Below are 72,089 nucleotides of genomic sequence, written 5' to 3' on the forward strand. Positions count from 1 at the left end.
GTACTAGATGCTGTCACCACACTAATTTCAGGTCGTGATTTTTTCTCAAAATAATTAAAAATTGTTAAATTCTTGCGTTATATATATATATATATATATATATATATATATATATATATATATATATATATATATATATATATATATATATATATATATATATATATATATATATATATATATATATATATATATATATATATATATATATATTGACACAGAAATATCCGCTATGCTACGATCTCAAAATTTCGAGCTGGAATGAATAACTTCAACGAGCACAGTATCTCCAATGGTATTGTTACTGATTTTTCACTAGTCGAAATAGTGGCGACGACGGGTTCGGCGATTGAATGAACTTTTTAAGAATTTCATAAGAATAACTTTTGAATGAATTTTTGTTAAGACAAAACAAAACAAGATTTAGCGACAAGCTCGGAAAGACAAGCGGCAGAAATAACTCTTTGTCTGACTAACTAACTCCATTGTACTCCGTTCCCCCTTTTATGTAATTTTTTACCGCATCTCCAAAATTCTCGAATTGTCTCAAAGACAACAGAACGTCTAGGATTCCAGAATCATCGCTTAAAGACCTTGCGAATGACAGTCTCGAAAACTATCGCGACTGGCAGAACAGAAAGGAACCAGTCCGTAACAGTAACACGTGAATTTGGTTTCAAAAGAAAAGTACAACCCTATTATAGTAAATGTTTTTTCAGTATTCTGAGAAATAAAGTGAGAAAAAAAAGTAGGCATAAGGCAAATAAAAATATATAGTCTTAAAAAATAATAGCCCGCATAATTTCTACTAAAATTTTTATTTTTGCCATTTTGTCTGAGCTCAAGGGGGGTGTTTAAACCTCTAAACCCCTCCCTTGCGTACGCCACTGGTTAGGTCTTAACGCAACACTAGCTGGTGAGGAACTGGACTAAAGGATAAATATCTGAAAAAGAGGAGGAGAGGGAAGGGTCAAAGGTATGGAACCGGTCTTCTCCCCCGATGGCGTATTCAAGCTTCACGTTCGCCTATGGTATCACACACGCCCTATCCTTATACACTGCACTTGATCTACTTAATTAACATCTAAAGTAAAAACCAACTATTATGGATGGGTGGCTAAGGGTAAAGCTAAGGGTGGTGGCGCTAGTGGTAAAATTGTTCCTTCAAGACTTCCGGGTTACTGCTTCCCATATATTTTTACGCCGCAGATTGAAAAAACGCGCCATCATATTATTGCATCATATCTTTTGCAGTATTTCACATGTACCGAGTTCATTCTTTCAGCCTTTAAACTTCAGCATTATCATATTAATATTATAATCATTAGAATATTTTCTAATTAGGCTAACTTAAAAAGATATTTTTAAAGATATTTTTGGAGACATTTTATTCAAATGTAGCCAAATAAGGGATGAAATACAAAACATGGCAAACCTTAAGAATTATTCACAATGAGATATTAACTTTCTAAAATTTTTTTTGGCCTTACGACCTCTGAGAATCAATACATTTCTGAAAGCTCTTATGAATGGTACAATTATGTTTAGATTTGAACCCAAATTACAATAACAAAACTGCATAGAATATTAGGCTTGTTCACATATCGCCTCGTAGTCATAACATAAGCTTAGGGATACACCGGAAATTTTCTAAATTTCTTCCGGTTTAAGGACGCTTGTTATTGTTTATGTAGGTTCATCTGGTGAACGCTCTGGAACTATCCTGTGTTCCGGAAATAAGACTTGAGACTAATAAACAACTAAAGAAAACATTTATTAGATTAAACAAACATCTCACACGCCCAGCGTGCTCTCGTCGATACAGCTAGTAGTTTGAAGAAAATACGTGGAATAAAAAGCAATTATCGCATCCATGTCGTCACTTTTATACTCTGAAGATCTGCACTACTTCAGTTCGCTTCACCAATAGTAATCGCTACCGCAGAGACGCCACAGGGCTCCCCAACGCAGTCTGGAAGACAGTCACACGGAAAATCTCACGTGGTTAATCTTTATTTCAGGGAGCTGAAAGGCCGGCTTCAATCTGTCGATACTAACAGTCTGCTTACGACGTCCAATTTGTATGGTGAAGTGCTTTGGAGACTTAGCTAGAACCGGATGTGGTCCGCTATAAGGTGGAACAAGAGATCTCTTTAATCTATCCTGTCGAAGAAAAACATGAGAACAGTTATTAAGTTCTTTATGAACAAAAACGTTTTTCCTACAATGTTGTGAAGCAGGAGTAGGTCGCAAAGACCTAACTCTATTTTGTAAACTTGCAAGAAACTCGTTGTTAGTTAAATTTCTAGAGTTAGGAAAAAATTCTCCAGGCAAAGTTATACGTGTACCATACACCATCTCAGCAACAGAACACTGTAAAGGCTCTTTTATGGACCGTGTTTTCTACACTAGGGAACGCTGCAAGCTCGGGACTGCCTAAATTTCCGGGTTACTGTTTCAGTTGTATTTTAAAGCCATTTGGCATCTTTGTGTTTTGAGATTCTTGCTAACAATGTATTTGATTACTTATTACTTATGTTTACAATGCTAACAATACTTGTGTTTACAATACTAAAAGTGTTAACACTAACGTAAGATGGTGCACAGCTTGCAACACGAACAAACAGTAATAAACAAATGGAAAGAGGCCAAATCAAGACTGCCAAAAAAGCGAGTTATTCAAAATTTAGCAACCATGTCACCTTTTTTAATAATAAATAACAAAATAACTAAAACACATTTTTACTCCAAACTCCCCAGAATTACATAATAACATTAATATCTTATGAAAGACGGCAGATTTGAGCTCAGGAATTATCTAATTTATTTCTTTTATTGAAAACAAAATTATCCGTTTGAAAACATCGCCTATCAGAATAACATGTATTAAGCAGCTGCAAACTTTTTAACCGGAACTAGAGTAGGTCCCGAGCTCGAGATTGTTATTGTTTACATTTCTATTTTATTTTATATTTTATTTTATAACCGTCGTTGAACAGCCGACCCAATTTCATGGGCTTACGACTACTTACGTTCAACTCCGTAGCCTTGAAATTTTGAACCAATCCAGAAGACAAGGAAACTCCTGGATCAGTACCCCCAGAGGTATTGATTTGTTGTGAGAACATGGAGGACTTTGAGACTCGACAGATTTAACGTGCATCAGTCACCATTTACTACACGGGGAGTCTTCGGCCGGCGAGGATCGAACCCACGACCTCTTGTATATGGGCCCAGCGCCCTACCGACCAGGCTATCCCGGCCCCTTTTACATTTCTATTGAAAGCACCATCCATTGATGCTCGAATGCCAAGTAATATTGAAGGTAAAACTAAAGTCCACCTATCTGTTGAATAAGCACGAATCGCACTCTTCAATTGCCTGTGCAATCTCCCTACCATCCCGTTTGACTGAGGATGACAAAGTGTGGTATGTACAAGTTTAATACCAAGAAGACTAGCAAATTCTCGGAATAAATTACTCTCGAATTGCCTTCCCTGGTCCGTTGTAAGCCTTTCAGGAACACCAAATCTTGCGATCCAGCTGGGAAAAAATTCAAAAGCTACTGTCTCCGCTTTAATGTCCCGTAGAGGTATAACTTCTGGCCATCGGGAAAATCGATCCACACACGTTAAACAATAAGTATAACCTCGAGAAGGAGGGAGTGGTCCCACCAAATCAATATGAATATGATTGAATTGCTGACGAGGTAATGGATAAGTACCAGGAGAACTTACCACATGTCGTTGCACCTTACTTTTCTGACATGCTACACAGCATCGAGACCATTCAGCAACTTCCCTCTTGTAGTTAGGCTACACAAAACGTTCTCCAATCAACTTGACGGTAGCCTTTACACCAGGGAGGGATAATTCATGAAGAGTCTTAAAGATTTTATGACGAAAATCTGGAGGAACGTATGGACGACATCTTCCCTCAGAAACGTCCCAGAAGAGTTCTGTTTCCATACCTGGAATCTTGACAAAATTCAATTTTAATGATTTGTTACAAGAGTTTAAGGGGACACTTCACGATGAAAAACCCAAAAATCGACCAAATTATACTTTTTTCAATTTTTGTTTCAAAAAATAATAGTTATATCTAGCTACAATTTAAAAGAAAAATTTTTCAATTTCAGTCATTTTTTGCAAAGTTATAAGCATTTCAAGATTTGTAAACAAGGTTATGTAAACTGTCTGTTTTTATAGTTAAACTGTTTTTTCTCAATGTTGTTTTTTACGATAATATTCAAACTTCGAAAAGTTCCTTGCGCATGAGTTTTGAATAAATCTTTATTTTTTTCTCATATATATGATTGGTCTAATGTTCCGTAACCAATGTGATATAAATAAAAGCTGAATACTCACTGAATATTTTTTAAATTACTTTAAATTGTAATTTAAATTTCAATTTTTAAAAATTATATAAAGACTATGATATTTTGATTTTTTATTTGTTTAAAATTAAGTGCTAAGTTGTTCAAACATATCCAATTTTATTTATACTTATTCAAACTGTAATATAAATGAGTTTCATACAGCTACGATAAAAACTCATGCGCAGGAAACATTTTGAAATATTGGAACATTTAGTAATTTTACTTGCGGATAAATTATTAAAAAAATTATAACTTTTCAACAAATTAATATTTTTGCTTCAAATTTTGGGAATATCTTCCTAAATGCTTTATTCACAATCTATGAAATTTTCATTAAAATTGGTTGATATTTAAAAAAAATCATTTTGAACCTGAAGTGTCCCCTTAAACCAAGAAGTTCTTTATCAATCAACTGAGCTTTAGCAAACTCTTTATAATCAATAGGAGAGGGCATTTCTATCTCCGATACTCTGGATAAGCAATCTGCCACAACGTTAAGTGATCCCGCTATATAACGCACATCCGTCGAAAACTGACCGATCCAATCAAGATGCCGAATTTGACGCGGGGAACATTTCTCATGTTTTTGCGTAAAAGCGTAAATTAAGGGTTTATGATCAGTGTAAATTGAAAACTCGCGACCCTCCAACAAGTAAGAAAAATGTCGAACCGAAGCGTAGATAGCCAATAATTCACGATCATACACACTGTAACGCTGTTCACTAGGGACTAGCTTACACGAAAAAAATGCCAAAGGCTTGAACTCATCACCTTCTTTCTGGCTTAGAACCGAACCAATAGCTCGGTCTGAAGAATCACACGTCAAAGATAATTCCGCATCCTGAGATGGATGCACTAACATAGTTGTTTCACTTAAACTAACTTTGCATTTTTCAAAAGCAATCTTTGCTTCCTCTGTCCAAATTATAGGCCGGTTATCATTTTTCTTAGCGCCCTTAAGATAATCAGACAGTATTGATTGCTCATGTGCAGCGTTTCTCAAAAACCTTCGATAAAAATTCATTAGAGCTAAAAACCGCCTTAATTATTTAATAGTTTTAGGTTGTTGATATTCATTTATTGCTTTAACTCTGTCTGGTAGTGGTTGAATTCCCTTTTCAGAAATCAAATACCCTAAAAAATTAACAGACGATTGTCCGAAAACGCATTTTTCTGCATTCAGAACAAGTTCATATTTTTGAAATCTATGAAAAATTTCTTCCAAATGTTTTAAATGCTCATTTTCATTTTCAGATGCTACAAGTACATCGTCGAGATAAGAGAAACAAAAATCTAAATCTCCGAGAATCTCGTACATAAATCTCTGAAATGTTTGCGCGGCATTACACAACCCAAAAGGCATAAAAAGGAATTCAAACAATCCAAACAGAGTTATTACCGCTGTTTTTGAAACATCCTCAGCAGCAACTGGGATCTGATGATAAGCTCTAACAAGATATATAGCCGAAAATATCTTTTTATTAAAAAGAATATGAGCAAAATCATGCACATGAGGAATTGGGAATCTATCAGGAATAGTTTGAGAATTTAACTGCCTGTAATCTCCGCATGGTCTCCAATCATTATTTTTTTTGGGTACCATGAGAAGTGGGCTAGCCCATGCACTTTTCGATGGTCTACACCAACCCTGAGATACCATATACTGAAATTCTCGCTTTGCAACCTGCAACTTTTGACTTGTTAATCTTCGAGCTTTAGAATAAACAGGTGCACCACGAGTTTCAATATGATGCTCAGTGTTGTGTTTCACCTGAATCGGTGATTTTGGCTGACTTGGTTTGATAATATCACCAAATTTTTTTTAGCAATTTTACAAAGGGATAGTTACCCTGAACAGTCGAAATACTTATAGACTCGAACTCAGACACAGTTTTTCCGAGACCTACGATACCGGTGCTACCATCTACCATCAAACCGTAATGCCCAAGAAAATCTACCCCTATTATAGGTTTCGAAATTGCTGCTAAGATAAATGGCCACTGGAATTTTTTTTAAAATCCCAAATCCAAAGTAATCAATTTAGTACCAAAAGTTTTAATTTTGGTTCCATTTGCGGCATACAGCAAAAAATTAGAAGGCTGAACGTTTTCATTCTTTACCATAGCTAAGATACTAACCGCAGAACCTGTGTCAACCAAATATTTATGACCTGTAATTTTATCGAAAACAAATAAGCGCTTTACCAAACCTTTTTCTACCGTCAGCGCCGAAACGGAAGGTCTATTTAGTTTTCCGACCCAAAAGTGCATGGTTGTTGACATTTGCTAGCTTTATTTCCAAATTTGGAATGCCACCAGCAATACTTCCGATTTATAGAATTTCGAACTTCTTTTCCACGAGAAGAAGATCTATATCGAATTTCTATTTTTCAGAGTCTCTGCTGAATTGCTGTTAAGCGCCTTTCAATATTTTGAAAACCCTGCGATTCGACATTAAATGAAACCGAAGCGACAGCATCCTCGTTAGAAATCTCAAAAGCACTATGAGCCATTTTAGCTAAAGATTACACATTATCTTTACTGATTGCTAAAATTTGCAAAGGCAAGCGTTGCAACCACAAGTTTTTCAAAACCTCAGATGAAATTTTATCTGCAGCTAAACTTTGCATCTCGTAAGGAAGTTTTGAGGGTTTTTTATCGCCTGACTCAATACCTGAAACCATTTTTTTTAAACGTAATGATTCAGAATCAGCATTTTGTGCAATTGACCTAGTTTTTATTTGAGTATAAGCTTCACTATCAGGTTTATTAAGTACATTATCTGAAACGCAAGTTAAATCATCACTACCTAAGGATGAAACAACATAATAAAATTTAGTGGAATCAACTGTTATGTTAGCTAATTTAAATTGAGATTCCAGCTGAGCAAACCATAGTTCAGTGGAGTCTTTATTGCTACAGCTGAATTTTCACCAAATGAACTACTCTTAAACACTGACTTTTCATTATTCGAAAGTAAAGTTTCCCCTTCCATTATAGTAGCACTTAACAATTTAGGAAAAAAAACTACATGCGCATAAAATATATTACAAATTCTGTATTATAAACCAGTAATAAATATAGCGTAAATATTTTGAAATGCAAAAACTCTAAATATGGTAGGCAAATTTTTTTAAGTACTTAAAACAATGAAAACATCAGTCTAACATTTAAACTACTAATTTCATTTTAAAAATTTTAACCTAAATCGTATATTCAGCATCTTGACCGAACCGAAAAGTTACGACAAGAAATGCTAAACTCACCGGGTCACCACTAGTAGATTCATCTGGTGAACGCTCTGGAACTATCCTGTGTTCCGGAAATAAGACTTGAGACTGATAAACAACTAAAGAAAACATTTATTAGATTAAACAAACATCTCACATGCCCAGCGTGCTCTCGTCGATACAGCTAGCAGTTTGAAGAAAATACGTGAAAGAAAAAGCAATTATCGCATCCATGTCGTCACTTTTATACTCTGAAGATCTGCACTACTTCAGTTCGCTTCACCAATAGTAATCGCTACAGCAGCGACGCCACAGTTTACATTAGACCACCCATCCATTTCTTATATGAATCATAATTAACATCATCTGTAAAGAGATACAGAACTCACTTACTAAGCCTTAAAAATTATTTTTCTTCTTAAAAAGAATATCACAATTTGTCCGAAACGTGCTTAATAATTTGTTAAAATTATACTCTACAAAAAAAAATCAACCGTTAATATTTGAAAAATTTGAAGAAAATGTTTAATTTGCTCATTTTTTCAAAAAGATATCAAAATCCCATATACTTTAATTAGTGAGCTGCCACCCAATTGATTGTAAATGAAGTTCAAACGCTACGTGCTCATGCTCCATAAAGTGACGTCAGTTTGGAGAGCTCCATAAGCAAAATTGAATATGTTTTTAGCAGCAGAAATGTGAAACCGGAAGCGCTAATTATAAACAAACCTGGAAGAAAACTTGTATCATCACAAATTGTTTACATGTTTAATTTAATAAATTTCATTTCGTTGCTTTGTATTCTTCAGTGTATATAATGGCAGGATTAGTGGGGAGTCTAATTAATTGGGTAAGTATTTGTTAGATTTCACTGAGTAGTCATATTTGAAGCATAGTATCGAATTAAGTTATTTCCTATTTATATGCTTCGTAGGGGGATTTAGTGAGAATTAAAAAAAAAAGGAAATGAATTAATTGGGAAAAGTGGTTCTGAGAAAGTTTATTATAATGATTTAAAATTCACCAGTGCATTATTTGTACATTGATATTAAAATTTTCTGACAAGTGGATTGCAAATCTGTTAAGTTTCTAGCTTGATATTAGGGTGCATTCCAGCATTGATTTTCAGGGAAAATTTCCTTATCGTGATCTGCGGCAGAATAATTGGTAGATTTCTGTATCGTGACCTGTGGCATAATGATCGCCAAATCATGGTAACTTCCGGGCCTGAGGCCCGCGAGAAACTAAAAAAACATTCTAGAAAGGGATCAACTCTAAGGACATAACTCGTATCCACTCCCGGGCAAACATCTACATGTTTTTTTTATAAAAAATTGCAAGTTCAAAGTTTATTTGGCACCAGTTGGTGCTACAGATCATGATTCGGAAATGTCTCCCAAGTTAACATTATGAAATTAAAATTATTACTATCTGACACACTCTTCTTTTATATGGCACTCTGTATATCAACCAAAGTAAAAATACGAGTGCATAAATTGCAATTAGAATAAGTTTCATTTAAGATTTATATTCACATTTTCAATTAAATTGAAAAAAATACAAGGAGCTAAACACTTACTCTCCGTACAGCCCACTTTGAATTTTTTTTTTAAAATCATTGACTGCATTTGAATGCACATCCTTGCAACACAGTTTATACTGCTAAAATAATTTTTCTTTTTTTAATTTTTTTTTTTTTTTTACTTTACTGGTAGCTCTACATTATTATATTAAGCAAAGCACATTTATAGTTGCACATTATATTCATCCCATCAAAATGAAGAATAACTGTATTCAGTATCATTTAAACTAAATTTCTCATTCATTATTCATTAAATAATTTTCTCCTCCATCATTTCAAGGTTTTCTCTCTATAGTATCTGTACTTAACCTGCACAGTATTGGTGAAAGTTCAATAGGTGCCAAATATAGGATAATTTTTACCCATATTTCATATTTTTCTTTCTAATATTAGTCACAAATCATGTAATAAATATTTAAATAGGAACAAATTGAACTGTAGTTGAAGTAAAATTGTATAATTTTTAAAAATAACTCTATAAATTTTTTCATTTATGTAATTTAGCACTAAGCGCATCGTTTAAAAACTTTTACATTGAATGACCGTTTAAGAACTTTTTCCATCAAAAATGCGCTTATCATCTTATTGTTTTTGCACATTTGATTTTATGACATTTTCTAACAATTATCTACAGTTAATGTTCTATTATTATTATTATTATTTTTGTATTCTGTTTGTTTCAAATGCTACTACTTGTATGCTTATTTCTACCACAACCGATCATTTGACCAGGAGAACAATTTATTGCTTTATAAGGTTACCGGATCAGAAATTTCGATGTAATGTATGTTCAACATATTGCATTTGATTAGTTGCGCATTTTTCAGAGACTGTTGCGTAGTTAGTTCAATCAGAGTAACTTTAATTCAAATTTCAAGAAAGTACCTAAAATTTTAGATTGGCATTTTTGTGTAAGAAAAAGTGACAAAAGCTAAATGTTTTGGTAAGTAGCTTATATTTTATTTTGATAGCTTTACTTCATTTCTAACTAACTCTAAGTTTTTACCCCCAAAAATGTCAAAACAATGAAGACAGCACAAGTTCTTAGAAGAAATAATATTAATTATAAGAATTATAATTATAAGAATTATAGAAATAATAATAATTAAAAGAAATATGTTTGTGGAAAATGTACAATGGAAGCACCCTGTATATGTAGAAAATGTGTTGAGCAATAAATTTAAAATTCTTATTCTTTGTGTTTATAATACATAAAAATTGGCAACATACAATTTTGTTTAATTATACTAAAGATTTTTTTAGTTTATTTCATTCCATATCATTCATATTTCATACATTCATACAGGAAACATGAAGTCCGGTCATTTGACCGGCTATGGTAGAAATAGTTATATTTTAAGTGTTGGTATGTTTAGTGTTAAATCCACTCCGGTATATTTTGTCGAATTCAAGTAAGTTTCTTGCCAAAACTGAAATATCAGCAGCAAAAGCATTTCCTTTAATTTAACCTCTTTCATACCACCGTATATAACCAATTACAACAAATTATTCATATTTTAAAACATATATTTAAAATAATACTAGAAATGCTATAAACCATGAAATATGTAAACCAGAAAAAATATAAACCATGGTATTGGTTTGGAGATATAAAGTTAATTTTTATTTTTTTAACAGAGTACTAGGTAGATTAATAGATTGATGTGTTTTCATTAGGTAACATGCATTCAAAAAAGATGTTTGGTTTGGGCATGTATTCCACAAACTAATTGAAAATTGAGAGATTTTTTTTGAGCAGTATTTTCTCGAACCCAATAGTGGGCTAGCTGCAGGACATACTAATAGTTACTTTTTTCTTGACTTAATTTAATTTTTAATCTCTTTTTTTTAGGTTCGAACTTTTAATATTGAAGGAATACCAACAACAGCTGAACATTTTACTGATGGAGTTATTATTTCAAAAGTTCTTAATAATATGTAAGTTTCATTAATATGATATTCTCTTATACTGACAGATGTTTCAGCCTTTTTTATTTATTTATTGTGAGTTAAATTTAAGATATTTTTTTATATATATTTTATTTTAAAATTTAATAGGTGTTTAAATTCTTACAAACTCTCATAAAAAAGCATAGCAATAACTGGCTTAAAAAAATCAAACAATCATTTAAATTTGCAATGAAATCAGCACACATAAAACATTGAAAAAGTGACAAATTTAATGTGTGTTGTTTGATGTTGAGTCATCAGAAAGTGATGACTCAAATGTGTGATTCAAAATGTTTTCAATTTTCAAAATAAAATTTTTAATTTGTTCAGAGGCTCTCCCAGGCTGCACCTCAAAATTCGGCAGGCCGAAAGTTGTGCCCCCTAGCATAAAAAAAAAAAAAAAATTACGTTATAAAGTCTGAGACATTAAAAAGTCTTAAGTGAGATAAGCCAGCAAAGTGAGGTCAGATTTCTGAGCAATTTAAAGGAATTGCATTAGCATCTGGAAGTTGGTAAGCATTAGAAAGTGGGACAGAGTCAGAGTCCTAGTATTGAAAGAAAAATTTGTTCAGCAATGTGCATATGTTCCGTTTGTGACATTGGTCACAATATGATACAACTAGAGATTGTAGAGTATTTTATATTTCTTACATAATATTTGATTAAATCCTCTGTTATGTATGTATTTTGCCATGATATTTTATTTTCTCCTCTATTATGTATATATTATCAAAATCCTGCTATATAGAAATTGTAAAAATCATCCCACCCTTTTGAAACTTATTTTTAAAAAAATATTTTGAGTTTGCTCTTACACTTTACATATTTATTCTTTTGATCTTTATTTTAACTTAACTTTTGATAACTTAGAAACTTTTTAAATTTTATTATTTTTTTATGCATGTATTGTTTCTAGACATTAAAACTTTTTAGGGTGACTGTAGGTGAGCAGAATATTAATGGTTGAAAAATAAATTGAATATTTGCTCATATAACACTCAACACAAGAACTTTAACAAATTATTTCTATAATCTTGACCTTTTATAAAATTTGTCAAAGAGTATTTTTACTCTTTCAACATTAGCAAAGTCAATATTTTTAGAGTGTTATGACTGTAGATGAGCAGAATATGAATAGTTGAAAAATAAATTGGATGTTTGCTCATACAACACAGAAAATGTAAATGAATTATTTCTATAATTTTTACCTTTAATAAAACTAGCAAAAAACTATTTTAGCCCTTTCAACATTACCAATGTCATTTTGTTTTTTCCATTTCTTTTTTACCTTCATTAGCTTAATAGCTTGGCCCTGGCCAAGAAGTTTTTTCCTGGCTAGTTTTCCACTTGCAAGTGTTTTCTAGTTTTTGTATGCTGAATTAAGAAAATCTTTTTCTAAACCATCTCAAGTTCATTTTATGTTTTAATGCGACTTAGAAGAAGCAAAATATTTTAATAATTTTTCAATATTTTTTGGTGTTCAGATTCTCGTATAGACCTAGAGACTTTTTAAGGATCTCTTTTTCTTTTATCAAGACACATTATTATTTGTATTATCAGTCCTACCCTCAATTTTAGATTTTTGTAAATTATTTCAAGAAAGCCTGCCCTAGTAGCCCTTAAAACGACCATAGGAAATAGAAATGAATTAATGCAAAATTCAAAAGAGAAAAAGTGAGTTCAGTATCTATAGGGTGTTCATAAATAAGCGTTGACTTGTTTCTCACTAAGGGAGAAAAGCAAAAGATGAAATTTAAAAACTTTTTTCTTTCAAACCAAATTTGATTGAGCTTTGTTTAACAGTGGTTTACTGTTATTCAGTGCATTGTTATTTTGACGGATTTGCATTAGGGTATATGCATGTTCACAGGGACCACACAGACCATTGTTAGGGATATTATTGTTGTGTTGGATACTGTAGTGAGAGTTAACAGTATTTAGCAATGAAATTAAAAATAAAATTTTGTTCAGATAATAGTACACTTTTATATCCATATTTTTATAATCTATAGTACACTTATATATTATAAAAATTTAGTGATGTAATATAGTTGAGCTTCTTTAGGGTATTTTCTTAGCTTTGTATTTGAAGTTTCTTTTTGAATAATTTTTTTTTATATAGTTATAATACATTGTACCTTTTACCTTTTTGTATATTTATTAAATTTATGCAAATTTTAGCGATCAAGAATTTTTTGATGATGGTTGGCTTGCAAAAATAAAGACTGATGCTGGCTCTAATTGGCGCTTAAAAGTAAATACTGAAAATATAGATTGCTCTTTTCTGTGATTTATGATTAAATAATTCTGTGTTATTATTTAATTAATATAAATGGGCTTACAAGTGCTCCAAAATTTTAATTTTAAATTTCATGTTATAAAATAAATTATAATTTTTTTCTTTATTTAAATTGTATTATTTAATTAATTGTATTATTTAAATAAATAGTTAAGTTTTATGTGATTAGATCATATTTGTTCATATGAATGTGTTTTATTCTGATATATATTATATTTAATAATTTTACAAGCTTGTAATACACTTATGTATTACACCTAGTACTAAACTTTTTGTTTTTGCCATGTGTTTTGTTTTTGAGTTATTTGTAATTAGTTTTAATTTTATTTCTTTTTAAGGTGAGCAACTTGAAAAAAGTGCTAAAAGGAGTTTTGGACTACTACAATGAGGTTATTTTTTTAAAAAGCTCTTTGAGTTGTAGTTGTGTTGAAAATTTATTTATTAAAATTAAACTTTTGAAAGTAAATTTATCTATGGAATATCCTTTCATAGTCAGTTCAATTTACATTTCTATTCCATATTTTTAAACTATATATAATTTCTTATGAAATATCTATCAGTTTTAATTCTAGTTAGATATCTATTAATTTCAAAAAATCATATGTAAGAGAAACTTAATAAGCTTGTTTTTGGTTAAATAAGCTTATTAAATTTAGTTCAATGAAAGAATATACAGAAAGATAAGAAATTATTTTATATGATATAAATAAGTAAAACAAGAGGAAAGTACATTTTTATAAAAAAAATTATTAATTTGTATTTGTATGAAAATTTGTAAAAAAAAATAATGAAATTAAAAATATTTAAGCAATACTTAAAAATATCAGGATAATACTTATTTATTTAAATTTGAGTTCTCTACATTTTTCATTGAGTAATTTAATAAATAGGTCATAATAACCTATACATTAGATGTCTAAATGTGAGTTTCTTGAAGAAAAAAAAATTACTGAATCTATGTTTGTGTTTTGTTGAAAACTTGCATCTTAAAAAGTTTTACACGGCTTCTTTAAAATCTTATAAAAGTTCCATCAGAATTATAAACTGACTCCTAAGTTCTTTTTGTTTACATATTTCTCTTTTTGGCATTTAGTAACTGAGAATTAGGTAATTGATTTCATCTTGTTTTCAATACTTTTTCATCTTTTAGTAAAATAGCGTAAAACCTTGAATCAGAATTAAGGCCTATTGTTTTGATATGTAAATACATTTTACATTTACTGAAATATATCAACTGCTGTAGATAGAAATAGATATTAATTTTACTAAATATTTAAACTTAATTTAAATAAAATTTTTTTGTGTTCTTCACACGTAGATCGCATATTTCATGCAATGTATATATTCATATATATGTGTGTGGAACATAGAAAAAAGCTTTAACTGATATTTTTGTGTAATTTCTTTATCTAAATTCTCTTTCTTAAACATTAAACACCTTCTCTCGCACTTAATTATTCAATTCCTCATTTTTTATTTTATGTTTCGATTCAAGTATCCATGAATTAAGATTTTAAAGTTTTCGCTTTACTAACTGTGTGAACCACATTATTCCATTGACCTATTTAATAGAGCAATTGTAAGTACTAACGTTTCCCTTTTTGCATGTGATTTAAAAGTTCATTTGAACTTTTTCGCAAGATTTTCTGATAAAAAATTCAAATTCAAATGATTCAGATAAAAGATTTGCTGTGAATCAAACCCAGCATAAAGATAAACAAGAAAATAAAGAAGCACAAAATTTACAATTAACTTAAAATTACTAAATGTTTAGCATAAATATTTGCACTAATGAAGAATATGAGGAGAAAGACTCTTTTATAAATTGAGAATCCTTAATACCTTAATATTGTGAAGTATACCTATTTAATAAAAGATATATATTTTATTTTGTTTTGATCATTAATATTTTTCAGCTCATAGGCAAGTTTTAAAAAAATATAACTTGATACTAAAATAGATTTAAAATAAATTTGTCAAACAGATGCTTATGGATATTTTTCTAGAAACAACAATTGCTACTTGTTCTGTTTTCCATTTTTTTACGTTAATTTCTTGTAAAAGCCATGGTCTATCTGTATTTAAAAATTAAATTAAAACAACGAGCATCATATTTGTCAGTTCAGCCTACATGTTGATTTCATTTTCTGCAAGAATTCTGTGATAACCAGGGATTCATTCAAAACTAAATGCAACAAAAGTATTTAAAATTGTCTACCTAAATAAGATTGTTTACTTCAAAAATCATACTTTTTGTTCTTATTTTTATCTATTATTTTTTATTAAAATATAGCATGAAGAGACAAGTTTTTGAGTCGCAGTTAATGTGGTAACAAATTCAAAATTGTAAATTGAGAATAATCAAATAAATGCTCTCCCTTTTTCCTATCTCTCTTTCTCTATCTAATTTTTTTTTGGTAAATCTTTTATTTTCATTTTTGCAGCAAATCAGAAAGTAACATACTTTTATTATGCACATTCATGCAATTTCTGTTGTCCCTTTCATTAAAATTTTTTTCTACCAGAGTTTAATTTTTTATTTTTTTCTACGATGTTTCTACTAGAAATTATTATACTTAAAAAAATAACAAATATTTCTTGAAACTTTCTAAAATTATATTTTCTTTTATCATTTATAGATCCTTGGGCAACAAATTACAGGCTTTCGAATGCCAGATGTTACAGCTATTGGCGAAAAAAATGATTCTGAAGAACTTGGGCGACTTTTACAACTAGTTCTAGGCATAGCTGTTAATTGTGAGCGCAAATATGGTAGGAATTATTTTGAAAGAAATTATGTTTAGATTAATTTTCAATATTATGACACTTTTAGTTGAAATTAATAAATAAAAATTTGAAAAAAAATTAAAGTATTGTATTATTTAGTAAAATTCTTACTTCCTTTTAAATGTGATTTAAAGGAAAGCAAATTAAGAAAGTGTTAAGAAACTTCCTGAATAAGATTCCTTGGGGAAACAATTATTCATAAATTACTATGCCAGTTTGAATTATTGAGGCATAGACACACGTAGAACTAAACATGAAACGTAAAAAGGAGCAATTATCAATCACATGACTGTGCTGCCATCTATATTCAGATTCAAAACTATTTCAGACAGAATTACTTCGTTTTTATGCACTTTTTTTGTTACTTTTTTTCCAGTTAAATAAAAACTTTCTTGGTTATTTTACAACAGTTGAATCTGGACTAAAAAATCAAAAAATGCTCAAACCCTTGCTTTTGCTTACACCGTTTTGAAGATTAAAAATTATTGGTTCAATTATTATAATAATTGAAATCACTCTCTCATTTCAATCCTCTGACTTCGTAATTTGACCAACATTAAGGAGATTTCAAGTTTTTAGTGGCTTAAAATGCTCATTAATATTAATCCAAAATTTACATTGAATATTAATATTATTAAAAATTTAAATTCCAAAAAATGTTTTTTCTAGAAATATTGATATAAGTTATTATTTAAGATTTGCAAAATAATTTTAAAATCGAATATTTTTTTTTTTTTACAGTAAACTAAATGGATTCAATGAAATTTTTTAAAGATTTTCTTTTTCAATTTGTAATAAATTTAAAGAAAAATTTCTTATAAAAACTGCACAAACTCAATTTTACTTGTTTTATAATTTACTTTTTATTGAAATTATTCCCGTCAAGTGGTAAAAATAGATTTTTTTTAATCAGCTGATTCATCCATTTTAATAATTTTTCTTTAACCTATCTGAATTTCACGTTTATAAGCTGTTAAAATATGGATTATTTAGTAAATATATCATTTTTTGGATAAGCCTGTCAAAACTTTATAATTATGAGGAATTAAAAAAAAAAAACAATATTAAAGATAAAAATAATAAGTTTTGTTTTTAAACAAAATGAAAAATGTTTAATCAACAGAATTAATGTGATGTATTTTTACCTTTAAAAATGTAGATATGTGCATTTAAAGAGTTAAGAGAATCTTACGAATTATTTTTCAAACTAATGTTTAAATTAATTATTCTCAATTATGATAAAAAAAAAATCATTATTCTAAATAATTATTCAAAAGTTTTATCATTTTTATATTTCTTTTCCTGTAGAATACATTCAGGCTATTATGGACTTGGAAACTGATATTCAGCATCATGTTATGAATTCTATTCAAGAGGTAAATTATTTAAAAATTAATACTATTATCTGTATCTTGTAAATTTGAAAATATCAAATATCTTTTTATTAAAAAAAAAAATCCGTAACTATGTAGCATAAATCAGGGCCACCACTTACGACTATTTACTACTGAAACCAAGGAGAGGCAACTATAACTGCTATTTCTTATTAAAAAAATAGCTAAAAAGCAACTATTTTAAAAAAACTGGCGACTAATTTTTTTTGAAAAAAACTACTCTTTAAAAAAATATTGACAAGCCGGTAGGTTGATAAAAGACTGCCAAAAAAACTGTGAGGAATTTACAACACAATTGTTGCAAACTGAACCAAAGGTGTTGTCTCAAAATTTTGTCTAGTTATATGGTTGGCATTTCCTCTGAAAGAATCCTATTTCTACCAGGAAGTAACTGGGAAAAAAATTGAAGAAACAATAAAATAGAAGAAACTAAAAATGACCCATGCAAATGTTTAGAAGTATTATAAGAATAGCTTAAATTTAAATTAAATACATTTAGTATAGTACCCGAAAGATAAGTGTTTTATATCTGCTTTGTAAAAAAATAAAATTTTTTTTTACAGATTTTTAAAAATTAATAGTTATAACATTTAATCATATACTTTCACAAGTAAAGACTCTTTTAAAAGTTAGACTAATTCCATCTTTTCTGTAGTGCAGGGTGGTCAAAAGTATATTTTTTCAAGTTAAATATTTGTTTTGTTCATTAAACACTCCATTTTATTAAACCTTTTATTTGAAATTAAGTTATTTTTCTTGTATTTTAATAAAAAAAATTTGTACAGTGGATAAATTTCACGTTATAAGTTTTATAATTTTTTTTCTCAAATTTTATTATTTTTCACAAATTAGGAATTTAATTCAGTATTCGTGTGGGGCTCAATTTTTTATGGTACATCAATTTATTTATGTTGCAGTTGTCATTCTGTGTTAAACTAACTTTTTTTTGATTTCAGCTGATGACAAAAGATATTCCTGCTGTTGATTTACAAGACACATTTACTAATTTACGTGATGAAGTAAAAAACCTCACTGAAGATTTGCATTCTACTAAAGAATCAAAAGAACAAATTACTCAGCGTTGTCATGAACTTGATATGCAAGTAAGTAATATAAATATATATGTTACGGTGAAGCACAGAAATCTGGAAAATGTCGACATTCATTGGTGAATGTCAACTATCACGTAGTCGCTTGGTGTATGTCAGAAATATTTGCTAAATACCATTATTTCTGACTCTCACCGGTGAATGTCAACAATCACATAGTCGCTTTGGTGAATGTTCGAAATATTTGTTATATCTAATTTTATATTAATTTATTCGTTAATATTATTATATTTATTTGATATATTTATATTTATTCTATATTTTAATACTTACTGACGATAGATTAGAAGAAACATCAGTGTTTGGAGTATCGGGCAAATATATACCAGGCAATGGCACTTGACCTTAAAAAAACATCAGTCTAGGGTATACCGGGCAGTGGCACTTAACCTTAAAAAAACATCAGTGTAGGGTTAAAATATCGAATAAATGTAATTATATCCACGAATAAATTCATATCAAATCGAATGTAATAAATATTTCGGACATTCACCAAAGCATATCTGTGATTGTTGACATACACCGGTGAGGGTCCGAATGTACAAGAATGTAATGAAATATTCAATCTTTTACCGACGTATTTGGTGTTTGTCGATATTCACCAGTGAAAGTCAACAACCACCGATTTCGGTCTTTCGCTGTGACATAGATATATAGGGAAGAGGAGAATAATACTTTCAGATATTTTAGTATTATTAAAAATATGTACATTAAAACTGTTAAAATAACAATTCACAAAGGCAAATGGAACTTTTAAATAAGTAACCCCATGAAATTGATTATTTCAATTGATTATTCCAATTTATCAATTGATTAGGAAAAACAGATCTATGCTTACATTGACTTTTTGTCCTGTAAACTTAGGGATATGCTTAACGAAAAATTGATTAATATGAATATTTCTTAATGAACAAATGCGCTTAAATACCAACCCATTTTACCCAACATTCTTTTGTTAATTTATCTATTAATTTGTCTATTAATCTCAGCAAAATACAAGAATAGGTTCTTAATTTAGTTTTAAATTTTGCTGCTACAGTAGGGAACCAATTATCCGGAATGGTCGGGACCATCGCTATTCCAGATAACTGATTTTTCCGGTTTTCTGAATCCCTTCAAAAAGCCGTTTTTTTATTGTTAAACCCAACTAAAAAAAAAAATTGGAAATAATCTTAAAAATAAGAAAAAACGATGAAGTAATACACTAATGATTATTTCCAAAATGATGGTAAGGTAAGCATCTTTAAAAAAGGAAAGAAAAATCGTAAAATCTCATGAGGAAATTTTTTTTTTTTTAAATGGCGAGAAAATTAATCGAATTTTATTCCGGATTTTTGGTTTGCCGGTTTTCTGATTTCCGGATAACGGGTTCTGTACTGTACTTCCGAATACTATTGTCTCATTACAGGGATAAGAGTTTTCCACCTTTTGCCAGATTTCCTGCTTTTTATATTTTTTTAATTAAATTTTTAAGGAGTCACCATTATTTATCCTTTTTTGGTAAATTTCATATGGGTTTTCAAATTTTGATATTTTTAATGCTGTGGTATAGCAACGTTGTCATTTGAGTCATCACCTTTTGATGCTTCTAGCATAATTTTACATCCTGTGACATATCAAAAGTATGGCAACTATAGCCTTTACCATTGGCGTATTATCTGAATAAGGGTGCCAAATCAACAGTTTTTTTATTTTATTTTATTTATTAATTTTTGTCGTTTATATTGTTATCTTTTTTCTTTTTTTTTTTCTTTGAAGACAAATATTTTACTTTTTTTCAGCTTTTGCCGGTAAACAAATTAATTTCCTTAAAAAAAATTTTATTCACCATAAAGCACACCCTTAAATGTTTTTTTTCTCAGGCAAATCTCTATCTTTTTCAGTACTCTTATCCTAAAAGTCAAGACTGAACATTTTCCTCTCACTTTTGCCAAACAAATTGTGCAGCATTTTCATCTACTATTACAAGAGGAGGGTTGAATCCTTTCTCTGGCCAAATTAGATAGCTTTTGTGAGAACAGAACTGAAAAATACCAAAGCCTGAGTTTAGCTGTCCCTAGACTTATTATTTTTAGATATGCTTATTTAACTTCAATTTAATCAGTTGTGAAAATTTTGTTCAGTTGTGAAAGGCGTTCTCTGAATCTGTTGAGTAGATTATATCCTTATTGTAAGTTGGTGAATATAAAGAAAAAACACATCCCTCAGCATAGGAAATTGCAAGCTATCCAGAGAACGAACAATTCTAATAAATTCTAGTGAACTTGACAACTAATTTAAACCAATCAAACCATTAAAGATTGAATAATCTATTTAAAAAATATCATCAGTTAAATAAATGATTTCTGTCTTTGAAATTACGAAATAAAAACTGTATTCCATTTTATACCTTTGTTGATTCTAAGAAATTATCTTCTAACTGTTTAAATCAATGCATTGAGTCATACTTAATTTGCTTATATCCAACAGATATGTTAAAAATTGTTACTACAGTAGAAATAATAATAAAAAAGAAAGAAAACATGCACTCCCCTCCTACCTTAAAATCTAATAAATTAAAATTATATTTTGATTTTAAATTTAGGATGGAATGAATATTTGACCCTCAGCAAGGTATTTTTTGGAAAAGTTTTTTGACAACGCTTTTCTTTGGAGAATTTGAATAGAAGAATTTGAGAAATGAATAATTTAAATCTTATTTTTTACAACCCATTATTTGAAATAGTTTTTACGCATATTTGTTAAGTTCTAAAACTTGTTTTATGTTCTGAATGGCATGTGAAAAGAAACTTAAAATTGATACTAGATTACTTTATACTGAATCATAAATTATGCACTGCTGATTTCTTTTAAGAAATTATATTCAAGCTAGTCTATTTTGTCGTTTTTTCAACACTTTTTTTTAATCAAAAATTGAAAACTTTTTTTAGTTTGTTCTGTTTCTGATAGACTTTAGATTTTAGTGTCACTTTTTTTCTGTACGGTAAGACAGAAAACAGGTAACCTAGAAAAGTGTGATTTTCAACATTAAAGTTACATTTCAGACCTGAGAAAAAAAAATTCTGCTTCTCTTTTGCTTTTTTTATTAACTTTTCTTTTTATCAGCATTTTTATTATGACACAGCATCTTTTAAATAGCGTTTCTAATGAATGTCGGGTTGGTATGCACCAGTAATATCAGAGAAACTGGGAATTGTTAAGGGAAATGAGATTAAAAAGAGTCAGGGAAAACAAAGCGGAAAAAAAGTCAGGAGAAACATAATTTTACTCTAAAACCAGGGATTGTCCGGGAATTTAATACTCTATCAAATTGCAAGATTTCACTCTTCCATTTTCAACCATAATTTGCACTTATGCTATAGATTTAAAAAAAGAAAGAATAAATTTTTTTCGAGCACTTATTAAGTGTATTCTCAAGACTCCTGAGCGTTTCTGGAGTGATGCCAATTAGATGTCTGACTTAAATAACTTGAAACTTCAGCCTTTAGAGTATTGACATGTTAACTTTTTTTATAATACTCTATTGTTTATCAATTTTCATCATCTTTCATTTAGTATGACAAATAGATGTGATCGTGATTATTAATTAGTATGACAAATTTACTTAAAAGAGTATTAAGATTCAATTGATCGCTCAGTAATTTTTGTATTTAGAGCATTTTAAAAATTCAATAAATTATGTTGTATTAAATATAAATTAGGAAATATACATAAATTCCATTTTTTTTGCCAACATATGGTATTTAAAATTGTTATACTATGATTATTTCAGTGGTTTAATTAAGGCAGAAAAATTACACTTTCCCACCATTCTTGTAGGTAAGGTTTTTCTGCACTTCCCTTGTTAAATAGCTAAAAATTGTATTTCTTTCCCCAAAAAAATTTAGCTCAATAGTGGAAGGTAATAGTTTTTACTTTGTTATAAGCATACAATTTTTGTACAGTTAATATTAAAATTTTCACAATGATTTTGAGACATTGCAATAACAGACTTCTGGCAATACGATGTACAGTCCGCAAAAAAAAAAAGATATCACCCTGAATAACTTTCGTTCTAATGATCCGATTTTCACGAACTAAGTGTCAATCTTAATGGTTCCTGGGGGTGACCTCAAATATGCTAATTAATTAGTGCTAACTATTAATTAAGTTACGAAATCAGACACAAAAACGTACTTTCTCTGAATAAACATATATTTTTTTTTACATATTTGGAATCTAGACACTTGAATTAGGGGGGGTAGACAAAATTTTAAAACAATTGGGTCGTAAATTGGGTTGCAATAAAGGTTTATATATTTGGCGATAGTCCAGAAAACCGCCAAAAAAAGTCGCCTGCGCAAATAAATATTTTAAGATAACCCTTGACTAATTCAAAAGAGAAACGCTTAATTTTACTAGGTTGCTAGGCAACCAATTTCTGATTGTAAAAAAATTGAAATAATGTTTTGTGATTGCTCTGAGAGGTTTAATTAATAGTTAATAGAAAACACCTCGAAGTTTCTAGGCAATAGACAATTTTTAAGTTCATTTATGTCCAAAAAGCAAAAAAAAAAAAAAAAATAAATAAAATAAAAAATTATTTTAATCTCTTTTGAAAAGAAAATTTGAATCGATTTATAAGTTTTCAGAATTTAAATACATGAACTTTTTATCTGATATTATTTAGATTATGCTATTTTTGCTATGTTTATTCGAGGATTTCATACTAAAATCAAATTAACATAACTTATAATAGCTATATACAAAATTTTAGGGATAATCATTTTTACAGCTTTAATCGAGTCTTCTAGGCATGAAAGTTTGAAGGAAAAAAAAGTGCATGAAAAATAAAATGTAGATTGTATAGTAATTCTAATGCACATTCACAAGGTTTTCTGTAATTTACGATTTCTTTTTTCTATAACTCAATGAATTGCTGAATGTTTAGTGGCATTTTAAAAACATTGAAATATGTTATGTTTAAGAATAAGATATAGAAATAATATGTTGCATATTGTATGATTCATTGTTTAAAAAATTGCTTCATTTTGCTAGATATTTACGTTACATGGTTTTCTTTGGATAAAGATGATTAGCAAATAGCATCCACATGTTTCGATACATTCTGAAACTTACGTTCGCAAATTCACCATAAAATATCGCACAGCATATTCTTCAATTACGATAAGCTACATTTACCACCAAATACTGCTACTATGATTATTTTTGTTATATATATATCAGATATATATATATATATATATATATATATATATATATATATATATATATATATATATATATATATATATATATATATATATATATATATATAAGTTCAAAATGAAGAATAAAACAAAGAAAAATAATAGACATATGAAAAAAAGGGGTGGGAAATAATAAGTAAAAAAACAACAAACAACATTTTATAAAAAAAAAAAATAAAAAAAAAAAAAATAAAAAAAAAAGTGAAATGTTAATTAAAAAACCGGAAAAAAAGCCGGAAAAAAAAAAGATATAATCTTTTCATCAGCCCACACAATTATATCCGCTAAACAGAGTGCTTTCTGATATTGTATCAATAAAGCCAAAGCAAAATATATTAATACAATAGTGTGAGGAGCACTCAAAAAAATTTTTTTTATAAAATAACTACATAAAAATAGATCATAAAAAGTAAATATGACATGTAAAAACAGATAATAAAATAAAATAAAAAGAAAAAATAAAATAAAAAGAAAAAACATTAAAAAGGGGGGACTATAAAGCGAGTAGCAAAATCATAACAACTTACATGGACAGTTATTTTTCAAGAATGATTTAAAAATGTTTTCGCAGAAAGATTGCCAGATTACAAAATATGAAAACAAAAGCGCAAATTGAGTGTAACAAAAGGGTTCTAAAGTGTCGTTCTTACTGCACTGCTGAAGTGATTTGTTATTCTGAGTTTTGATTTGTTAGTTACCAAGGATGGGCCCGAAATGGATGTGCACAAGGTAATATTATACTGGATAATTTTAAAAATTGATCATAAATAGTTTTAGAAGATAGATGTTTATTTAAGAAAAAATATAAAATAGAAAAGAGAAACATAAATTGCCTGCTTTGCAAATAATTTTAGCCGCGGATTTGCACGATATGGATTAGCACATAGAAAAATTATTTAAATTATCAAAGAAAAATTTTTTTTCAATAGATAATTTTTAACACGGATTTGCCCGAAATAGATTTGCACTTGGAAAAATTAACAAATAAAAAATTTTAGCAGATAATTTTAACCACGGATTTGCCCGAAATAGATTTGCACATGGAATTGTATAAATTAATAAAGAAATTTTTAGCAAACAAATTTATCCACAGATTTGCCCGAAATGGATTTGCACATGGAAAAACTGTATAGATTAACAAGGGAAATTATTTAGCAAAGGAATTTTTAGTAAATAATTCTAACCACGGATTTGCTCGAAATGGATTTGCACATGGAAAGATTAACAAAGAAAAAATTTTAGTACATAATTATAGCCACGGATTTGCCCGAAATGGATTTGCACATGGAAAAATTACATAAAATAACAAAGAAATTATTTAGTGAATAATTTTGGCAATGAATTTTGGCCTGAAATGGATTTGCACATGGGAAAATCATAAAAATTAACAAAAAAAAATGTTTAGAAAATATATCCACCAAAATATACGATTAATTCAATGATTTTATATAAAATTTTATTACATTAGTTGGGTATCCATTGTTTTTTATCAGATTTTGAAAGAGTTTATCGATTTGTTACTTATTGTTTTTCTTAACTTTCTTAGTGTTTTCTTGTATTTATTTATTTATTATATATATATATATATATATATATATATATATATATATATATATATAACGTCGTTGCCGAGTGGAAGGATTAAAACAGGTCATAGGTCGGGAAGGAGGGTACAAAATTTATTTATTAATTATTAGACAAGAGCAGTCATGAGAATGAGTGAAAGTGCACATGAAAAGTTGCGCTCCTTGGTTATATGTTAGGGAAAATCTTGCAAAGTAAAATCCGTAATATGTCTTAATTTAGGGAAAGAGGGAACTCTTAGTAGTTGCTATTGGTTTATGAAATAGATCGAACGTTTCCCACACAAGAGCAAAGGGAAAAATGTCCTGCTCTTAATTAAATGCATACTTGAGCCAAAAATAGATTTAAGAACAGGATGTGGTTTTTAAAAGTGTGAGAAAGTATTTCGTTTAGAATAATTAATTAGGATGAAGTTTTATAGCAAAGAAACTAACATAAAAAGATTAATTGAAGCTTTTTATGTTACATATATATATATATATATATATATATATATATATATATATATATATATATATATATATATATATATACATATATATATATATATATATATATATATATATATATATGTATATATATATATATATCTGATATGATACTCTCTTTTTAAACAGAGCTCGTAAGGCCCTTAAGATACTGAAATGGGGGCACGAAAACTTAAAAGATTTTTTTTTCCTAATGCCCGCCTGTGTTAACATCAGTCAATTCAGGCATCTACAGGGCGACAGATATCTGTGTGGCCTAAGGATTCCTAACGAGCATCAAACATTCTCAAAATTAAGTGTTCATTCACTGGAAAATTTAGTGTTTATTCAATTTAAGAACTGTTCCTTCACTTGGTTATCTTGCTACTTATTATTTAAACCACCAAAAGCTTAAAACAATATTATGTAAGTTATCTAAATTGTTTTTACATAATTTGCATTTAATAACAAATATGTCGACATGCATTTAATAACAAATACGTCATTTAGCTAAAATTACAAATTTTGAAATTTTTATGATTTTTTTTTAAAGACAAGCTAAGCTTAAGTATTCCTTCACTGGTTAGTTTACCCTATAAGATTTTGAGAAATTTGCGATGTTGTGAGAGATGCTTAAAAATGTTGACTGCGTATTTTTATTAATATTTATAAAATATATATTCAAGAAATTGATGAATATTTTATTCCAAATTTATTCATTCGTATGTATATTATTGAAATTTTATCAGTTATTGAGAAAAAAAAAATCACATTAAAGAAGCACAATCTGTTGTATAATCATATTCTATCAGAAGCATGCTTTTATAAAACTCCACATTCTCTGAATAAAATGTATTTTATTCAAATTTCTTTACTAAATTGCAAATAGAATTTTAGACGACTAAAGAAGAAACATCGTATTTTATAGCTTAAAAAAATAAAAATGAAAAGATAAGCAAACGATTATTAGCGAAAAAAATATGAATGAAATTTTATGCTAAGCGCGCGAAGTCAAGTTCCTCGCAAGTTTATCACATTTTAATATTAATCGCTCCATTTAATCATTTCTTCATTGTCGCCAAATTATTTTTTTAAAAATAATTAATTTTAATTTTTCTCAGCTTCTAATTAATAAAAACAGTTGAAACTTTAGACTTTTCAATTGAAAAATATGTAGATTAATATGGTATAAAAAAATTCATACCTTATAATTCAAAAATTTTTCATCCTTAATTTAATTAAATAATAAAAAATAATTAACAATTATTAAAAATTATTTTTTTCGTGAAATTATCTTTGGGTAAATGAGTTTTATGACTGGGTGAAATTTTCTTCGAATTGCTTTATTAGTTTTTAAAATATGACTAAAAACGTAAAAAGTGAAATTAACATTAAGGGGTACGAACTTTGAATCGCTCTCCTGACCAAACTATGGGGACCATATTTCCCAGATGGCGGCTACCCCCTATATTTTGAAGGTTAAGAATCCAAATATGTAAGAAAAAATATATGTTTATTCAGAGAAAGTACGTTTTTGTGTCTGATTTCGTAACTTAATTAATAGTTAGCACTAATTAATTAGCATATTTAAGGTCACCCCCAAGAACCATTAAGATTAACACTTAGTTCGTGAAAATCCGATCATTAGAACGAAAATTATTCAGGGTGATATCTTTTTTTTTTTGCCGACTGTACTCATTACATCAAGCATCTGCAATATTTGGTGGTGAATGTTAAACTATAGTAATTTTATTAATGAATTAAAATAATAACAAAAATGCCCTACCCTCTCTGCATAAGCGAGGGGTAGGACATGTTTCTAAAAGTTAAAATGCATGTACAATTTGCCAAAAATATTCTAAAAAAACAAAGACGTTGTAATTTGTGCTTTTTAATATATTTACTTCCATGTTATACACATATGGCCTGCTTATAAGCAGCAAATTTTTAATCAAAATTTTAACCACTATTTTTACCAGCTACAGTGCTATTCTGTGGCATAAAACAATATAAATTTCACCATTTCCTAGCAGCTACATGCAAAATTTATTGTCCGGGACAGTGAATAATTGTTTTTATGCTTTCTAACATTTATTACAATGTTCACTTAAGGCTTTTCATGGTTTTGGCTTTTTCATTCCTGCATCAAAAAACCGGTTTTTGCATGTTATTGAATGGAAAAATAGTATGCAGCAGGAAAACTTCTGTACAGTTTAACTCAGAGGCTCAACATTTGGAGAGGTAACTCACCTTCAACTCTTTTTGATAAAGGGCAATATTCTAATCAAAATTCCATCTGCTTTTCAACAAGCTAAAGTGTATCAATTTCAGTATAAATAAGTGTATAAAATGCAAGTGGATGATGGATAAAAATACAAGTTTTAGTCATTTCTTAACTGCTACAAGCAGAATTTATCACCATTTGGAATTTTGTTCACTTTCCCAAATAAATTAGCAGGCACAAACTAAAAGGAAATTGATAAAAAATTTAAATATGCATTTTTCATGTGGGCTCAGAAGAAAAAATTTGCATTTTTGTCACACCTTGGTTAAAATATATATAATACATAATTTTACAATTAAGTTTTAAAGAGTGAAAGATAATTTATTGTAATTATCCATGTTTTTAAACTTAAATTATTGCTAGGACCTGTTAAGAATTTCATTATAAACTTTTCTGTATTCATATAAATTTATTTATGCTATGATATTGCATTTTAAAATTTTTTAAACATTTTTAGGTTGCTGTTCTTCTAGAAGAAAAGAACAATTTATTGTTAGAAAATGAGAAACTCTTAGAGAGATTAAACCACATTGAGAGTTTTGAAGATCCCAGGTTAGAATGCATATTTCCTTTGAGTTTCATAAATTACCAGAGTTATATTTTAAACGTCCTATTATTGCAATATGTGGGAAACTTTACTTACTATATAGGTCTAAACTGAAGGAAGAATTATTGAGTGTAAACTGTTAAGTTTACTGTAAGCTGAAATCCAATGAAATTTATTCAAGATTATCAGATAGCTAAAACAATAAGTTTACTGAGTATGAACTAATTTGAAAAAATAATATTTTATTTTTGCGATAACTAAAATTAATTTTGAAATATGCCATTACTTTTTTAAAATATTAACCCAATAGAATCTTAAAATTTCAAACTTCAAATTGGAATAAAAAATGTCTTTTAATAGTTTTTTATTTATTTTTAAGTGAAATACACATTTTTAAAAGTATTTTAGATCACTATTAACTGTAGCTCTTAAAAGATTTTGACTAAATCTTCCCCTGTCAATGCCGAAAAAATAGGTGTTTTTATTTTTAATTTCTGAAAAAAGACATTAAAATAAAAGCTTTTTATGATAACAGCAAAAACATTTATTATGATATTTTTTTTATGAAAATTGTTATGCATTCCTAAAACAGTAGAAAAAAATTAGTCTTAAAATCAATTAACCATTTTTATGCATTTTTAAAGTATTTTTTACTAAATTCAAAGGAAATAATAGTTTATGAAATCTTCTGAGTATTAGTGCCAGTTTTTTCCCAACTTTAAATTGAGGGCAAAAAAGCCAGTTTGTTCTTAGTCATTAAAGGAAAAACCATGAGAAGTTGTACTATATGTTTTTGCCCTAAGTTGAAATATTTGGAAGATTTCAAGATTTCATTGTACTTATAATTCATATTTTTAGCCTTGTAATCAAGACTAATATTGTTGTAATACGAATGTTTATTCAACTTTCAAGTTGCTTGTAACAATCTTTATTTTTGCATTATTTTGTATTTGTGTATTTCCAAAGGCTATTCACTGGCATATGTTTTCTTAGAAATCAGTGTACTGAAAAACATTTTTAATTACACAAATTTCAACTATTTCTTTATTGTCATAATTATTTTCTCAATGTAATACTTCATTGCAGGTTGCCACCTTATTAAAGAAAAATAAATTTAAATGTGTCATTTCATTAATTTACAAAATCTTATTGTGTTATGGGCATGGGTAATAGATGCCTGCAAAACCTGATAACTTCTAAACAAAATATGAAAATGATGTACAACCAATTATTTGATTTGATACTACCAATTATTTGATATACAACCAATTATAAAATATATTGATTGACTGTTAAACAAATTAAAGTAATAAATTAATAAAATTTGAAAAAAGAGATTTCATTTGAAAATCTGATGCAATAATATATTCAATAAATTTTTATATTGTACTTTAAAAATTCAACTTGCAGATTGTCTACGCTTTTTACATGAAATATTGCTTTATTAACTTAACTCGTAATGATCCAATGCCACCATAAAAGCGGTGTGGCTCTTTTACTTGCTAAGTTCTATGCATCATTTTGTTATTTATATTACTCTTATTGTTGTCATATTGAGAATTAGTTTAATTACTGTAATTAATTTTTATAATTATACAAAATGGGAAGTAAACTAAAAATTCTTTTGCACCATTAAGGTTTAAATTATTAAGCTTTCAGTACTTTTAGATGTGTGGTCTGGGGATGGGTAGTGTATCTGTTTTCATTATTTTTGTGATAAAATTTATGTCAATATAGATTGAATTGGTAAGTATTTGCATTTCATTTATTGTATCTATAAATTTTTTTTCAGTACTTTGGCTGGAAAACGATTCCATCAAATGCAACAGAAGCATGAGTTACTTCAAGATGAGCTCTTTAAAATTGAGACAGGTAGAAATTCCAAACTATTCCTTTAATTTTTAATGTTTTTGATGTTATTATTGATTTTTTTATTAAGATATTAGAATATTTCATTTTGGAAACTTTACTTTTTTAATTTTTATCTTTCAAAACTGACCAAAGTGCTTTCGTACCATTAAAAAGATTTTTTGCAATATTGTCTTTTCAGAGCATTTGTTTACAAAATTCTTTTTTAAAAAATTAATTATTATAAATTTTATTATTGTTTCATACATTTAGTAAATTTTTCCACTGTTATAATTGGAATGTTTCCATTTTTACTCATTCTAAATATTTTTTAACAAAAAATATACTGTGAGAAATGAAAAATAAAAAAATTATTACAGGTTTAGCTTGATGACTTTCTTAATGGTTTTGTTTGTAAATTCTAAATTGCCGAAAAAGCCTCTAACCTGAGAACCTTTTAAATTAAAATTGTGAAAACATTGCTTAATGTATTTCAATTTAACTACCAAACCTCTCTGCATTACTGAAAGAAGCTAGTGTTTTGGATATTTTTACTGTCAATGTTAACTTTATTAAGATATTATCAATGCTATTTCTAAAGGTAATAATGCTTTCAAGGATATTGCCTATTGCTTGAAGAAATTGCATGTTTAGCTCTCATTTTTTTGGCATAATCTTTTTTAATAATTTTTGTTAGCGAAATTCAGACAAAAATATCATATGTAAGAGTATAAAATAAACATTGTCTTTGCATAAAATTCCAATTAAAAAATTAATTCATGACATCAACATGACATATTTGATAAATGCTTTATTTTTAACCGCAAGAAATTTTTTATTGCTTCTTAAATAAGTATTGAAAAAAAATTTTTTTTTATCATTTCTTTACTTTGAAAAATATTCTACTTTCTATGCTTCTTATACTTCTTGAATGATGATCCATTCGTAAATTTTTTCATTTCAGCAAATTTTTGAATGCTTCACATATTCAATATATTGTTTAGTTGATTTGTCAATGTTAAGTTTGTTTTTATCATTACATTATTTTTCACATTGAATGTTTTATTTACTTTATTTTACTTATTTTATGTACTTTATATGTGAATGGGTGTTAAAAATGAGATCTTAAAATGCAATGACTGTAGATAGTATCTAAGTAAATATGTATTGAAATTAGATTTCCTATTTAAGAGCCTCTTTGGATTTGTTTTCTATTAAACGACTCAAGGAGAAAATATATTCAAATAACACGGATTGAGTGATTTTAATAGTGAAAGAGTTAAAGGTTTTCCCATGTTATTCATGAGGAAAGTAGTGTACAGAATGGAAATTTCAATAAAATTTTTCATCAGGGCTCACCCAATTTGTTGCATAACCAATAGAGATTTTATGAAAAGGCAGACTAAAACACATAATGAAGAATACAATTTTTTTGGAACATTTTAGCCAACTTTGATGATTCCTTCAAGGAACAACAAGTCTTAATAAATCAGAAAAGATTTGTTGAGTTTTGTAATTTATAGAATTTAAGATTTCTAGAAAATGGGACTTAGGATAAGGTTTTGTTTAGAGTCATACCTCAACTAGAAAAGTAAACTCTCCGTAAATTATATTCATTTCCTGTAAATCAATGTGAATAATAATCAATGTTACAATAGAAATCAATGTTAAATTTTGATAACTTAAATGTATCGTTTTTTTTAATAACTATGTTTTTTTAGTTACTTATACATTTTTTCTCTTTATTTCAATTTTAGTTAGAGATGAATTAAAAGGTAAAGTTGAAGTACAGCGTAAGGAAATAATAGATCTACAGCAAAAGGTTAGTAACGCAAGTGCATTATATTGCAAATATGCAAAAAAAAAAATTCTAATGATTTCTCATGTGTTGATTTAATTAGAAATTTTAATTTAAATTAATTAGAAATATATAATTTAATTAGAAACTTTTATTCCTTTATAATATATGCTTGGAAACTTTAAAACTCCTTTTTTTATTAATTTTTTATGGTAATCAAAATATAAAAATGATTTAAGTAGTTATTAAGTTTTACTCTTGGAGTTATTTCATTGTATTATTTTAAGCTGTTTGGGTTTAATTCTAGAGCTTGAATAAGCATAAGCGCATTTTAGTTTAATTAAAATTAGAAATATATCTTTTTTGTTCAAATTGAAATTTGAAACCTTTTCTTTATTAAATATGCCTGTTAAAAAAGATTTTTTTTATCAGTAAATGCATTATTAAACTTATTTTTATCTGTAAGGAAGATGTAACAGTAATTTTTTATTTGCCTAATAAAATTTGCTTAAAATCTTAAATCTAATGTTTTTTTTGAAAGTAGAACATCTGTTTCATGTTATTAAAATGAGATTTTTTAGTGCAATTTTATAACACGGATGACAATATCTAGGCTTTTGATGGAAGTTATTATTTTTTTTTAGTAAAATTAATTTGAAGGAAAATATAATTTTAATTTTTTAAATTTTTGCTGACGCTTAATAACATAACCACTTTAGCCTGTTCTAGAAAATTTGATGCTTACATACTTGATTATTGGTCTAATAAATATGATTTCAAAGATTTGTTCATTATGGAATAATTTAACTAAATAAATTAAAAACCTGGTATTATGTGATACAAATAAGTGACAGAAAAATTAAAATAAATTCTGCTTACATTAAAATTTCTACATTTGCTGGTTAAAACATTTTTTTCTGTTTCACATTTTCTGGTACCAGCAAAATTGTTGTTTCAATGGTTGTTTAGTATTTAAATATATTTGGTTTCAAAAGTGACATAATTTAGTTATGTGGCATGTAATATAATGTAATAATATGTATAATAAAAGACCTTATATCATGTGGTGATATTATTAATGTCAACGAAACTAAATTGTGGTTGCTTTTTAAAATTTCTGCTTTGTTTTACCACCACAGGAACTTAAAAAGATAAAATTGTCACATAGAAATTATATTTTGAAATTGAATCTTTAGAGCTCTTCTACTCTCTTCTGCATACATTTGGGCTTTAAAAAGATCTTAAATGTAATATTTGCTTAAATTGATCAATAAGTAATATAATATTGAAACTGTACTTTTTAATTCATAATAAATCTTCTAATTAAATGCTTGTTATTTTATAATAAAATTTATTTAAAACTTAATTACTTTTTAGAATGAAGAACTCCAGAAACTAGCTGAGGAGTCTCAAGCTATGAAAGATGAACTAGACGTTCTTCGTCATATTTCCGATAAAGTTGTAAGTGACATGAAATAAAAAGTTTTTTTTGAGGAAGCACTTTTTTTCAAAGTGAACTTACAATTTTTTAATAAATTTAGCCATGTTTCTATTGTTAGTGTAAAACAACCTTTAACTGTAATTTCTTCGTTATTGCATATTTGATAATTACTTTAAAATTTTTGGAATATTTTTACTAATATAACCAGGTTTGATTGAGTCTTCAAAACTTTCAGACCAAGGAAGGGTTTGAAAGTTATGAAGACACTGAGCCATACTAGTTAAGGTTGAAGCAGTGGCACCATTGTAAATTTTTAGGAAAAAGGAGAAAACCCAAAATGTGAAAATATATTTGTAATATGCTTGCATAAAATTCAATTAAAAAAAACAACAAACAAAGAAACAGGTGAAACCTTTTTTACAGTATGTAAGAGGAGAAGAAAAGAATACCTTAAATATTGAAGCTAAATAAGAAAGGAAAATATATAGCACATATCATACTGACCTGTAGTAGCTTAAAACAAGCCTCGTTGAACATAAAAGGCGTTTTATTTATTTATGTATATTTGTTTTTCAATATTTCCACTAGTGTTTTAAGGTAGAAATCATTATATAACATTTATTATGATTTCTGTCCAAATTTTGTCTACTTTTATTATTCTTTGTTCTGAAAATGTTTCCCTCATTAATTTAAATTATTATTTCAATTTTGTTTCATAGCTTTTCAGTTCAGGAGTTGATTAATCCTTCAAGTGTTGGTTCTGGTTTTTTTTCAAACTTGAAACTAGTGTCTTTCCTGGAATATAAAAACTGGTTCCTTCCATGTTGTTCGATACGAATGTAGCTCATATCCGGGAAAACTTTCTTCTTTGAAGTGTTGTAGTGTAAAAGAGTTATCTTAATTTTTTTGACATAGATTTGTAAATAACTTCTCAAATTATGTTTGTCTTGTGTATTCTGATCTTAGTTATTTCAATCGAATTATACTGCTAGTGCTACATAATTCTTTGAATGGTTTTTTATTGTACAATTTTTATAAGGTTTATGTTTTTGCAGAGATAAAATTTTTAGTTACTGTCAGAAAACAGTACTCTCGACCTATTTATAACAGGTATCTAAGAGAGTTTTGTCCATAAAATAGTCCCAAAATTTTAACTGTTTCAGGCTGAGTAAGGTTGAGTTAAATGAGTGAGAAAAGTGACTTTAAAAGTTTAAATATAATATTTATTCAGTCTGCTGTAAAAAATTGTCTCAAAATTTTGAGTTAATTTAATCTAACAATAATTTAACTTTTATATTAATTTGTCTTATTGTTTTAGTTATGCTGAGACAATAGGACGAATTTTTTTTGTCTTATTATCTTTATTGCCTTACAGTTTGAAATTCCAAATTTACCTTTTTTAAAAAATCCAACAAAATGCCTACTTCACTTATTTATTAAGTTTTTTTTAAACTAAACTTTAAGTGTAATACAAGATCAAAAATGACGTTTAAATAAGTGAGGTTAAAAAATAAATTGATAATTGAAGATTTCAACATTAATTGGTTATTTAGCATGTTTCAAATTGCTCCTTTAGTAATATTGCAAAAATATGTTTTGAATTATATTAATAAATTTGATACATTTAGATATATATTTGAGAAATATATTTGATACATTTATTTAGCAGATAATTTTGTAGTCAGTCTTGGTTTTGTCTGTCAGAATGATAGATGGGAATGAATGGGAATTAAAATCCTTACTTCATTTCAGAAATACGAAATATTATTGAACTTTTGTTATTTATTATAGCAAGTAATATTGTAGTTTTTATTCCTAAATTCTAATTAAAATACTAAATGTTATTTTTTTAAAGAAAATTTGTAAGCATGAATTGTTAATTTATTTATGAATCTCTAATTATGTGGATATCTTAAATAATGTGGATTTTTTTTAATAGAATGTCTATGAAGCTACTATAGAATCTTACAAGAAAAAACTAGGTAATTACTTTTACTTACTGTGGGTAGTATTTTTGTTTCTTTTTCTCCTTTCATTCAAAAAATTAGTTTTGTGCAATTTTATAAAATGAGTCTGTATTCTTCTTTATGAAAACTAAAAACCTTACATGATCTACTTTACTACATACATGCAACATTTTCTGTCTTTCCTTACCATTTAATTTCAAGAATTTTAAATTTTTCTTAATTCAATTGTCTTCATGTAACCTAAAACCAATTCAGTTTGACATTAGTTGTATTTGCAAGTATGAAGTGTATTTAAAAAATTAAGTAATGCTGATAAAATGATTTTAGCTCTATTTCTGTGTTCAAAAACCCTTCAAAGCTATTATTACAAAACTTTAAAATTTATGTAGATCTATTTCTATAAATTCTGCTTAATTGTTTTTTTTTTTTAAAAAAGGATTTGTTACCTTTTGTAAAAAAGCTTTACCAACTCTATTTACTTTTCTTGCCATACATATATAGTTCACTTCCATAATACTGCCATCCACTATAAATATTTTTTTCCCTTTTATTTGTAATTCAACTTGTTACCAGGAGATAACTTGCAACAAACTTGTCCATTGTTTGTTTTTTCCACCTTCTAAATGTAGGGTTCATTTGCATTAGCAAATCATTTGAGAAGAGAAGAAATTTTGTGTTATTTTAATTATGTATTTTATTAATAATATGGTTAAGCAATATTCTTTCAAAATCATCTTTTTTTTTTATAAAAAAGCATAAAAGGCGTATAAATTTTATGTGAAATATATTTATTTTGGATAATTGTTCTTTAGTGATGTTAATTATTATTTGATGAACCTTATTATGCCATTCAATTAAAATGGTGCTTTGAAAAATTTATTATTATCACTTGTTGCATATGCAGTAAAAGTAAAAAGCAATTTGATTTAAAATAATAAAAAAAGCTGGTTCTAAAATAATAGCACTAAATACTGAATTAGATTCAATTAATGTCAACAATGTAACAATAGTTTGTTAAGTGACATGCAAGGTAGTATCCTCAATTAACAAAATTTTATAACAAATTTCAGTCCACAATCATATTCAAAATTAAAGTGATACAAGAAATTATGGATAGTTGAAATAGATTAAGACCACGGCCGGATTATCCTATAGGCACACTAGGCACGTGCCTAGGGCCTACGAAATTCAGGGGCCTACGAAAAACTTGGGAGAAAAAAAATTATTGACCAAAATAATTTAGCTTTAAAAACAACAAGTGTATTTTGCACAAAATTATGAAGATACAAATAAAAATATAATATTTTTCGGTAATAAATTATTTTGCAGAATCTTATGATCTAATATATTACTTTTTTGCGATTTTTGGATTCAACGAAATCTTGTATTATGCTGTCGAATTCCAAACTACGCAAAATGTCGTATTCAATAGACATAAGTGCGAGAGATGCCAAACGATCTTGATTCATTGTTGAACGCAAATAATTTTTTATAAATTTTAATCTGGAGAAAGATCTTTCTCCTTCTGCATTTGATCCAAGAATCGACAAATATATTCTTAATGCAATGTGAACGTTAGGAAAAGTATTCACAAGTTTATCTTTAATTTGAGCCTTCAACATTTCTTGTGCAGATTTATGCTCATACAAATTTGAAAATAGTAAAAATTCATCTACAAAGTTTTCCTCTAAATCGGAAGAGTAAATTTTCACCAAAAATGGTATTATCGATATCAACTGCAATATCGGCAGTATGTCGGTATTGCAGATAAAGTTAGATAAACAAATTCGTAAATTAAAACCCATATTAATAAAAATGTAAAAAAAAAATATGCAAGAAAATTTTAGCGGGGAAAGAGGGGAGGAATGGGGGGGGGGGCAAAAACGGCTATGCCTAGGGCCTACGAAAGGTATAATCCGGCTCTGTGCCTAGGGCCTACGAAAGGTATAATCCGGCCCTGATTAAGACAAATCACAATAGTTAATCTGCATGTTAGTAATTATTACTTTCAATTCTTGTGGAAAGTTTCTATGGATTTATTAATTTTGCTGTCTAAAAAAGTCATTTTGTCAGTAATCTAACCTTTAAAATATTGTAAATAATTTGCATAAATGACATACATTTATAATTATACATTTATTTATAGTTATTGTAGTTATTAAAATACCATTTTCACCAATGTCCATCAATGTTTTAGTCATTAAAATTTCTTTCCAAAGTATTCTTCGTACTTTTTTTTTTTAAAAAAAGAATAATTTTATCAAACTTTTTCAGAGGATATGGGTGATCTCAAACGGCAAGTAAAATTACTGGAAACTAAAAATACTCAGTATATGCAACAATGTATGGAACAAGAGGAAGTAAGTTTCTGACTTTTATCTATGAATTTACCTGTATATAAATATTTTTTTTTATATGAATATATATAATTTTTTTTCAAGGGGAAGACTTTTTCCAAAAACATTTAAAAAAGTCTCCCCCTGGATTTTTGTTGAAAATCGACCTTTTCCTTTTTATGTTTTTACATTTTTTCTTATTTGTTTTCAGGCTTTTCCCTTTTTGCTTCTAAACCTTTTTTTTGTATGTTTTTAGTATTTTTCTTTTTTCCTTACCTTGTATGTTAAGTATTCTGTTAAAATTATTATTTTTAATTAAAAAAGAAAGAATTAGAGCAAATAATAAAATTAATTTTTTATCTTTGAAATGTAAAAGAAACATTTTGAATTTTAAAAGATTATTTCTTTTCTTAACGTAACTAGCTTTAGATATTCTTTTAAATTTTAATAGAAATATTTTATTATTATTTGTAGGAATTGAAGAAAACATTATTAATGAAATCTCAAATAGATATGTATAAGAAACAAGTGCAAGAGCTTCAGTTTAATCTTTCTGAAGAAACTAAGCGTGCAGACAAAGCAGAATTTGAAACTAAGCGAGCACATGAGAAGCTATCATCAATTCAACAGGAGAAAGAGGTCAGTTTTTTTATTTGTTCAGTAGCTCAGACAGAAGCAGCAGAATTGGCGTAATTAGTTTTATTACTCTTGCAATTGAGTAATAGTGATATTGCAATATTTTTAAGTTAAGTTTTCATCAGATACAGTCTTAGAAAATTCAGAATTTATTATTTGCCAGAAATTTGCACACCTGCATAACATAGAATCTGCATATTCTACATATTTCACTTTTGTGTATTAACTAATTATTCTAAATAAACATCTACTTATTTATAGAGACTTGTGATAGAGAGGGATTCTTTGAAAGAAAGTTTGGAAGAATTAAGGTGCATGCAGTTACAAAAAGGTATTAATTGTATTTTTCATTAAAATATAATTAAAAATATTTTAAATTTTGCTTAAAGAGTTATTTTAAACCAGATAAGTTTTAGTTTGTGTTTTTTAATATTTTTCATCTCATTTTCCCTTGTTTGCATTCATTAAATAATTTTAAGCAATCTGAAGCTTCTAATTCTATCTTTCCTGGAGATTGCTTTATTCAGGTAAAGATGATGCCATAACCTTCAGATGTCTGATGAATGTAGAATTTAATTTATAATTTAAAAGTTATGAGCTATTTTATAAAAGTTATTCTTTGAAACTGGCCTTCTGTTTAATGTTTCTTAATAAGTGCCCTTCAATATGTAGTTTTAAAGTCATTTTTGTTTGTTTTGTATTCTCCATGTCTTTTTGTTTTTATAAAAAAGAAGAAAAAATTTTTAAGTATTTACTTTTCTATTACAAAGTATCAATGTTTTTTTATCCATTATTTTATTTCCATGATTTTTTTCCATTAACTTTTCCCCTGATATTTTCTCTATTTTATGCTATCAAAATTTTTCTCTTTCACTATTTAAATATCCAGATATGTTCGCATAACATCTTTAAATTATTATCAAAATCATAACTTCATCCAGATCATATCTCATCCATTATTTTCATAAATGATATCCTAATAAAGATTCAGAATATGTGTGGCTTAATTTTATATGTATTCCTATGGAAAAAAAAATCATTTTACTAGTGTTTTTCTTAACACATGCTGCCAATTTTTTTAAATAATGAGTTTCTTAGGGTACTCTATTATGTACCTTATACTTAGTTATAAACCCAATAAAAATAAAAGTGGTTTAAGTTTATTTTAATTAATAATTATGGATTTGTTTCATTTTTCAGAAAGTGCCAGTGATAATGCTGGTAATGAGGCTTCCATCAGTGACAATGAATTATTAGATGCAGTACCCCCCGAGATCAGGTATACTTTTTCCCCTTTATGTTTTCCAATTAAGTTTTTCTTATTGTAGATATGTAAATCTTTACTTCTTGAGGAAAATATAAAGTATCTGAAGTCAAGACATATAATTTTTTATAAATTTATTTACTTTTTTTTCTATTACCAAAATAAATTTTTTTAATTACTGAACAAATTCAGTAAAATTAAAAGATTTCTAAACCATGATTTAATGATAAATCAGCAGAGCGACCTTGAAAAATTTGCAGTTTGATGGCTTCCATATAGTTATAGAAAATATTGGTTGATATGAGCAACAGAATTTTTTCTTAAAAAAAAGAGAAACTAATTTCAGGTGCAGAACCATTTTCATCAAACTTAGGCACTTATATTAGGCAGTTTTGACATATCATGGTATTCTGCATTTGTTTAAAACACGTAAAATTAATGAGTATCTGTAAAACTAAATAATATTTAAATAAAGCATGCACATGTTCAATTAAGGACTGTCTGGTCACCTTATATATATATATATATATATATATATGTATACAGTAGGGAACCAATTATTTGGAATGCTGGGGACCATCATTATCCCGGATGTCTGAATTTCCGGGTTTTCTGGATTGCTAAAAAATGATTTAATGCAGCTTGACTGTATTTCTACATTAATATTGAATTAAAAGAAGCTGCATTTGAGCCGTTTTAGAATTCCAATTAAAAATTTCTATTCTCACTTTATTCTTTTTACTTTGTATTTATTGGAGTATTTTTCTTGCTATTTCCCTACCACCTTCTGTTTGCTAATAATTACTCCTCATAAGTTAAAATGAAATCATTCATTTCATCTGATTTCGTTTACAAGATGCCAATTTTGTTTTCGAAAATAAAATAAACATCAATAAAACACACAAATAAAAAATAATCAAAAATAAAATGTAAAAATTTCACCATTTTACCCTGTGATTAATCTGGCCACAACTAATTTGATAAGAATTTCTTTCTCTGCTTTGTGCAATTGCACTTTCCACACAACACAATTACGTCATTCCATTTGCCTTTCAGGCAGACTCGCTGCTTTGAATATTATTCATTTTAGGTGACATCACAGGATTTTAAACATTAATTGATTTTTAGCGCAGGAATTTAGATAATTAATTTGAAATCTGAATAATTATAAACTAAGAATTTAAATCAAGATTCAGTTGCTACATGCATGATTTAATAAGTTAATTCTAAGCAGACTTGTGTATGAATTTATGTTTTCTTGCAAACTCTTTTTTGTTATAGAGAAAAACTTATCAGACTGCAGCATGAAAATAAAATGTTGAAAATAAATGAAGGGGCAACAGTTGATAAACAACTAACTATTGTACAAAGTCTTTTAGATGATGCAAGATCCAGAATTAATGAACTTGAAACTGATAATAGGTAAATAGAGAGTTTAAATTTTCATTTGTTTTGAAGTTTTTGAAGTAACAATTTTTATTTTTTAATAAAGTGCTTTATTGTCAATAAAGTGTTTATTCAAAATCTTTTAGTATTCTTTTTATTATAAAAATTTTAATAACGTAAAAAAGAAAAGGAAATAAAATGTAAATTGACTTTTGAAAGATATTGCTTTTTTATTCATTAATCAATTTAATCCACCAATCAATTTGAATCACCAATCAATTTAAATTTAATATTTTGTAATCATTAAATCATTTTTATCAAACATTGTTTAATTTTACTAATTAATTCATCTTGATGCAATTATGTAATAAAAATCTGATTATTTCACTTCTTTTACAAACTTTCAATTGTTTAACAAGATTGTTTCCCTATTGGTACATCTCTTTTTTGCTAATCTATTATCACTAATTAAGAATTTAACATGAATGAGCCATTTTGATCAGTTCCTTCTGCTTCCAGTTTATAGTGAACATTGGTTGCCGCAAATCTGATATTGACTGGCTTTTCACTGTCAATAATGAAATAAAATGCTTTTGTGTAGAAAAAAGTGATGTGTGCATATTTCCTTTTTTTTAAATTTCCTTTTTTAAGTGTTATCTCAGGAGATTATTTTCAAAGTACACTAATTTTTTTCTTTTTGTAAGAATTTATGTTTACACATGATGCACTAATAAAGATTCCAAAGAGTCCAATTAAAATTTCTTGCAATTTTGTTGGGATTGTCATGGTCTATATATCTCATGGAAAACTCATGGGAGGCAACACTGAGGAGAAAAGAAAGTATTTTTATGTCTGATACAGATGAAAATTCAAAAAAGTTTTTGTCCTAGTGAAAAAAATTTCAAACGCTTGTATACTGCTTAATACACTACGTCTTATGAGAAAAAAATTACATCGCTTTCATACTACATAATATTAAAAGTTGAGATTGTTGATAAAGTAATTCTTTTACTATTTGTATCTTTTTTATTATTCTGCACAATGATTTTCTGGAGAATTTTTAAAACACATGATGCATTGCAATGCGACAGTTGGTATATAAGTTCACAAAAATATAGAAAATTTATTTTTTAGTTGATCACCTGATTAATTAGAAAAAAAGTTACTCCAGATTTCTACGCTAGACAACATATTAAATAAGGTTTTTCTTTCTTTCTTAAAAAAATATTCTGCATTTTTTGAAATGTTCAAATTTACTTTTGTAATTTTTTAAGCAAGGAGCATGGATTTTTCCCCCCCACAAAATTATTTTTACCCTGATTAATTGATTTAAAAATCTTGTTATTTAGGTTAGCTAACCGCCGTATTATGGAGCTTGAAGGTCAAATTGAAGATCTTCATACCAATCAATCAGCTGTCAACATTCAAGAAGGATCTGATCTTAAGCAAAAATTATCCTCAGCCATGAAAAGACAAAAAGAAGCTGATGTTGAAATACAGAACTATAATGTTACAATTGAATCGCTAGAAAGTCAAGTTGAAGCTTCAGGTATTTCATTTTTATTAATCAAATGTAAATGGCAGGAATTTAAAAGAGTTCATTATTTAGAAAATATGCTATGAAAGTTATGCTTGATATTTTTTGAGGCAGAATTTATAAATAATTTAGATTCTCAAAAGTTTTGACTCATTCAGAATACTTCAATTTGTCATACACAAGCCTGATATACATATAGCCTAAATAACTACAAATTTTTTTAGTTATAAAAGTAATTGAGAAAATCCAATGATTTCTGACTTTTTGAAGATGCAAAATCTAATTTTATAGGTTTAAAAACTATGAAAAATTGGAAGTTGTGAAATGCATGCATGTTGTATCTAAAGCATACGAAAAGTTTGAAAAATGAATATGCGAATTACTGTGTCTTCTAGTCACTATTGAATTCAAGCTCTTTATTTGTTGTTAATTTTAAATTCAGACTTTTTTCTGAAATGTATAACCACAATTTTAATGCAATAGTAATTTTTTGCAAGAAAATACCTCTTAATTTGATCTTAACATTTTTTTCATGTTACAGTACGAAAAAATCAGCAGTTGCAGGACATATTAAATCACAAAGATGAAGAAATTAGAGCCATGGAAGAGAGGTATAGGAAATATCTCGAAAAAGCAAAGAATGTAAGTAAGACAGTCTTAAGCACTTGACTCAAAAATTTAGATTTAATATAATAGTAAGATAAGAGTTTATTAAGCATTTAAATTTTAAGTATTTGAACAGTTCAGCTGTTTTCTAAGTTTTATTTATATCATGTTTGAAAGATCAGTTTTGTTTTACCTGCAAATAATTGGAGTATAAGTTTAGTTACTGTTCAGCGAATCTCATGAAATATGGTTTATGGAAGTAGAAATATGAGAAATTGTTTATGAAACACATTTGTCACGTCCTTCCTTCAGGTTCAATTAAATAACTCAATGTTTTATACTTATAGCTAATACTGCATATTATTTATTGATCTGGAAAATTAAGAGTTTCTTCTAAATTCTCTCTATTATCATGTCAGTCTTTAAATAAATTTTTTTAACTTAAAATTCCCCAATCAAATTTTCATTGTTTGTTAGCCAAATTTAATTCTTTTTGTTCTACAGTATCAGGGGAAATACAATTTTTGAAAACACAAGAAAGTTCCTATCTTATTAAACTGTTTTTATGGTCCCAAGGAATTGCTTATTTTTATTATAGGTTATTAATTTTTATTATTTTCTTCTTTAAATATTTTTATTTCCTTCATCATTCAGAAGTTTTTCAAATCAAAAATGTAAAGGCATGGGAAAAGGACTGATATAAGCAGATTTTCTCCAAAAATATGTGTACAGAAATGCCTTGTGCAGTTGATAGAGAGCATCTTCATACAGAGTTGAGCATGATTTTGTCATTATATACTTCCAGGGGCGATGAAAGATATCAAAAAATTCGTGCGGGGGAAATACGCAGTAAAAGAATAATCCTTTGAGACATGCATTGATTGTGAGTCGTACAACTGTTTTGCAGAGGGAATGCATCCATATCATTTGCAAAGAATTAATGATTTTCCTCTGCCTTTCAACTACTGGTACCAGGGTATATAAAATGCGACTTTCAATATAATTGTTTTATTCACTGATTAAAATAACCTTTTGGTTAATGAATGGCCAAAAAGCATATGCCTACCAGTGAAATTCTTCCATTAATTTTTGGACTTGCATTATACTCACTGACTTAGCATGGCTGTACACTCGACCAAATTGTTTAACTGTAAACTTAGCATCTTCTTACAAGTCTTGCCTGAAACTTCTGGTCAATGTTCCCCCAGATGCTTGTTCAGAAATGTGGTTCTAGTAAGATGGAGCCCCAGTTCTCTCAGCAGGAATATCTGGAATCAACTCTGTCTATGATCTTTGGGGCCAATTCCTTGACTATCATGTTCTCCAGATTTGACGTACTTAGATTTCTTCATTTGAGGTTAAACAAAAAGTATACAATATGTTTAATAGTCCTGCACCATTTGAAGATCTGGTTGTCAATTGTCTGTAGCCGCTGGAAATGTGCATGATGTTCCTGAAAATTTTTACTTATGGGCATGAATCCATGCACTGCCACTCTGAATCTTGTGTCACTGGTGATACTCGCTCTTTCGGGCAGTTATTATAAACTAAAGTTTGATTGTAAACTCTTAATACATTATTTTCTTTTATCTAACATGTCTTTTAAAATTCTTAGAATAAATACTGTTTTACTTGCTTGCACTTTAACATTAAATTTTCGCATATATTGTACATTCCTATACAAAATCAGTTTGCTTTGGTCGCTTTCTACTTGCTTTTACATTTTTGACATATAGTTTTGAGCCTCCCTGTATACATTCTTCTTATTTGACTTAACATTTTCATACGCATAACAAATTTTGAATGTAAAAAAATTTTTGTTGTCTAAAATCAGAATTCCTCCAAATTTGGCATAAATTTACCATACAGTACAGCATTAATCAAGATTTTGTTTATTTTTATCTTTGTTCTTTATTTTATTTTTATTTTCTTTGTTAAAGGTTATAAAAACATTGGATCCCAAGAAGAATCCTTATTCCCATCTTGACATTGTTTCATTGAAAACTCAACTTTTAGAAAAAGAAAAAATCATAGCTAATTTGGAGGTAATAGCTTATTTTATCTATATTTTATTGTTTTTTTTTAATCTATATAATTTTTTAAGGAATTTTTTAAATTTTGTTTTACTAGATTATAACTATAAATATTAAACTTTTTGCTTAATGTTAGCCCATAAATGCCTTATTTTCTAAATTATGGAGGTAGGAAAAATGCCCTTAAGAAAAAAGTGGTTGTGCATTTAAATTAACTGAATATTTTCTACTCTTAACTTTAATGAGATTTAAGAAATGGCATCTAATATCATTTATATATTATTGCATGTTCAAATAAAAGTTTCTATATCAATAAAATATTGTGTTTATCACTAATGTTTGCATTTAAAAAAGCTATTTGTTGATAAAAAGGAAGTTATTTGTTGAACACCTTAAGGGCTTTATAACCAGGGTTGGCAAGTTTTTGACACATGACGGTTTTTACCGGTTTATACCATGGTTTTTACCGTCATGTCAAAAACCCCTCTGTCAAAAATGTCGAAAACTGTCAAAAACCCATAGTTTTGTTAAAACTGTATTTTAATTTGAGTTCAACTGCTTATGATTTAAAATTAATTCATTTTTGGGCAATAAAATTAGAAAAAAGTTGCTAAAAAATATTTAAGAACAGATTTTTGCATTTTCCCAACATGATTATATCAAATCATACTATTTGAAGTAAAATATTAGGATACTAAACAAAATTTTGAACATTTCCAAGCATCATTTTGTTTGGCATAATACATTACTGAAGAATGTCTAGTCATTCCTGACTTAGAATTTGTTAGTAGTTACAAGTTTTGAAAGTTTTGTTTAGCTTATTTCTAATATTTAAGAAATGCCAAATTTTAAATTCTTCTTTTTAGTTCTTGAATTTATTAATAGTTCCAAGTTTTTTTGTTTATTTCTAACAATTAAGATGTGCAAAATTTTGAATCCTTTGCAAATCAAGCTATAATGATAAAAGTTAAGTATCACTATTTTCAATAAGTATGTTACAATATTTCTGTATGAATGTATATCCTTCTATAAGAATACATGTATATAGTTGCAAAATCAATAGCAATCATTTACAACATTCATTTATAAAGGCAATTAAGTGAAAATAACATATTGTCCGCTATATGCCATAAATTAAAGAAAACAGTAGGTTTTTGACGGTTTTTACCACTGTCATGTCAAAAACCAGTTTTTGACGGCAAAAACCCAACCCTGTTTATAACTCATGTATATGTAAGCACTTAACTAGTAAAAGTAAATTGCTAATTAAATTGAAAGTGTAATTCATATATTATCTCACCTATACAATGACAATCAATATATCAAGAAGTAAACTTTTTACTTTGTGCCATAATATAAATAATGATGCACTCTTGATAGTTAGTTATTATTAAAAATATTTTTATATTTTAAGCAAATTTCTTTTTAGATGATTATAAGACTATGTTTCAGGGGTGAAAATCTTCAAGGATCCGATATTTTCCACTCTGTATATATTATTATTTTTGCTATAAATAAATTATTTATTAAGGGTTACTTATCTCTTCCTTAATGTTTATTACTACTCATAACTTTTGCAATCGCTATTTGCCATTTTTTACCATCCCCCTTGTGACCCTTTTAAGACCTTGATATCTTTTGCAGTTAGCTTCATTTGCAGCTTTGAAGAACAAAAAAAGTAAAGAATTAACCTTTAATCTAAATTTTATTTCAAAACCTCTCATTGAGTAAGAGTTTTTAGTTTTTAAAAAAACTGCAATATTATCATCTTGCATGTATATTACCATGATACTAATTTGTAGTTTACAAAAAGTATTATGTGTAGAGTGAGTATTAGGTAATTATTATGATAAGATTAATTTTATAGCCAACTTTTTAAATTTCAAAGGGAAGTTTATCAATTATTATTATTATTTTTTTTTAACAATCTATAAAAAAGGAAAATGTACATGAAGGTGGTTAAATGGTTAGTCAGAAAACTAAATAAGTTGAAACTCTATTTGATTTTGTTTTCTTTGTGATTTCAATATTTTTTTCCCTTCATTCTTTTTTGAAATTGTCTTACGTTCAGCACTAAAATTATGTGTATGCATATTATTTTCTTGCATTACTGTTAAATTTCTTTGTAAGCTTTAATATATATATATTTTTTTAGAAAGAGGCAGATAAAGCAAGGGCACTTCAAGACATGGAAGATAAATTGATAACAACTGCATTTTATAACTTAGTATGCATATCCTTTCATACTTTATCTTATTAAAAGAACTTAAAACATTTTTTTTCTTACTTACTACTTATTCCTGTTAAAAATAGAATAGAATTTTATAACTTCGTTTGTATATCCTTTCATACTCTATATTATTAAAAGAAATTAAAAAATTTTATTTCTAACTTACTACTTATTCCTGTTGAAAATATAAATTTGTTTTTTAAAATTAAATTTTTCATAATATTATTGAACATAAAATTAGTTGTTAATACAGATTTGAATTGAATAATGTAAAATTCTAAAGGTGAATAAATTTTAGTTCAGAGCTAATAAAAATGCAATTATTCTGTGGTAATATTTAAATTATATATTGAAAAATAACATAATGCTAAATGTGTTCGAATTTTATGTATTCAATTATTTAATCCCTTTTCCTACTTCTAGGGAGCTCAGTTGCAAAAACGAGTTGCAGAAGAGAGACTTACTCAAGCAAGAAACAACCACACATTTTTGTCTCGACAAAGACAAGTAACAACTAGATGGACAAATTTAAATTCTCAAGGAAGGTAATTATTATTAATTTGATATTTTGCCACATCCCTGAAACTATGGTTTAAGAAGATATAAACATTTCTTTAGAAGCATTTTTAGATGAAAGAATTCAAACAATTTTCTCTTTAGATGAAAGAATTCAAACAATTTTCTCTTTAGATTAGAAGATTTTTTTTCTGATTGAGTGCAAAAATATTATGATTCTTGTCAATTATTCATGAAATATCACAAATTATGCAAAAAGCAGGACAGTAAAACTTGTTAAGTTACCACCTGTCTAAATCAACCTCCATAATCAGGCTAACCCCCCCTTCTGCCACCTGTCTATCCTGTATGTTGACCATTAAAATATCTCAAATTTTTCTAGGGGTGTTATTGATTTCTATTCTAAATTCTTTATAAGTTGCTGAAATTTTCCAAACTTTTATGTTACGTATTAAAATTTCACCAATATGAAATACTATTTGAAGTTAACCTGAAACTTGTAAACATGAAAAGTAAGTTGTTCTTTTCATGTTTACAAGGTTTACCAGTAAAGTTGAACATGAAATTTCAGTTCTGAAGGTACTAGCGGGACAAAGTTTTTGCTTGCAGCACAAAATATTATAATTTGGAACAAATTTGGGAAACTTGTTCAAACTCACTCTCTAGCATCTGAGTGAAACAAACTTTAACTTGAATTTTGCCCACTCTAATAACGCAACATTTACTAGTTCATTTAAGAGTTTTGTGTTTAATTATGTGAATAGATTCTTTATATCCTGTATCCCAAATTCAAGAATTTTTTCTTTGGGCAGAAAGCCTAAGATGGCTAAAAGGTGCAAGTGGTGTTAACACAATTGATTTCATGGATTTCAGTCATTTTGTGATGTCCATCGTATTGAATGTATTATCAATCTCCTTTTTAAAGTCTGAAACTCTTGCTCTCCATTTTTAATATTTTTCTACAGCAAACTCTAGGGAAAGTATAGTAGCTTGAAGCATAATATTTTACTAGACTAAACTAACTCACCAGCCCTAAATATTTGCTTCCCAATAGCAAGCTGTCCAGTGAAAATTTCATGCTTGCTGTAGTCAATCGTATTTCTCTATATGTGAGATATATTTGCTAACTAACAAATTTTCAAGGAACTGCTCTAAAAAAGAAAGAGATTTATTTTTATTTGATTAATAACATATAAGAAATGTATGTGTAATGGTATGTCTATATTTAATATAAGAAATGTTAATAATAAACTCATTTCCCTCAATATATTGACCTTCAACTTGCACAGGTTTCACTATATTAATATCAAGGGAATCAATCTTTCCTCCCTCTAACTTGATCCTTTTTTCCAGTATGTCGCTACATCTCATATTTTTTGAGTGAAATATCTAAATCTATCAGCAATAAAGAATGTTCATTGAGAGAGAGAGTACATATTTGTGGCTGATTTTGTAACTGAACTAATTATTTAGCATATTAAAGGCTTACCCTTTAAAACATTTAAATATCATATTAGTGTCCTAAAATTATTTGCATCAATTTTTTCATCATTGTAAATATTTGATTTTCCTTTTATTTTTCTTTAGCTACTCATAAATTTCAAACCACAAGTAAGCCTGAATTTTAAATTTTCATTTATGCTTGTAAATATTTTTTTAAAATTTCTGTTTTTAGATTTTCAGACATTATATCATGTTTTAGAAATATTGTATGAGAAAATATATTACAAAAGTATTTATGTTTTTCTAATTTCTGAGAAATTAAGTATTGTTCTTTATTAATTAAAAATTAAGCAATCTTTGCAAAATCTCCCTATTAACATTAAAAGTATAATTTTCGCTGCAAATTTTTGTTACTCAAACATAGAATTTTATTACTGAGTAAATTTTGCGAAACCACTGCTTTTTTTCTCTTTAGAATAGATGTTAAACTGCATGAGTTGATTTTTCATTAAAGCAACATTTTGTGTTATAATAACATTTGTAAAAAAATTAAGTTTTCCTCAAATTAATTTTTTAAAGTTGTAATTAAAATAGAGCATTGTAACGATGTAAACGATGCATAAGTTTTCACTTTTTCTGGCTTAAAATATGTCATAGTTGTCTATAAGAGATGAGACGAGCTCCCTTCATAGGTCTGAGCCTATTGACTTTTAATTTGACTCAACTTAATACCAAAGATTATTTTGAACTCTGAAGTTTTTAATATATATGCTAGATAAATTCAGGAGAGTGTGACATTTTATCAGTTTTTGTATTGATTTTTAAATGTTAAGATTACAATGAAAAAAAGTAATGAAAAAATTAAATCCACTTGCTGAGAGTTGTTTCTTCTGCATGCAATACAAAAAAAATTTGAAGTCAATTCAAAACCTTTTGAGATAATTGATCCAGAAATTTTTCTTTATTCCCTAATACTTAGCATTTATGAAGAAGTTTATCAGTATTCAGATTTTTTCTGATGGGATATATATCTTAAAATCAGTTCAAATTCCTTTAATTTTCTTTCTTAAGTAAATAGTTTGTTTTTTAATGGTAAACATACTTTTTGGAGCAAATACTACAAGTATTTTTGCAATTAGCTAAAATCTACTGTTAACAAAATTTTATAAAATACCAATGAAATAAAATGTTAACTATATATAAGATATTTTTCTACTTTATTTTAGGTTTGAAATTTGAAATGCTGTTTTGAAGACTTGACGACTAGTTTTAAGAAAGCATTTTTTAGTATTATTTTTTGTATTTTATTAATCTATACAATTTGTTGACCGGTGTGGTAATGTTAATGTGGATCATTAACACATTACTGTTTTTAAAATGTAGCATAAATGTTGTCTTTCAAATTTGAAACTTGGTTGAGATTTTTTATGGAAATTGTACATATATATAATATACTTAAGGAATGAATTTATTGTATTTAATAATATTGTGGAATGTGTTTAATAATTTTTAAGTTGTTTTAAGATAAATCATTCATCTAGTAGTAAAAAGAGTAAATAACTCAATCTAGATACTTTTTATAAAGGAGACACATTGTTAATAATTCTCTGTCTCTTCAAAATAATTTATATTCCATTAATTTATATGAAAAATGTTAATATTTGCAGCTGTGATGAAATATTAAATTTATTCTTTATAAAGAATTGTCATTTATTTTCTAACATTTCATTACACAATACTATTTCACTAACCTATTTACCTTTCCTAATTTCATCACGATATTATTAGTTCAAGAAATATTCTTTAACCTCTTAAAACCCAAGATTCTAAGAACGCTAAAAAATATTTATTTCATTTAGATATATGTTTACCTGTCAAAAGTAAAGTTATTGAAATTATTATTTATTTATTTATTTTATTTATTTATTTTTTTTTTTTTTTTGAAATATTAATGAAAAGAATTTATTAATTTTTTAATAATTAATTCAAACAGTTTTAATTTTTAACAACTAAAATTTGTAAAAATTTTACTGATTTATTGCTTTTTTTTACATACAACAGAACTGCTAAAATATTATTGAATATTATTTTTATGTTTTAAAATTTTCTTCAAATTTTAATTTCTTCAGTTTTTGATAATTCTAGCTCTTTCCGATTCTGGCTTTCAATGATGAGATCAATTACTTTTTTTCACAAATAATGCTTTTGTGAGTTTGTACATGCTAAAAAAGGTTCGATAATGATGTACATATGAAATATTCAGTAAGGTGGATGTGGGGTCTGAAAAGGTTATAATAAAGTTTATATTTTTAAAGTGTTTTGTTTCTTTGGATATACTTAAAAGTTTTTTGAACATTTATGAATAAGATATTATCTATTTTGATACTATATGGAATGGAATTTTGATACTAAATTCTCTTAATTTCAACTTTGGTTTTATGATAGCCCATCAATAACAAAAATTTTCGATTAAGGGGGTATAAAGTTGAAACATAGCCTTTATAACATTTGGTTATTGCAAGCATAACTTAGATGTAGCAATTATTTTTTTCAGGAAATTTGTTTAAAGATTTCTCTTTCATGTTCGAAGAAAATAAGTTGCATACTTTGAGGAAGGGTTTAAGAATTCTATTAATATTAAACTGTTTATAAATAAAACTGAGATATGCCATGAAGACCAATAAAGTTTGATCCTCACCATGGGCGTTACAGATGTTCAATAGTTTTCTGAATTTTACACTTAAGAAAAAAAGTTAATGTATCTGCAAAAGATAAATTTTTTTCTTGCTTGTAACTTGGGTAAACTTAAATTGATTATGATTCATAATTTTTTTTTTACTTGTCTGAATCATTATGGGAGATTTCTTATTATTAAGGGGAACATAACCCTCCCCCCTTCGCTAACATTTCCCATGGCCCTCACCTTTATCAGAATTATTATGTACTTACTACTAGAACACACCTAAGTTGATATATATTTACCACTAAACCCTGAAAAGAAAGCACCTAACTCTCATTATAATTGAAAATGATAGGTTTGATTGCTCCTCCTTAAACTTCTGAATGGCAACTCATAGAAGTAATGATCAGGTAGAATAAAATCCCTATAAACTATTTGATAATATCGTCCTCTCTGCTGCTAATAAGCTTTTAAGTATTCTCAATTTAGTTGAGGAAGGCATTTTTCATTCTTTACATTTAAATGCTTAAAATGCAGATTTGATGATTAATAGTATCCAAAACTGACATTTCTAATTTTGAAAAACAAAAAGCAAGCGAATTTCGGTATCCTTGTGTATACAAAAATTGCCATATTACTCTTAAAACTAGACTAGAGTATACAAGTTTTCTCTATTTATACATTTGAAAGTCGTGTTAAACATTCATAATTTTGTTAGCGAGTTTTAAACATTACATTTTTAAAATTTAATTGAGCTAAATACCTTATTCATGTAAAATCAATGAGGTTCTACAACTTATATACCAACCTTTTTCTCACATTATGTACAATTAATGAGATAACTAAGAAAATTTCAAATATAGCTCCAAAATGGCACTGTAAGTATTCTCTTCAAATATCTCATAGCCACTTTACTATATCTAAACATCATTGTTATAGCTCTGCTTGTTTCTAGCCTGAAGTTAGCAGCTGGTAATTGCTTCCCATTATTTGATTTTTATCATTATGGCGGTAAAAACAAAATTAGATTTTTTTTTTTTAAATATATCCTGCACAGTTAAAGGCAGTATTCAATCTTGCAATTTCATTTGCTTCTGTAGGATTTTTTGAAGATCATAATATAATAGAAACTTATTAAACTAAACAGTCAGTATATTGGATTCATATGTGAGTACCTCTTAATTGGTTAATTTAAGTAATTCTTAACTGAACATAAACATTTGTGTTACAAAATGATATTGAAATAAACTGCATTTTAAATGAGAGACTAATTATGATTATTTTGAATTATGAGACTAATTAAAAGATTGAGCCTTGATAAAATGTTAAAGAAACTAGAGAAAGTGTATATGCTTGTGCCAAATATGATGCATATATCCTATAATGATAATTTTCTTGTTCAAAAGAATTATTTAAAAATTATGAGCAGAATCGCTCAGATAGTTCTAGAGAAATAAATATTTAAAGATGCAAGTTTTTTGAAATTCCATTACTCGAAAGCTATTGTGCTGATTTTATTTTAAATTTTGTCATTCAAAAATACATAGTTTAAAATTATGTAAAATTTGCAATAATTTTTGTCCATTATTTGATAAAGTAAACAAAAAATAATAACAAAATAAAAAAAAATGTTTATTTTTCATGAAATTGTCTTAGGTCAAACGAGTTTTTAGATTGTATGCAAAATTTTATTGATCTGCGTTGTTACTACTGCTACTCATTGGTGTAACAATCCTTTGAGTGTGTCTGCCTTAGAACAGCCCTCCATTTTCACAATTCAGGGCTTTAGAATTCCAGTTCTTTATTTTTACCTTTTTCAAGCTTTATTCCAAACCCTCTTATCATCTTCTCTTAGGTAGCTTAGAGCCACTAGGTTTTGAAACAACTTTTTTCACTGTTCTATTAGTACTCATTGTAATTCAATCTCCTTATCTTTATATGAGTGGTATTATCAAATCTCCATATTTCTGAATTTTCTCTAATTCTCCTCACCTTATTATCATTGACAGATTCAAAAGTTTTCCTCGTTACCTTTCTCTAACAGTTTAACAAATATCTTGGATCTTTTTTCATTAAGCCCAATTTTAACTGATCAATACTACTATTTCTCTCATTGGTCATTGTTAACAATTTTTAAGCATTCCTATAACAGTCAATCATAAATTTGGCAGTTCAATTAAGCCTACTACAGATAAGGTACATCTTTCATGGGTGATCTGCAGGAATCTTGTTCTACCATAGATGAGCCATAATTCTTGATGCGTCATTGGTCAGCTTTCAATTTAAGCAGTTCGTATAAATTGCCAACACTTGCGCAAAAGAAATAATGAGTGCTTGCGCCTCAGCAGTATTTGTTGAGTGATTTAATTTTTTTCCCTTCAAATTCTAGACACCTTAAGAGTGGAGGTCTGAATAAGAACTTTAGTAAATGAATATTGAATAATCAAAATATGAGTGATTATTGCAAACGAATATGCCTTACATTGAAGAATAAAATAAAAGGTATTGAGTACAGTAAAAAAGTAATAAATGCGCGTAAATTAGCTTCACTATATGGCTGTGGAAAGACAAATTAATAACATCTTAAGAAAATTTGATAATTATAATGAATGATAATAATAAAGTAGAAAAATATATTTCTCTAGCTTCATTGCAATTGCCTTATCACAAATTTATGTATTTTGGTAACGGACATAAAATGTTCATCATAGGAATTTTTTTTTTTTTTTAATGAATAATGCATGCATATACTTGTGTAAAAGCTGAAATGCTGGGTAAGTTAACTATTCATTTGAATCACCTTGTTTGTGACTTATTTACATTTTAGTTGTTTGATACAGATTTGATTTGATTTAGTTGTTAATTATTTACATTTTAGTTGTTTGATGTTTGTAATTTTTTATTTTTTGAGCATCTAATTTGTTTATAACACCAAATAAGCTGCCTCATAACACCGGTTATATATGCATAGTTCCATGAGAGACTGTTGTTCAGAGGTCTTACTGTACAATAGTATACTGCTATTAAATGAGATCAAAGATTTGCATAAGTGAATCCAGAAATACTAAAAAATAAACAAAATAGAAATTAACATCAAAGATATCCACATTTTTTACTGCTCTTGGGACTGAAGTATTGGGACCATATCTTACAGATTGCTGTTACTCGGAAGATATCGGCTTAAACATACGTTTTTATGCCTGATTTTATAGCTTAAAATATTATCTGAACTAATTAATTAGCTTAGACTAGGGAAAAATTATGATTACATCTTAGCATGTGAAAATCCGCCGCTGGATTAAAAGTTATCCAGAATGGCCTGTTTTTTCCTAAACTTTGTAATTTCTATACATGTTAAGCCCTTAACCTTTCCTATTTATATTGGAATTTTGGGTAATCTGAATAGGCCGTGGTCTCAGTTAGTATGAGTTCAATTCTGTTGCTCAGTACATATATATATTTAAAAAAAAAAAAAAAGCGGACCACCCTAAATAACTTCTGATCTTAATGATCGGACTTTCACGTTTTAGGACTCAATCTTAATGGTTTGAGAGGGTGACTTTAAATTTGCTAATAAATTAGTGCAGGCGATATTTTAAGTTATGAGATCAGATGCAAAAACGTTCCTTCTCTGAATAAACGTAATTCTTTTTCGACGAATTCGTATTCTGACCCCAAAAATATAGTCCCCATAGTTTGGTCAAGTGAGTGTTCCAAAGTTTGGACCTCTTAATGTTAAGTTTACTTTTTGCGTATTTTACCATATCTCGAGAACCTAAAAGCGAATTGAAAAATTTTGCACAAAATTATAAAATTCGTTTATCCAAGATAGTTCATGCAAAAAAATGTCAGTAAATATTCATTACCTTTTATTACTTATTTTACTTAAGAATAATCGAAAAAATTTTGAATTGTAAGGCATACAATTTTTACGCCATTTTAAAATATGTAATTTTACATGGCAAAATGCAAAATTTGTGCAAAGTTGGTCGAATAGCTCCTGAGAAATTTAATTTCAAATAGTCGAATATTCAAAATTCGATTTCTCAGGAACTATTCATTAAATTTCGCTCAAATTTTGTATTTTGCCATGTAAAATTGCATACTTTAAAGTAACGTAAAAAATTGTATACCTTACAATTCAAAATTTGTTCGACTCTTATTGAATAAAATAATAAATATTTACTAACATTTATTTTTTTGCACGGAATTATCTGTGTAAAAAAATATTTTTTAATTGTATGCAGAAATCTTTCAATTCGCTTACAAAATTTTGAAATATGGCGAAATACGCGAAAACTACAATTAACAGTAAGGGGTTCAAGCTTTGGATCGCTCTCCTGACCAAACTGAGGGGACCATATTTCCCAGATTGCGGCTACTCCCTATATTTTGGGGGCCAGAAATTCGAATCCGTTGAAAAAAAGGGCATGTTTATTTAGACAAAATAGGTTTTTAGCCTGATTTCGTAATTTAAAAATTCGTAATATCTTTTATTCAAAGTATTCTCCCTTATTAGACATAACTTTTCCCCAACTTTCTGGGAGCATTCGGATACCACGTCGGAAGAACTCTTCGTCTTTCGAGGATATCCACAAATCGATCCATTCCTTTTTTCTTCAAACGATGTAAATTTCGGCTCAGACAGACCATGTGCCATCGACCGGAGTAGGTGATAATCTGAAAGGGCAAGGTCTGGCGAATAGCAAATCCTTTAAAACCATCACAAAATGTCATAGACATGTTACAATTGAATGTTGCTGTATAAAATAATGATGGATTAAATTGATAATCTTCCCACAAGTTGCAAAATTTATTTACTGGTATAGGAGAAAACTCTCTCCTCTGTTATGCTGTCTATTGCAATTGGGTGCAAGTAGCTGGACTAACTGATAGCATTCACATGGTGTTCAAAGATTTAAGTAGATTAAGTCATTTCTCTTCTACATGCTCGCTGATTAACTAATTTTTTGCTCACTTTTCATATATAATAATATAAAATATCATAGCTGTCCCTTACTTTGTTTTAAAGGGATAATATAAAACCAAGAAATAAATAGTCCCATTTCCATTTATAACAGACGAACACACTCTCAGATTGGATGGAAAATCTGGACTGTGAGAAGGGGGGGGGGGAGCACCTCTTGGAGACGGTACCAGAAAAGTTTATGTTTACACTTTAAATTATGTCTCAAACATATATGAATTTTAATTTGTAGTTAATAATGTGATAAAGTTATTACTTTTTATTTACATTTATTAATAGCAAATCCCTGTAATTATTACATAACACTTTGTATTGAAATTTTATTCTGCTGAGTTTTGTGGTTTTTGTTTGGGTATCGATGTACAGTGGGCCAAAAAAAAAAAAGGACCTACCCTAAAAAAATTTGATATAATTATCAGATTTTCGTTTGCACTAATTAATTAGCCTATTTGAAGTCACCCTCTCAAACCATAAAGATTGAGTCCTAAAACGTGAAGATTTGATCATTAGGATCAAAAAATTTTCAGAGTAACACGTTTTTTTTCTACATATATGTATAGAAGTGGGAAATTTATAAATGAAATACCTTATATAGGGTGTCAGGTCTCTGAAGACTCTGGGCATAAATCCAAAGAATATTTGTAGTAATAGAATTAAAAATAAACTGTATAGTAGGGGTAACAAATTTGTATAAAATAATTGAATCGAAAATTAAAAATAATGAATCAGCTATGTAATCAATTCAGCTACTCTAGATTTCCACCATTTAAATATTGCCATCAAATACTCATCTTTTATTTTTCTTGTTATTATAATCATTAAATGTGCGCGAGACTACCTCTCAATTTTATTCCTGAAATAATCTTGTTTGAAGTGAAAAAAAAATATAGAAAATGACAAATTGCTTATCTGAAATTAGATTTTATAAAATGATGCTTACTATATTACATTGTATACCTTAGTCACAATCATAATCTCACTGATTTAGTTTATCTAGCAAACGGAAAGTAGTGAGCCATCTTTTAAAATTTATCCTACAAACTCCTTGAAAATTATAATTTTAAAAAGCATGAATTGGCCATTTATTGTCTCCTATTTAATTAGAAAATAATTTTAAGTATGTAAAACTAACGTTTGAATGTCTTGTTTTAATTATTCTTAACTAATAAGAATGAAGAGCCGTGGGGGGCTCAGGGGATAGAGCGTTCGCCTCCCAATTAGGTGAACCGGGTTCGAATCCCAGCCATGACAGGTCGATACGAATTCCTCACTCGGCTTGCACCAACCACTGTGCTGACGTAAAATATCCTCAGTGGTAGGCGGATCATGAGTCCCCTTGTTGTCAGACTAACCATAAGAGGTTTTCGTGGTTTTCCTCTCCATGTAACGCAAATGCGGATTAATTCCATCTAAAAAGTCCGCCACGAAAGCAAATTTCGCCCAATACTTGATCCGGGTGTTCCCTTGTCTTCTAGATTGGGTTCACATTTACAAGGCTACGGAATTGAATATTGGTAGTCGTAAACCCCAAAATTGGGTCGGCTGTTCAACGACTGTTATAAAATTAAAAATAATAAGAATGAATAAAAGCGTTTTTTAAATTCATTGATTAACCAACCTATTTAAAAACTCACAATTTAAAAAAAAAATCCCCTTAAGTTATTTATTAGGCTAATTAAAACTTGCTTTTAAATTTTATATTTTATTAGCGACAACTTTTTTCTTACCCTTCTTTATTGTTCTAATCGTTCTGAACAAGTAGGAATGCATTTCGTATAAGTTGCCTCTAATATGAAAAGCCTCATTTTCAATGACTGCTTTTGACAATATTCCCTCAAATTTTCTTTCTTTTCATTTAAAAATTGATTTGCTTCTTTTAATGAGAATATTTTAATGTTTTAATCTTCATGATTTCAAAAATGCAAAAAGGAAACTGATAAGAATATCCCTTTGACATGAAGATACAGATACCAAAATTGTTTTTCGGAAAATATACATTAGAATTAGAATTTTGAAGCTTCCATTTAGCTTGTGAAGGTATATGAAAATTTTAAACATAGATTTGATGCTTTTCATTTTACAATCATTGTATTTTCTTTAAATTGGAAAACTTTTTTCTTCCATGTTATTAAATTCAGAATAATATTGATGATGAAACACCGGAATACATTTCAGCTCTTTGAAAAAAAAAAGTAGATTCTTGCTTGGATTATAAAACATTTTTCTTTTTAAATTTATTTATTAGTTTTATCTTATAATTATTTATAGAATAACACAAATCACTTTGTTATTGTCTATTATCAATCTTTTATTTATATACAAATTTTAGAGAAGTTCAAAATATTTTGAAAAAAATTTTAGTGAAATATACTTTATTTACATCAATTCATGCTAACACTGTATGATGCATGTTTGCGAAACATTGATGTTTTTTTTAACCTTTTATTGTACCCTTTGAATCAGATGGCAAAAATTACGAAAGCTAGCCATACAAATGCATTTTTGTTATTATTAATTTAAATTACTGAAATAAGGAGATTTTTTCTGATGGAGTTATCTATAGTGTGGTGTGTTTCTTTTTTTATTAAAATGCTCGCTGTTTCATGAAATTTTTAAGTTTAAGATTATTTAAATTTTTCTGTTAAAATCTGTTAAAATGTTTTCTTTTAAAATACATTTTACTGTAGCTCTGTCACATTAAGAAATAAATATTTATTTACAACTTTCTATACCATGTGCCAGAATTTTATATTGTTATTCTAGACTCAACTAGATTCTAGTGCTAACAACAACAATAGGGGTGGTATATGTTCACTTCAAATCATTGCATCTAGCTTTTATTGAATAATTAAGATATACATGCATAAATATATCTCATTATGTTCTAGTCAATTTTAATATTAATTTGAAAAATGAAAAAAAAGGAAACTCTTTTGAACTCATAGGCATTGTTCAGAGGATATTTCCATATTTAAATACGCCAGCTTCAGCCGTCAAGTGAAATTGAAAAATTTTTTAAAAAATTAAGGGATTCGCCAGGAAGGAGCAACTAGTTTTATCTTTCCATTTTTGTGATGCTTATCTGTGATTTTTTTCTCTTCATGTTTCTTGTGTACCTCTACCCAATTGTCGTCAAAAATCGGTTATTATTTTGTAACCGTATCGCCGACTAGATACAAAAAACTTCCTAATGTCCATCTCTTTGTCTTAATTTTAGTTGGAATGTATGACTATCGAGAAATTATGATTTCCTCTTTTTATACAGCAGAATATATTTAAAAGTCTGAACCAGAGTTAAAAAAAAAATTTTTATTAGCAAATTCTTAATATTTATATTATGTAAAATTATGAAGTTTGAAAATTAAAACATGATTAAGGAATTTTTGTTTTCTTTTCTTCATAATTGAGAACTGCACCGTTTTACACTTCTGCCAGTATTTACAAAATATTTGCTTGCCAGAAGCAAACAGTTTATTTGATTTAGTGTAAGTAAATTAAGTATAGGTTACTGACACTAAATCAAAGTTTTGGCAGTTTTTTCTTCTTCAGTTGTAGATACATGTCTAGACAATATAGTGAGTGACAGAACATTAAACTTCACTTAGTTTAATTTTTAAATATGAAATTTTAAAAGTGAACTTTTTAAAGTTTTTTTTTCTGAGAAATATATCTAGACGCTTTACTTTGCTTGAAGCAATTTATGAAACACATTTTTTTAATTAAACCCATCTTATTTAATGAACTGGTTCTATACATGTAGCTGACTATAACATGTTTTTAAACTCAAAATTTAGTGTCTTTTTATAATGCATTAGTACCTTGTTCTACTAATTTTTTCAATAGTTTTGCCTATTCTTATGATGGTGTTATGTTCCAGTGCTCTTTCCTATTTTCTAATTTTCTCTCTTATCAGACTTAGTTTATAGCACTGTTTGATAAGGTTATTTGGGTACGTTATATTGTTTAAGCGTGGCGCCGATTCTAGCTTTTGTGCCATACATTCAACCCTTTTTTTAGCGTTTTATCTATTTCAATGATTTTATAATTTTTTTTCTTTGAAAATGAAAGAAATATGCATTAAAAGAATATTGTTAGATGTATTTTAATTCCTGCATGTAAAATTAATAAATAAAAATAAAAAACAAGTAACTTTTGAAATTATTGATCTAAGTATTTTTTCTCCGACACAAATCCATGAATTTGATTTATTGTCATAATGAATATGTTTAACTTCATAATTTAAGAGAGAACATAAAACATTTAAATATTCTACAAATGATGGCTATATTAACGAATCAACAAATGACTATTTTCGAGCTTGATTTTTAAAACGGTTTCAAATTATACTTATGAAACGATTTTGCAATAGAAAAATTGAGCGAAATTTAAGGTTCATCTAGAAAATAATTAGTCTCTTTCGATTCCTGAAGATTGCGTTGGGCACACTTTTGGCATTTCCAAAATGTTTCAAGATGTAATTCACTTTTTAAAAAAAAAAATTAGACTTAAATAAGCTTTAACCTTTGGAAAGCACTAAATTCTTTGGTATAATCGGAAAAAAACCTAATAGTTAGACTGTAACAGAAAAATATTTAACACAAAAACCAATGTGTTTGACTAGAAATTTAAGTAATGTCAAGCTATCGATGTCTGCGTTACATCATTTAGATATCTGTAGACATATTTTCTGAATTGTTCAATTTTAATCTTAAAATCAGTACATCTTACCACAATATTTAGTGTCGTTACAGTGTGATTATCTAAGTGATGAATAATTACGATTTCCTTATGCCAAACATAATGTCAAGCTATCGATATTTGGGTTACATCAGTTAGATATCTGTAGACATATTTTCTGAATTGTTCCATTTTAATCTTAAAATCAATACATCTTACCACAATATTTAGCGTCGTTGCAGAGTAATTACCTAAGTGATAAATAATTACAATTTCCTTAGGTCGATGATAATGTCAAGATATCGATGTTTGGGTTATATCAGTTAGATATCTGTAGACATGTTTCCTGAATTATTCAATAAAATCAATACATCTTACCGCAATATTTAGTGTCGTTATAGAGTAATTACCTAAGTCATAGGTAATTACAATTTCCTTATGTCAATAATAATGTCAAGCTATCGATGTTTGGGCTGCATAAGTTAGATATCTGTACACATATTTCGTGAAATATTCCATTTTAATCTTAAATTCAATTTTAATCTTAAAGTCAATACATCTTATCACAACATTTAGTGTCGTTACAGAGTAATTACCAATGTCATAAGTAGTTACAATTCCCTTTAATAGAAAAAGTTTTAAGCCTATATCACTTGGATATAAAATGGTTGGAAAAATGTATCATTGTTTAACTTTTTGTGCAAATAAAAGTGATAAAATGTTTTGGGGTGACCTTAATAAATCTCTTGCAAACATATTGTGATTAAAATATGAATTTATTCCCCCATTCCTCAATTTCCTCAGAATTGATAATAATTCTTATCAAAAGATGTGAGCTAAGACTATGAGAACATCAGGTGCTGGGCCCATACTTAAGCAAACAATGCACAGGATATAGATAAGAACAGTCCAAGGTTCTTTTTTTCCAATCAAGGATTTTGTAGCTGAGTTAAGCTGAAGAGCTTTTTATCAGTCCCCATTGTTTGTTTTTCTAGAATAACCATATGTGCACCTTTAGCAAAGAGTTTTCCTTACATTTCTCTCAAGATAGCGCCAGATTTACTTGATCTGATTGCTTCAAACCATTAACAGTTTTAAAGTACATATATTCACCGCTAAAATTCTTCCGGCGAAAGGAAAAAGAATGTTTTAAAAGAATTCTATTATCATTGTTTAGTTTTATGCAATCATCGTTTGAAATTAGAACACTTTATTCAATCGGACTTTTTGAAGTATTTCTACAGTTGATTAAAAAAATAAGTTAAAGAGAATGCTGACTTTTAACTGACTTTAACTTAAAAATTTTCTATTTTGAAATTTTTAACTTATAAAAAAGTTATAAATGAGGTTTTTAAGTGTTAAAGAATGGTATTAAGGAAGGAATTTAAAATTAAACTAAATATTTCAAAGCAAATATTTAAAATCAATCTATATACAAAATTTGTATTCTTAGGACCAAATGAAAATATCAAATTTTCTAGAACCGGTTTTAGCGCGTTTTTGCTATTACTTCTGAAACAGATTAAATGTTTCTTCACGCAATTAAAAGCAGTGAATAATCTTTATTTTTTTTAGATGAATTATTATTGAAATTATATTGTAAAATTAATTTTCTTATTGTAAAACGCATGGTAAGGGACGTGTAAAGTAAGTTTCTGTTTTTTGCACGATAATAATTTTCGGCATAGTCGCATTAATTCTTGTACCCTTTTTTTGTATTAACTAAAAAAAGTAAGAGTTAATTTACAAAAGACATGTTAAGTTACTGAATGTGTAATTCTTTAAATTAAAAAAGAAACATATTAAGTAATAGAACATGCTGCAAAATTGTGAAATTTTGCAGAAATTTCAATAGAAAGAAATCTTAAGTTTGGAAATACCTAGACCAAATCTTAATATAAATATTTTTCACGCTTCAAATATCATTTGTTCCATGCTTAACAATCATTTTATAATTTTTTTGGCTAAATTTGTTTAAAAAAAACCCCGCCTCTAAGCATTAACCGACTTTTTTAGCTAAAATTTTTTGTTTTTGAATGTTGCATGATTTTGCTCGGAGAACTTGAAGTTTGAGATTTTATTTATTTTTGACATATCCTAATGGTATAATGCTGTTTTAAATAAAATACACAATTTCTATTAATGATAATACTTTTAACGAGTTTTTTCAAGTTACATAATGCAATAATGTTATTTGATTTACAAACATTTTTAAGTTAAAAAATTAATGCATTTTTATTGCTTGATTTGACCGTAAATCAGATGATTCACTTACTCCTACCATGAACAGAATGCTGAACGTAAAACAGATTATTCACTTACTCCTACCATGAACAGAATGCTGAACGTAAATCAGATGATTCGCTTACTCCTACCATGAACAGAATGCTGAACGTAAATCAGATGAATCACTTACTCCTACCATGAACAGAATACTGAACGTAAATCAGATGATTCACTTACTCCTACCATGAACAGAATGCTGAACGTAAATCAGATGAATCACTTACTCCTACCATGAACAGAATACTGAACGTAAATCAGATGATTCACTTACTCCTACCATGAACAGAATGGTTTTAGAATGTATTCCTTAGGATACACTGTTTTACTGAATTGGTCATTCTGGAGATCATATGGAGTTTGAACTTCTAAATTCCTTCTCACCAGGTATTCTAGAAGTTCTGTAAGTTATGGTTTTTCTCAAAACACCATTGGTCTCAATAATACGGAGATCTGAGAGTTTTGTCAACATTTTATTAAAATCCAAAATCAAATTTTACAATTTTTATTTGACGCTTCAACACTACCAACTGAAAAATCATGAAGGTATTTTTTTAAAATGAAGTTTATCTTCAAAAAGTCAAAAATATGTGTTCATTAATTAAATTTTTTGATTGGATTTAAACACACTATTAATTTTCTTCTTTCAAACTTTATAATTCTTTTTTAAAAAAGTATTATAAACCAATTGTATTGATTTTATGTGTGTGTGTTGTTTTGAAAAACATAGAAAATTTAAAGCGAAGAAGTATATTCGCTCATTTTTCTAAATTTTTAAATTAACCCGCTTTTTTTTTTAAATTTCTTTTTTACGTTTGATTAAAATAATATCATCACATTTTCATTACATTATAAGAAACTTTAAATCATGTTGAAATGTTGTTGTTATGTTGTTTAAATTTGATATAGCTTTAATAGTTATTTCATATTATTACGGAATATCCATTTGAGTGAAAATATTGTTTAAGTTGAATTATTGTGGAATGTAATTTATTTTATGATGGTTTAATTTGCACGATAATTTGGTATAACTTTACCCAGTATTGTGGAGCAAAGTATTGATATTGTGATTCAATATTGGAACAATTTCTCTGACTTAATTAAATTAATTGGTCACTTTATTAAGTTAGTAGTATTAAGTTAGTTGTATAAATGGTCATGCATTGAAAACGTTCAAAAAAGGAATTTAGACTGAATATTTCTTATTTGGACTATAACAGCATTTTCACAAGATCCTTTTTATCTTCTTTTTAGGTTCTGCATGGCACCATCTGCTAAGAAAAATGTAATTGCTTATTGTATCGTTATACTACGTTCAAGATAACGTACTATAAAATACTCTCAAAAATTGCATAAAAGTTGTTATTGTTTAAAAACTATTAAAAATTGACTTCAAGTGGACGAAAACTACTTTAAAAATAACAAAACTTGCTAACTAATTTACAATATTTTGATCTCATCTTTGGTTTGAAGCTCAAGATTTGTTAAAAAGTTTTTGTCTTGGACCCATCTTCGAAGGAAAAATGTACGTAAACTAAGACAGAAATACATGCATATTTAACAGAACAATTATTCCGAAACAATATTTTAATGTTCTCTGAAATTGAAAGAACAATTAGAAAACATATAGTGTTAAGTATCAAAACTAAATGAGAAATTGGGAACTAAATAGAAAAGGAGAAATTTAGGATTTGAATAAGCTGTAGATTAACATCTAAAATTGCCAAATGTCTGGAACTGTAAAGAGCCATGATGGCTCAGTAGTTAAGGCACTGAATTGTCATTGCGATGAACTGAGGTTTGATCCCCAGTGTGGGTTGAAGCCAGATGGGTACCAGCTTGTTTGGGAAGTAAGAGCGGCACTGTGTACAGTGCGGACCACATTGCCATAATCGTGCCGTTGGTCATGGAATTATGGAGCCTTAACATTTTTGACCATCCTGGTCCACAACGGGCTGCTGCGGGAATGCTTCCCTTTAGTAGAACTATAAAAGCTATCTAATTATGTTCCAGGGTATCTCTTCCATAAGCGATTTCGTTTAATTTTATAAATGATATCTATTTTGCTATAGTCAAAGCATGTTTGAAAAGCTAGTCTAAATACACAATAAACCAGCAGAATTTTATATTTTGAATGTGACAAATGCAGACGAGTACCTTTCTTCTCAATTTTTCTGCAATAAAATATCGTGAAAATATTACTGCCTATTGAAAATATTATATCTCAGAGACATTAATATTTTTCTAATTTAATTGATAGAAATATTTCTGGGCACGACTTAACATTCATGACCTTCCTGGTTCACAACTTGCTGTTGCTGGAATGCTTCTTTAGTAGAACTATAAAAATCTATCTAATTGTGTACCAGAGTATCTCTTCTATAAGCGATTTCGTTTTATTCTATAAATGATTTCTATTTTGATGTAGTCAAAGCATGTTTGAAAAGCTAGTCTAAAAACACAATAAATCAGCTGAATTTTTCATTTTGAATGTGACAAATACAGACGAGGACATTACTTCTCAATTTTTCTGCAATAAGATATTGTGAAAATACTGCCTATTGAAAATATTGTGAAAATATTACTGCCTCTTGAAAATATTGTATCTTAGACACATTTTTAAAATTCAATTGACATTCTTGCATTATTTTTTAATTATTTTTTTTTTAAATTTTTGTTTCACATATTAGTGTTCCATATAAATTTCAAAAGAATTTCACTAAAACAGAAAATAATTTCTTTTTATTTATATTCTTTAAGCATTTTCCAATCAAAATGATTTTTAATACTAGTAAAATTATTTTCTAACTAATTCTCCTATTGCAAAACAATAGAAAATGTAATACTTTCTTATTCGTGTTTTTGTAAGAATTAAGAGTAACAAAGATGAGAGTTTTAAAATTTTCTTACAAATTTGTATAAATTTATGATAGTAGAACTAAATTTTAAATATTAAATATCAAGTTTTGTTATCTTTAATGATATTTTTAACAATTACGTCTTAACTATTGTCATTTAGTAAGCATGATAGCAGAGGTGAGATTTACTTATTAATAAATCAAAATTTATAGTTTTTGTTGATTTTTCAATCATGCAAGCAATGTTTTTAAAGTTCCACTTAGCATATCATAAGTAAAATGGTTACTTATTGTTCTTCTCCAAGAATCCGAGAACTTGTAAAAAAAGCCAATAAAGAAATTTAACGTATCAGAAGAGCCATATGTAGCTCTGTGCATTCATAATTAATTTCAGAGGATAGTTTTTAATTTTAGCTAATGCTTTAATTGAAAATAAATAAAATGAAAAGATAAAAGAGTGGATGCGATCTCCGCCGGCCAAAGACTCACCGTGCAGTAAATGATGACTGATGCACGTTAAGTCTGTTGAGTCACTATGTCCTCCTTGTTCCCAAAACAAATCATACCTTTGGAGGGGGGGGGGTACTGATCCAGGTCTTCTGGATTGTTTCAAAATTACAAGGCAACGTAGTTGAACATTAGTAGTCGTAAACCCAAAATTGGGTCGGCAGTTCAACGATGGTTATAAAATAAAATGAAACAGTTATGAAATAAAACTAAAAAAATTTAAATATACTTTTTATATAAAGTATAAATATATAATTTTTTTTAAATAAAATTTTAATATGTCTTTTAAGATTGTAATAAATTTTAAAACCTTCAGAGGCGATTTGAGGAGCCGGCATAAATTAGGACCGAAAATTAGTATTATAGCATCTTATGCCGGAAAATGTAACAATTAATTTAGTAACTTGATCGACACTTTGGTTATTATTTGTAAGAATTGCATAAAATTTCGTAAGCTTAGCTCAAATAATTTTGGAAATATGGAGCTTTTTAAAAAAGAATTTTTTTCTGTCTTAAGTTTTTTTCCTAAAAAATCAAAAATATTCAATAAAATAAAAGTTTTAGGAGCAATTTTTGATTAATAACAAACATATAATTTTTAAATTTGAGGAAAGAAAAATCTTTAAAAATTGTGGAATACATGAGTATTTAAAGCAGTTCTTTTCCGCTTGAGCAGGGAAGAAGAAAAATTAAAAAAAAGTTTCATAATTTTGCCGTCTAATTTTTTTATTTTTTTAATTAATTATGTTTTTCAAGTTATTCAAATCGATTTTTCTTTCCCAAGTTACCAAATACAATTCACTAAAAAACTCTGAAATTTTTTTTTTTTTTTTTTTTCCTCTTCGCGTGTGCAATATGAAAGAAGTACTTAATCTGCTAATATCTTGCGCAATTTTTAACGATTTTTTTTTCTGAATTTAAAATTTACTATCTTGTAATTAATAAAAAATTGCTTCTACAATTTTGCTCAATTTTATTGAATATTTTTAAGTTATAGAAAAAAATACGACAAAAAGATAAGTTTTTTATAAAATTTTTTAAAAAACTCTTTCTTTATGACTAAAATATAACGAAATTTGATGCAATTATTGCAAATAACAGCCAAAGTAATCGACACAATTTAAAAGCTTATTGCTATATTTTCCGGCATTGGGAGTACTTGTTTTCGTTCGTCATTTACTGTCGATTACTTAAACCTCAAAAAGTTTAAACTTTATTGATAAATGTGAGAAATCGCATGATCAAAACACCTTAACAAATAATCTTCAATGTATTTCTTGGAAAATTAAAAAAAAAATGTCATAAACTGAAATTGTCTCTTACATTATTTCGGGTAGTGTATAGCTTGTCTACGGTAAGAACTATCTCCGCAATGAAGTCTGAAGCCGTCTGCTGCGTCTGAGGGTAGCTTCTCTTCACTCTAGGGCTAATACAGATTGAAGAAAAAGATTTCCGTTCTTTCGCCGATTCGAGCCAAAACTTGTCCTAAACAATGACCCTACTTGAAATAGTTATAGAATAGTCCAGACAAATGGCTAGGGGAGTTTTTACTTTAGACAAACTATATGCTTTACGTTAACATAACTGTCGAAGGCCTCATTGCACTCGATCTTGAAATAGTAAAAAATTATTTTGATTGAGGTATTACCTAATCATGATACAATAAGAAAACTCAAGTTTATATTTAATTCAATGTCATTAACCTAGATTTCCGATAGACAATTTTTCAGGTAGGGGAATTTATTTATTATACTGAATATAGCCTATATAGTGATACATTATTCAATGACTATCTACACTGAACCGCCTAGAGGAAAAACAATTCCTGAACTTCGATAATTTTTATTTTTTAGTCTTCAGTCGATAATTGTCTTAAAAATTTTCATTCATATATTTAGACATTTTAATTTAAGAATTAAAATACTGCTTTTTTTCAAGAATTTAAATACCACTTTTGTTGAAGAATTTTAATTTAAGAATTCATTAAATTTAAATTAAATAAAAGAATTAGAATGTTTCTATTTATGAATGCAATTTACATGTTTTCATGTTTGCGTTAATGAAACGCTAACTAAAAAGAAGTTATGATATATTTCACAAGAGTAGAAATTACAACTTTCTTATTTTTAAAGATAATGAATCTAATTTTGTCGAAAAATCATTGCTTGATAAAAAAAAGAGTTTATCTTAAGCAACTCAACAAAATATTAGTACAGTGACATTTTTACAAGGATCTCCAAATTATAAATTTAAAAAATAAAAAGGATCTCTGAATATTAAGTTTATTAAATTCTGCCAACATTTTTTTTCCCTTTATCATTATTTCAAATCTTTTTTTTTTTTATAAATTAGTTACAAGAAATCAATTGAAATTTTAGAAATAAGATAAATTTCATTAATTTGTCCTAAAATGAATGTCTCAAGCAGAACTATTTTCACTATATTTCTGGGAGCGCATTTTTTGACTAGTTATAGTTTAATCTACTAATACTAGTTATAGTTATCGCAAGAAGATTGATCCCATTGTTTGAAAGATATTTCAAAATTATTGTTTTAAAAAAAGTCGTTTTTTGAAGTATTTTGTCATATAATCATATACAATTTTAAAAATTTAATCATCGATTTTTGTTATATAAGATTTGAAAAATTTTGAGCCACCATTCGTTTCAGGCGAAAGTGAACTCAAAATTTTCAGGCTCTCAATATCCTTTATAATATTAATGTTTCCCCCCCCCTTCCTCAATTTCTTTATAAAAATCCTTGAAAGAGATCTTTTAATTGTCAGACTATAAACCTTCGACACATATTAGTCACACAGTGGATTGATCTTAAAGACACGGTTCCCAGTAGAACACCGAAGTCAAGCATCACAGGCTGCGGTCAGTAAGCGTGTGGGTGACCACTTTGATCAGCCTACGAGGGTGTACGGTATCGGTCCTCATCAAACTGTTCTACCGTAAAGTTCACGACTTCGCGTGCAGATCGTCGGGCTACCAAAGCAAGGGAACCATCCCCTCCTGCAGAGGATCAGAAAATATTATGACATGTTTTCAGATCATCCTCAGGGATGTTTCCCGAACCGTCGCCAATTGCCCATTTTGCAGCTCGTAAATAAACTACAACCCTTAACGTCAACGTTTGTACACGTACACAGAGATTCATTTGAGAGTTCGGACTGAAAAGTGGCCACTCTAATTAATTTTATTAAATTGCACAAAGGGTAAGGATATGCTGTGATACAAAGGGAATCTTTATTATTCTCATTCTATATACAAAGATGTCCAATACTAGATGTGCGTGAAAATTTTTCAACAGGTTGTACAAAGAAAGTTTCTTTAAGAAATGGTGTAATATTTAAGGAAACTGGGTTTCACAAGCACTTAGCGGAATCTAACAACATTGCAATTTGTACAGTAAGTAAAAACAGATGTATTGCAAAAACCAAAAGTGCCTGTACAAGTGAGTAAATATTCAGTATGTTCTAAAATATGCGAAGCTTATGCTCTGAATGATATGTAATATTTGTATATGAGATGTTAATATAATACCTAGAAATAATAAATATATTATATTAACTGTTATAATGGGAAGAAAGTGTGGTCAAATTTTATAAATTTGCATAACTTCACTAACTATCAGTTTGAACATATTTGGTAATTCTTTTTTTTAAGTTATTATTATTGAAATTTGACTTATATTTGTGAAAAGAATGATTAAATATCATTAAATAGTTTACAAAATTAATCTAAGTTAGCAAATAAATATCATAATAAATGATGTGCTAGCAATAACTCCTTTATGTTATCACACAAAGCTTAATATAGACATGTCCACATTAATATAACAACTATATGTCCACTTTAGACCTATGGTCTCATTTGTTCCTTATTAGCTACATAACAAATGCAAACAAAATGTTAATATTGAGATATGCACAAATTTACATATAGCATAATATCACTTATAAGCTTAATCTATTAATAGATATAATATTCTTAATAATAAACATTATTAATAATATATTATATAGAATATATTAATATGTTTACTTATATTTTAATTTACTGGCCTTGCATCGGAAAGGTTCTGGGTTCAAATCCCGGACAAGGTAAGGTTGTTCTTTCATTCTCTGTACTATCTGTTTCTTACTTTGGAAGCAACGTTGGCCCTCCTAATATGGTGCCCCTGACACAGTGG

At 27.9% G+C, this 72,089-nt stretch overlaps 1 protein-coding gene across 2 annotated transcripts; it reads left to right on the forward strand.

Annotated features, from left to right (window-relative positions):
- Positions 1–8,299: 8,299 nt before the first annotated feature.
- Positions 8,300–51,600, forward strand: LOC107437396 (hook microtubule tethering protein). Of its 2 annotated transcripts, XM_016049382.4 has the most exons (24): positions 8,300–8,457; positions 11,042–11,127; positions 13,321–13,393; positions 13,777–13,827; positions 16,078–16,210; positions 17,534–17,601; positions 18,576–18,722; positions 28,770–28,864; positions 30,652–30,731; positions 32,465–32,529; positions 33,883–33,966; positions 35,886–35,928; positions 38,188–38,273; positions 38,724–38,888; positions 39,147–39,216; positions 40,086–40,164; positions 41,431–41,571; positions 42,885–43,084; positions 43,614–43,714; positions 45,619–45,723; positions 47,867–47,938; positions 48,365–48,486; positions 50,045–50,068; positions 51,127–51,600. In XM_016049382.4, the coding sequence occupies exons 1-23, from the start codon at positions 8,425–8,427 to the stop codon at positions 50,052–50,054; spliced, it is 2,109 nt and encodes a 702-aa protein (XP_015904868.1). In that variant the 5' UTR covers positions 8,300–8,424; the 3' UTR covers positions 50,055–50,068; positions 51,127–51,600. The 2 variants fall into 2 exon arrangements, with proteins under 2 accessions (XP_015904868.1, XP_015904867.1); XM_016049381.4 differs by lacking the exon at positions 50,045–50,068.
- The last annotated feature ends 20,489 nt before the right edge of the window (positions 51,601–72,089 follow it).

This window comes from Parasteatoda tepidariorum, chromosome 12, assembly GCF_982258835.1.
Source record: "Parasteatoda tepidariorum strain Cologne lab strain chromosome 12, Ptep-v5.0, whole genome shotgun sequence".
NCBI lineage: Eukaryota > Metazoa > Arthropoda > Arachnida > Araneae > Theridiidae > Parasteatoda > Parasteatoda tepidariorum.

Excerpts from the sequence above, each read along its gene's own strand:
- LOC107437396 (XM_016049381.4), top strand. The coding sequence starts at position 8,425 with ATGGCAGGATTAGTGGGGAGTCTAATTAATTGG. Across the intron at positions 16,211-17,533 it reads TAATTGTGAGCGCAAATATG|AATACATTCAGGCTATTATG; the intron begins GTAGGAATTATT and ends CTTTTCCTGTAG. Across the intron at positions 40,165-41,430 it reads GCAGTACCCCCCGAGATCAG|AGAAAAACTTATCAGACTGC; the intron begins GTATACTTTTTC and ends TTTTTGTTATAG.